The sequence below is a fragment of the Papio anubis genome, chromosome 17 (assembly GCF_008728515.1).
Source record: "Papio anubis isolate 15944 chromosome 17, Panubis1.0, whole genome shotgun sequence".
In the NCBI taxonomy this organism is placed as follows: domain Eukaryota; kingdom Metazoa; phylum Chordata; class Mammalia; order Primates; family Cercopithecidae; genus Papio; species Papio anubis.
The window spans coordinates 65,567,901-65,638,935 of NC_044992.1; the positions used below are offsets into that span (position 1 = coordinate 65,567,901).

At 51.3% G+C, this 71,035-nt stretch overlaps 2 long non-coding RNA genes across 2 annotated transcripts; both read left to right on the forward strand.

The window, feature by feature from the left end:
- Window positions 1–3,855: 3,855 nt before the first annotated feature.
- On the forward strand, window positions 3,856–13,573 carry LOC110741521. Its single transcript, XR_002517778.2, has 3 exons — window positions 3,856–8,753; window positions 10,898–11,051; window positions 11,826–13,573. It is a non-coding gene; the product is annotated as an uncharacterized LOC110741521 (long non-coding RNA).
- Window positions 13,574–20,456: 6,883 nt separating this feature from the next.
- LOC101011519 lies at window positions 20,457–37,087 on the forward strand. The gene is made up of 6 exons (XR_004179255.1): window positions 20,457–20,512; window positions 23,203–23,402; window positions 30,709–30,848; window positions 31,164–31,511; window positions 35,819–36,065; window positions 36,467–37,087. It is a non-coding gene; the product is annotated as an uncharacterized LOC101011519 (long non-coding RNA).
- Window positions 37,088–71,035: the final 33,948 nt, after the last annotated feature.

The following is a 71,035-nucleotide window of genomic DNA, read 5'->3' on the forward strand; positions in this document are numbered from 1 at the left end:
TGAGCACAGGGACAAGACAAACCGATAGCAGAGGGACACCTGCGGGGTCTGGAGTCTTCAGCTGGAATGAATTCAACAAATATTTACTCGCCTTGTGCCAGGCACTCTTCAAAGCACTGGGCAAGCAGAAAAGCCAAAGAGGCAAAGTCCACGTTCCGCTGGGGAGAAAGAGAGAGAGACCATCGCCGAAGGCGCACATGCGTAGGTAAGGGGTCAGGTCCACATTCCACTGGGGAGAAAGAGAGAGAGATCATCGTCGAAGGCGCACGTGCGTAGGTAACGGGTCAAGTGCAGAGAAGCGCAAGGAAGAGACTTCCGTCAGAGAACAGCTGAGAGAGGACGGAGGGCAAGGCTATGTTTATATACAGGCAGAAACGACGGCGGCTTGGATTGTGGTGGCAACGGAGGAAGTGGCTGGAGGGGACCGGACTGTAGATGCATTTTGAAAGTAGAGCTTTTAGAGCGAGAGGTGTGGGAGACAGAGAGGAGTGGAGGGTGATTGCAGGGGTTTCGGCTTGAGAACTGGGGAGCGAGCTGCTGTTTATTGAGGTGGAGAAAACTGGGAGAGGAACAGGTTTGGGGGAAGCCAAACCTGTTATCCCATAACTGTGGCACTTGATGGCTGTCCTAGGAGACTCTCACATGCCGCCCCCCACACCCCCACCTCATAGTTCCTGACCGGTGCTGTGATGTGCCCTGTCTTTTCGTGACCCCTGCATCGGCCTTTCTTCCTTGGCTGATGCACCATTTGCACTGCCCTCTGTGCTGCAAATGTAGCGGCCAGGCTTTTTGCACACCTTTTTGCTCAGGCCCAGTTGCTGCTGGGAGAAAATGCCTGTTCTTCCAGGGTTCCCCGCCTAATGTAAGCCACAGCATGCTGCCGCTCAGAGCCCCGGGTGACCTTCCCGTCCTGGGCACAGGAGTCAGGCGATTCAGCACCAGCCCTGGGCCCTGAGGCCTGTGGATGCCGCTGCCTCTTGTGCCGTGCTGCGTGCAGTGCCGGCTCCTTGTCCATAGAAACGTCTGGGACCACCCGTGGCTTGCGAGGCCTCCCGCCCCCGGTCTGGTTTGCACCAGCCTCTTTTGTGTACCAGCTGCTCTGGCCGCCGCTCTTTCATCCCTGCTTCTGGGAGGGCCTGGCTCCGCACCCTGCGCAAACACATCTGGACTGCTTCAGACCGCATGACAGGAACAGCTGCTGCCAGAAAGCAAAGGACACAGCGGCCCTTTTGTAATCACTGTTGATTGTCTCCAGCCGTAGGGCACTTGTGTTTTGGTCTTGGATTTAAGGACTTCCAAGATGTTTCTAGGAGCATATTATTGCCCCAGGCCTGGCCGTGCCTTCTGTGGTCCAGGTGGCAGCAGGAAAGGGTAGAGGCATTGGGACCGAGCAAAGAGGCTCCTGTAAGTGTCTGTCCTGAGGCTTCCACCTTCTAGGATAGGACAGGGCACACAAGGAGGAAGAAGGCAGCAATGTGGCTGTCACCCACCGTAGCCACTTGCTGGCATGGCTGACATCAGCCCTGGGCCCTGAGACAGCAGCCACTTCAGGCCTTCGGGCCCAGGGCTGGTGCTGAATCTCCTGTCTCCTGTGCCCAGGACAGGAATGTCACCTTGGGCTCTGAGCTACAGTGTGCTGTGACTTGCGATAAATGGGGTCTGGTGGCTTCCATGGTCTCCTGTAGACTCCACCTGCCAGGGTCTGCATCTCTTTGCCTGAGGGCTTTTTCTAAAGCTGTAAAAGTTTGCTTTGTCAGAAGAGGGGAAATGAATATCCCCCACCAGAGCAGCCCTCAGCTAGTGGCTGAGGGGACTGGGTGTATAAATACCCCAGCTACCTTGCCCTCAGCAGGGAGGACTTGGAAGCATCTGTTCTACAGGTCACCAGAGGACCCCAGAGGATTAAGCTCCAACTGCCAGCATGGGTGCTGGCTTGATCCCCTGCTCCTCCTCCTCCCCTGCTGCCTGTCCTCCCTGTGTCCCCTCCCGCCTCCCTGGCAGTGGACCTGTATCTCCTAAAGGTACACTGGATCCTCCTCTCAGGACCTGCTTTTGGGCGAACCCAAACTAAGACCAGTGACAGCAAAGGCCTATGGATTTAGCGATTGTTTTTAGGGCAGTTCAAACAGGTACCAAGAACCTGTGGGACGAACACATTAAAAGTGGAACTGCTCAATAGTTTTAGTTGGAATCAGCTTTGAACGTGCCTCAAGTTCAGAAAAAGTGCACAAAATCGGCCCTTTATAAGAAGCAACCCCACTGTCACTGAAGGAAGGGGTTCCTCTGTCTCTTTCATCTGCCTTCATACAGGAACATTTTAGACCATTTAAACCTCCATATTGCCGAGTCAGAGATTTGGGCTGAACCTAGGAAGCTATTTTGACATCACATAGGACTATACTGAGACAAAGTCTAAGGGAAAAGTGGAGAGGTCCGTCCAGAGGCTTAGCCTCAGTGTGGTATGTGGACATGGTTCCTTCACTGGCTGCTGTCACTGGTGAAGTGGAGCTTCTGGGGTCCAGAATTCTTTAGCTTCACAATTCAGCCAGTGGGATTGTTTTCTGGGTAATCATGACATCAGCCGCAGTTCATAGAATCAGGAAGGTCAATCTTTTTTGTTTGTTTGTTTTTAGATGGAGTCTCGCTCTGTTGCCCAGGCTGGAGTGCAGTGGCGCAATCTCGGCTCACTGCAACCATTGCCTCCTGGGTTCAAGTGATTCTCCTGCCTCAGCCTCCCGAGTAGCTGGGATTACCGGCGTGCACCACCATGCCTGGCTAATTTTTGTATTTTTAGTAAAGATGGGGTTTCACCATTTTGGTCAGGCTGGTCTCGAACTCCTGACATTGTGATCTGCCCAGCTCCTGATCTGCCCACCTCAGCTTCCCAAAAGTGCTGGGATTACCGGCGTGAGCGTCCGTGCCCGGCCTTTTTGTTTTTTCTGAGATGGAGTCTCACTCTGTTGCCCAGGCTGGAGTGCAGTGACACAATCTCGGCTCACTGCAACCTCTGCCTCTCAGGTTCAAGTGATTCTTCTGCCTCACCCGAGTAGCTGGGACTATAGGTGCCTGCCAGTACACCCAGCTAATTTTTTGTATTTTTAGTAGAGACGGGGTTTCACCATGTTGGCCAGGCTAGTCTTGATCTCCTGATCTCATGATTCACCACCCCATTGGCCTCCCAAAGTGCTGGGATTACAGGCGTGAACCACCGCACCCAGCCAGGAAGGTCAATCTTTTCGCTGACAGCATGGCAGTCACACCGCAGTGACTTAATTGCCACCTGTACCTCACCCACTCCCCCAAACTCACCCTGTAGTCATGTTCTTGGATGAACTAGCTTTGCAAATATCAGCCGTGTGTTTCCAACCTGAAAGCCCATCCTCTGCATCCTTTATGGAGCTGACCTGAAATGGCCAACGTGGAGGACCGGCCCCTTCTGGATCAGCTGAATTTCAAATCAACATGATTTGAAAGAGCCGAGAGTCAGCACACACATGATCTCTCATCAGCCGCTGGCTGGAAAGATACATAATAAAGGATTCGGCAGAGCTTCTGATACCGCCGGCTTTGCGACCTTGTGAGGCTTGGGAGAGGAGCCTGGTTCTCATTTGAACAGATGGGCCTGTTTGCAAATACTTCCTCTGATACCCAAGAACACACAACATCCTGTCTGAGGTGGGTGGTTGTGACTGAAGAGACCAAACAGACCTCAAAGAAACACCTGCCACAGAAGTGGCAGCTCTGACTGTGGAGCCAAGAAAGCGTCTGCATTGCTGCCTCCCTGTCTAAGGGTGAAATTCTATTTTTATATATATATATATATATATATCTACTTTAAGTTCTAGGGTTCATGTGCACAATGTGCAGGTTTGTTACATAGGTACACATGTGCCATGTTGGTGTGCTGCACCCATTAACTCGTCATTTACATTAGATATTTCTTAAGGGTGGAATTCTTTTAATAAGCAGGCCAGAGTAAGGTTCTGAGAGTAAGAGGGAGAGCCAGCCTCCCTGCTGTCCTGCCTGAGAAGCTGGGGGCTGAGGTCTGATGGAGGAAGACAGGACGGAGAGGGGCAGGATGTCCAAGTATCCTTTTGGATGTATCACAGCGGTGCCTGGTACCAGGCAGGGGCAGACCATGTCTCCAAGGGCTGATGCTATTCTGAGAAGGTATCTTGCCCACCCAAGCTATCTCTTGGTCCCAGACTTGTCCAATTCTCTTCCCAATAACAGGGAGCCAACACCGTGCCCTCTTTGCAGTGAGACTGTACTGCAGTTGGAGAGAGAGCCCTGTAGGCAATGCAGAGTATTCCCAGGGTCACTCCCAAACATTCATTCAAGCATGGCACTAGGCCAGGGCTTTGCAGAGGGAGACACCCTGAGAGTTCTGATACCCTCTGGGATGAGAGTGACAGATACCGGTCAAGGATCTCACCAATTCATCTCCCGTGCCCCAAGCAGATGTAATTCATGATATTCCTATGTTCAACTGGGACACAGCCTCAGAATCCTTCATACTCCAATCCAGCAGGCAGCACGAATGCCGAGATCCAGAGCTGAGATGCAACATGCTTTCCACATCTTCCCTGGGGACTTACAGTTTAAAATGGATTCCCTGACACCAATAACCATGCAGCAGATATGCAGATACCTCAATAAGAAAGGTCTTTGTGATTTATAATAGCAGATATAATCATTTACCCTGCCAAAAAGCTAAGGGTTTTTACCACACTGTGAGGTTTTGAAGCAGAGTATCACATGATTCGTGTTCTTGAATTTAACATGGGGGAATCCTCATCTGAGTTGAGGAGGATATAGCAATCTTGACTAGCCACTCTCAGGGGGTCTCTGCCCAGGATACAGGATCTGGACAGAGAACAAAGCAAAGAGGACCGATGTCTCCATCCTCGGTAGCATCTCTCCAATCTGCTCCTACCCCTCTGGCTCTCCTAAGCTCCCCTCAAGTAGGTGATCAGGTAAATTATCCTCTAAACTAGGAAAGGTACTATTAATAATTACATCACAATAACAGGTAAAACGGGAGGTGTCTCAGGCAAACAGGAAAGTAGGATCCCCATGCCCACAGGCCCTCTACTTTTGTATGGGAAGGTGCATCTGTGTATGCCGGATGTGTGTGTAGGGGTGGGTGTGATTTGGTGGGTGTGCTATGGGGTGCTGAGCAAACGCAGATCCTTCTCCTGCCTAGGGATCAGTCCCTTCCTCAGCCCTGTGTCCCCTCTGGCTTCGCCTGCCAAGGCTCTATCAGGTGTGAGAGTACGGATCGATGGAGCTCCTGGCTGAGCTGATGAGGCTCCCAGGGACTAGAGCAATTAATTAAACCTCTTCCCAGCTCTCAGCACAAGCCCCATGCCTCTGCCAAAGCCTTTTAACTGCCACTGGAATGGGTAGCTCTTAAAATCAACGTCCTTCTCTTAAAATCAACATCTTGCTCAGCAGTGCTAGGAGAGGGAGGCTGGAGAAGGCATGGAGCTGGCCTGTCCAGCAGTCCCCACCTCCCATTTGGGGCAGGTCCCAGGAAATGCTTCCTTCCAATAGCTTCTTCCCTGCTGTGCCCACTTTGGGAGTTTTTGCAGCTATGAGATTGTTGACAAAATGCAGATAGTCACACATGGAAGATACTTCTGAGATCTTAGAGCCCAGCTGAAGATCCCTGAGGGCAAGGGGCTTTCTGGACACCCAGGTTTCCTGGGAGGGGAAGGATGTTCCAGCTCTGGTCTTGGCTGATATCACCATGGATGAACGAGACCCAGATCTAGCTGCTACAGGCGCTGTGGGGCATGGGACAGAGGACGCACACAGCACTGGCTGTGGAGTCCTGTTGTGAGCATCCCTGTTGAAAGAAGTAGGCAGGAGACTCTCAGGACCAAACAGATAGAGCCCAAATAACCTGGAAATAAATTGCATGAAGAGCCCTGGGCCAGGCCTTCAGGAGCCAGGGCCCAGGGGAATCGGGCTGTCCAGAGCAGCCTCTGTGAGAGCTGCTGGGGATGCAATGGTCTTAAAGCTGCCTCTTGACTCTGAGATTCCGGACTTTGATTCTGCAATGGACTCAAACCCAGCATCTAATGCGGAACAATAGCTGTGCTCTTGCCCTCCCCGACCCCACAGAGGGAGGCAGTGGCACAGTTCTGTCCACACAGCCAATGACGCGAAAATCACCTCTATTTGGAATGCATTAGGATTCCAATTTACAACAAATTTTCTTTCCTAAACTCGCTTGGCTTTGCAGACATGTGTCTCTGACAGCAGAACGAGGGCAGGGCCCCTGTGTGCCAGGCCAGAAAGAGGGACCTGGCAAGGAGTCCTGAATTTTCAGGTGAAAAGTCTGCTTGAGGCAAACTGGGAATGAATGCTGATGTAACACACGCGTGTATGTGTGTGCGTGTGCACGTGTGTGATGAAGGGTCTGTGTGTATTGCGGGAGGCAGAGATCCTGGAGACCCTGCCTAGTGACAGTAACTGCAGGTGATGATGTCTGATAATCGGATAATCATATTGATAACAACCATCATCTCCCTCACACTTGTGGTGGCCCAATGATTTCACCCATCACTTTGGTTTGTCTTGTGCTTGGGCAGGTGCACTAGGGCCCCGTCTTACAGATGAGGATGCTGAGGACCAGGGAAGCCCATTAATAAGGTCCCACTGCTGGTAAGTGACAGACTAGGATTGGAAGGCTGCTGTCTGTTTTTGGAGGCCCTGTGCTTGATTGCCCCTGAATCTGACACACTTGGGTGCAGTTGGGTTAAGCTAGGCCAGCTCCAAGAAGATGTGGGGCTTAGCCCTGATGAGGCTAAGGAAGCTGCAGTGAGGGTGGTGTCCCATGTTCCCTTCACCACCCAGGGCTGTGAATCATCGTCCAGGCCTTGGGGATGCAGGATGGGTGTTGGAACGTATGACAGCTTTGCACATTTATTTGTGCTCCTGACAACATGAGCAGAGAAAGCTGCAGGCTATAGACTTGCAGTCTGAGGGTCTGGGGTAGATGTCCCAGTACTGCATCAATATGGCAGCTCTGTCTTCATTAAGGTCCTGGACAGGGGCAAGACCCAGCCTGCTAAGTGCCCTGGGCTCTGGGGTCATGGCTGTCTGCCAGGGCACCTCAGGCCAAGTCAAGGCATGTGGAGGGTAGACTGGGCTGTGAGCAGCCATGCCAGGGGTGCCATCCTTGCTCCCTCTCTTTGAGAACTGCAGAATTAGCTCCTGGTGGTGGGTGGTTGAGCCCAACTGCCGCCAGCTGGATAGCAAAAGGGCAGCGGGCAGCTCCGTGGGCACACCCCTCTTGGTGCGTGCTGAACTGTGGCAAACCCAGGTCTCTCAGGCTGGAGGAGAGCAGGCCTGCCTCCCTGTAAGAGTCCAGGGCAGCAGCTGTGGGACAGGGTGGTGTGAGGGGTTGGGAGGGGAGCTCGTAGAGAGTCAAGGAGGCAAAGGGCTGTGTCAGATCTTCTGGCCAGAAGTGACAGAAGATGCACCTCAAAATGGCTTCATGAAGACCAAAAGGGCGGGCATGTCTCTCACTGGTTCCCTTGACTGAAATACCTATGCCTGGCCAAACCTGGGGCTCGATGGTGGAATCGAGATTTGGTCTCTGGATTTCTCAGTTCTGCTTCCTTCTGCACTGGTCTCTGCTCAGGCAGTTGGGGCAAGATGGTGGCCCACAGCTCCAGCCCTGGGAAAAAGAGTGAGCTTCTCTTCCTCAACCAGTAAAAGCCAAGTTTGTGCCTGACTGAAGCACATGGGCATCCATGAACCGGTCCTGTGCTCTGGGAGTCAGGAGTGGGGTCAGGTTCACATGGGATGTGATGACGATGATGTGTCGTAAAGCTCAAGAACAGGAATGAAGGCTGGGTGGCCCAAGGAACAGTCACCGACCATGAACAGGAACAGTATCAACCTGGATCGGCCTGAAAATTCTTGGATGGAGGTGTGTCCAGGAGAAGAGAGGGAGGGAAGGAGGGAGGAAGGTATGCGTGTGTGGATCAGTGAGTACTGCAGGCTCCCTTCAGAGACAGGGAGAATTTAGCACCGAGCACCAGGGGGCAGCCACAATGAGCCTGACAGGCCCTGTTCCCAGGAGGGCGTCAGGTGTGCGTCATGGAGGTGTTGTGCACACCTGAGTGTGTGTGCAGGCGAAAGGGCGAACTTGCTCCCTGGAAACACCACCCCCAGACCTTCCCGAACCCCATCCACAATAACCAATATTTCTCTAGTGCAGTGGACACCAGGCTTTCCACATCTCAGTCTCCCTGGGCAGCAAGTGAGGCTGATTACCATTGGGATCTCCGTTTTAACAGGTGAGGCAGGGCCGGTCAGCACTCGCTGCAGGTGAGTGGGCTGCCTTGGCTGCCTGGGTTGGATTCTGGGTTCTGCTATTTACTAGCTGTGTGACCTTCAGATCACTTGCTCAACCTCCTTGTGCCTCAGTTTCCCCATTTGTAAGAGGAGCTGATAGCACTTTCCACACCATGTGGTGAGGGTGAGATAAGTTGGTGTGTGTGACCTGCTGAGAAGGCTGTTTTATGTGTTGCAGGAAAAGAGACCTGGGCCGTGTATCAGCCTTTTGGGCTCAATCTCGTGGCTGAACCACTGCTTTCCACAGTCAGGTGCTGTGCAGCTCTGAATAGACCTTTCCAGTGGAAGGCTCTAGGGCTCTCCTGTGGATGTTCCTTCCTGCAACCTGGAGGGCAAGCAAGTCAGAGGTCCTTTGGGGCCAGTGGGCCGGTGCTGAGCAGGTGAGGCTGCTCTAATGGTTATTAAATGTCCCAGCTGGTGCTGCGCATCTAAGTGTGGCTGAGTGTGGGACCCGCGAGGCCCTTCTCCCATGATTTCAGCCTGGTCTAAGGGCTCTGGGGGAGTGAGAGCTGAGGTTCAGGCATCTCTTCCTTCAAACGGATATATGGAATAATGCGGAAGATGGTGGCGTGAGCCAATGGCATGAAGGAGCCAGGTGGAAGGAAGTTGGACTGTTTGCCTGCTGGGGAAAGGAAGGGACACTGCCGTACCCTGCTGCTGAAAGTGGGGTCCACGGGCCAGCAGCACTGTCACCACCTGGAAACCCTGTAGGAAATGCAGAACCTCAGACCAACCCCAGATTTAGGGTATCAGAACCTGCTTTTTCAAAAAATTGTTAATGAGACAGGGTCTGGCTCTGTCGCCCAGGCTAGACTGCAGCAGCGTGATCTCAGCTCACTGCAACCTCTGCCTCCTGGGCTCAAGCGATTCTCCTGCCTCAGCCTCCTGAGTAGCTGAGACTACAGGTGCATGCCACCATGCCCAGCCAATTTTTTGGATTTTTAGTAGAGACAGGGTCTCACCATGTTGCCCAGGCTGGTGTCAAACTCATGGCCTCAAGTGATCCTCCATCCTCAGCTTCCCAAAGTTCTGGGATTACAGGCATAAGCCATCAGGACTGGCCAGAGTCTGCTTTTTTTTTTTTTTAATTAAATTTAATTTTTTTTTGAGATGTATCACTCTGTCGCCCAGGCTGGAGTGCAGTGGCGCAATCTCAGCTCACTGCAACCTCCACTTCCTGGGTTAAGGGATTCTCCTGCCTCAGCAGCCTGAGTAGCTGGGATTACAGGTGTGTACCATGACACCTGGCTAATTCTTTTTGTAGTTTTTTAATAAGATGACTTACATGCGCTAAAATGCTTGAGAAGCACAGTGTTAGTTATCAACCCCAGGGAAGGTTTCAGTTCCCCCAGTCATACTGAGCTTCTAGGGGGAGTTTCAATAACTAAGAGAAAGAGCCTCTGACACAAGTCAGTGGGCAAAGCTCTAGACTTCATTTCTAGCACTGTGCTGCCCAATATGGCAGCCATGGGCCATGTGTGGCTATTAAGGTTAAATGTATATTAATGGAGATGAAGTACAGTGAAACATTTCAGTGCTTCGGTCACACAAGTCACATTTCAAGCGCTCAGTAGTCACACGTGGCTTGTGGCTGGTATATTTGTGGCACCAATTACTGAACAATTCCCCTATCACAGAAAATTATACTAAGCAGTGTTGGTCTAGTGTCTGACAGTGTAGCCATGTGCAGAGAATGACCCAACCCCAGCTTTCCCTGAATGGAGGCTTCCCTCTTTGGTGGCAGGGGGATGGGGGTGGAGGTGGTGGATGGGCAAGTGACAGTTGTGTGAAACTCAGAAGTGTGCGATTTGGGTGGGGAGGGGCACTGCAGCTCCAGGAAACAGCTGCATGAGCGAGAACATCTGGTGAAAATCAAGGCTTGAGTTAGTTCACGTGAGACACACTGGAAGGATGTTAGAGATCATTTAGCTCAAATCTCCCCCTCCGCTTCCTATCACCCATTTAATAAACCAAGACCTAGCAGTCTAAAAAAAAGTGCAGTGGCTAGAGTTGAAGTTGGGTTTTGCACTTCAAGACCAATGTTTGATGTATTCTGCTTGTGGGACAGTGAGACGAACTCTGTGCCTGCAAAGAAGGTTTCAATAAGGTAAGACGTGCTGGAAAAGACATCACATGAGACAGCGCCATTCAGGAACCCAAGAACTTGCCTACAGCCTTGCAGGGAGGTGGCCAGAGAAATCTGGGGGAGGCACTGGGAAAGAACATTTCATGGTGGGGGCAGAAGGGGTGGGCAGCAGGGGGAAGGAGGACCTAGGCTGGGAAGGGCCCAGCTCCATCCCTGACCATTCGTCTATTAGACGACACCTGCATGGGGCAGAGGCTGGGGAATGTTTCACCAATATGCCTGGTCTCTTCCTCCTTGGTCTCCATTTCTGTACTTCCCTACCCTTCCCCAGTTAGGTGGGTCCAGGAGACTGAACTCTGACCCACGGAATCTGGGCAGAAGAGTTGCTGCCATTTCCAGGGCTGGGCCCTAAAAGGCTCTCTCTGCCTTCTCTGGTAGCCCACCCAGATGCAGTTGATGCAGTGGAGCATCCTAGAAGACTAGAAGACTACCGCAGCCTAGAAGACTACAGAGATACTGGAAAGGAGATGCCTTGTCCCCAAAAGACTGGGAGGAGTGGAACATCCAAGCTAGCTCACTTTAGGCTATTACTGTAAGAAATTAAACCTGTATAGTGTTAAACCATAGAAAATTTGGGGGATGTTTGTTATAGCAGCTGGTCTACCCTGGCTAATACACTGCATGTGGGGTGTGCTCTAAAATTTCCATCTCTTCACCATACCCCATAGTCTTTGAAATATATTTGTAGGTCACTGAAGAGGCCATTCTTTTCCCTTCCCTCCCTCTGTTTCTCTGTTCTCAATTCTTCCTGTCTAGGAGTTCTGTAGTCACCTCCAATTGGCCCTTCAGGTTCCCCAATCCAGAAGCAGTTCCTATGAAGGCAGCCCTAGGTTATTGCCATATTCATGGGGTTATCAGGGTTATGGCAGGTCCTAGGACAGAGGAAGTCCCTGCCATCACTTCCTCCAGGAAGCCTTCCCTGCACTTTTGGGTTACAAATCATCCTGTGCATTCCCATAGAATATTGTTGGTGATGCCCACATTCTTTGTGGCCTGCTGTATGGTAACATATACACTCAGTACTTAGTTGTGGTTTACTTGTCTTACTTGTCACTCTTCTGTGGGATCCTAGAGAACTCCATCACTTCTACTGTGAAGCAGCAAGAGCCAGACATGCAGATACCCACTGTGGGAGGCAGCTTCTGATATGGCCTCCAAAGAAGCACCCTCCTGAGATTCATGCCCTTGTGTCATCCTCTCTCCTCCAGTGCGATCCAGACCCACTGAGTTGCTTCTAGTGAACTGAATACAGCAACAGTTCTAGGAGATTAGGCTTTAAAAGACTGGGTTATATTCTCTCTTTCAGGTACTCTGTCTCTCATTCTCCCTCTTGCTTGATCAAGATATGCTCTTTGATGAAGTAAGTTGCCATGTTGGAGAGGCCCATGTGGCAAGGAACTGAGGGTGGCTTCTGACCACCAACCAGTAAGGAAATAAAAGTCCTGAGTCCAACAACCCATAAGGAATGGAATCCAGCCAACGATCACATAATGAGGTTTGAAGTGGATTGGCTCCAGTTGAGCCTTCAGATGAGACCTCAGCCTCAGTTCACACCTTGATTCCAGCCTTGTGAGAAACCCTGGCCAGAAGACCCAGTTAAGCCATGTCTGGGTTCCTGACCCCAAAGAACTGTGAGATAATAACTGTGGGTTATTATAAGGTAATACGTTATGGGGTAATTTTTTTTGCAGCAATAGAAAACTAATAAACCAATGAAGAATATTTTAATGAAGGAAGGAAAATTGGTCCTCATTCAAGCAGTAAGGTAATTGGGGTTGGGTTCACGGCAATGTGGGACATGGTAGAGAACAACAACATGAAGGTGAAACTTGGGTGGGAACAGGGAGTGAACAGATGACCACCAGGGCCCTCTCAGGTGAGGCTGCCCAGTGATGGCCCTGGTGGCAGTTCCTGAAGATCCCTGGGGCCTTAGGTGGGTGACAGCTCTCCTAAGTCTCTGCTCCTGAGGCTGACAAGCCCTCACACTCCACATTCTGTCCATGCAGCTATAAATATTAAAACGTGCCAGAGGAGAGATTGCAAAATAGGGCTGTGGGCAAGATAGAGCTCTGAATTGAGGAGAAGAAATGAGAATGAATTTCTCTCTTCTGATTCCCGCTTCTGTCTGTTTATTGCAAAAGGCGCTGTGGGAGATAAGGAGCAGGCAGCTCGTGCCCTGCAGGCTGTGCAGGAGGCAGTTCCATTGAGGGTCGCATGGAGGGGCAGAGTTGGGTGCCACCTAGTTCACGAGGCCGCCTGAGGAGTCAGAGCTCCCCACACCGTCCCAGATGCTGCTGCTGAGTAGAACTCTGGGGTTCAAGCCTGCTGGTCCCACACCAGGGCAAAAACAAAATATAAAGTAAAACAAAATAAAGTAAAATAAAAGCAAACAGAAAAAGTATTCCTGTGTGGGTAGGGTGGGGTGGCTTTGAGGCTCCCCAGCCCAGAGTCTGAGCACTACAGCTGCCAGGGAAAGTCCCCCTAGTCCCTCTCTGCTCCTCTGTCTCATACCTCGAGTCTTCCTGTCCATCGATTCTTCTCCAGAAACTACTTTCCCATCCACCGGCTTCTTTTCCATTCCTGCCACCAGCACTCTCATCTGCTCACTGTTCATGACCTCCCCAACCAATGACTTATCTTCTTTCCCTCTACGCCTCTCTAATTCATCCTACCAGCAGATTCACTTTGAGATACTGCTTTGGACATATCACTTCCCTGTTTAAAATCTTCTATTTGTCCAAACCAGGGCAGGACTTAGTCTGGAACTGTTGGTCTCACCTACAAACCCTCAGGTACCCCTTTCTACCACAACCTCCAAGCCTCACCCCTATGCACCCACTCCTTGCACCAGTTTCCCTGTCTGCCCTCTGCCCAAATGCACCCTGATTTCTTGTCTTTTTTTTTTTTTTTTTTTTAACTCCTCTCCCAGCCTAGCAGTTCCCAACCAGCTCTTCCTCACATGTCTTCCTGTACAAGTTATATCCTCCTCCTTCAAAACTCCGGTCCAATCTTACCTCTCAGCAAATCCATCCCTGACAATTGAAGTCCTAAGTGCTTTCTCTGTCCTCTGAACTCTTATATAATTTTAGCCTGTGCAATTCATTTGTTAATTAATCATGCACTGTGCTGCCTTGAGACATCATTTTTTTTTCTCCTGTAGCCTTGTGCTGATAGTTAACTCTTTGAGGGTGATTTAAAGTTTGCTTGCTTATGTTTTGGCTTCATGCCCCTTTGTGACATCCTTGGGCACAGATGCCACAGCTTTTTACTCCTTGCAGCAGCTTCCCAAGGATCCCAGCGCTGAGTGAGGCTGCTTCTGGGACTGCAGAGTGTTCTTGCTGGTTTTTATTCTCTCCTTCCCTAGGTCCTGGGACACTATTCTCTCTGTTTCCCCATTTATTCATTCATTGATGTCTCCTTTTAAGGGGGCTTCTTTCATGCTTGTCCTTGAATGGTATTTCCTTGGAGTTGGTCCTGATCCCCCTGCCTTTCTCACACTCCACTCTCACCCTGAATCATCTCAGCTAAGTTCCTTCTTCCCACTGCTGCTTGCATGCTTATAGCAATCAGTGTCTCCACCCATCACTGCTTCCCTAAACTGCAGGTCTCTATTGGATCCGTCAAGCTGCACATTCCACAGGAACCTCCAGACCAAGGGACCCAAACGGAACCAGCTGTTTGCAGTTGCCATTGCAAAGTACCACAAACTGGGAGACTTAAAACAAGGGATTTATTCTTTCACAGTTCTAGAAGCTGGAAATCCAAAATCGAGGTGTTGCAAGGCAGTGCTCCCTCTGAAGTCTCCGAGGGAGGATCGCTCCTTGCTCCTGGGGCTCCGGGCAATCCTTGGCGTTCCTCGGCTTGTAGCTGCATCACCTCTGCCTCCGCCTCCGTTTTCACAAGGACTTCTTCCCTGTGTGTCATTCTGTGTTTTCACACGGCCTTTTAAAGGCATCAGCTTTTGAGACCCCAGATTTAGGGTCCACCGTAATCCAATATAACCTCATCTTAATTAATTAGAACTGGAAGACCTATTTCCAAATAAAGAGGTTCCGGGTGGACATGCCATTTTAGAGGGTCACCACTCATCCTGGTACACCCTTAGCTCTCCCCGTAACAAGCTTTCTTTTGGTAAATTACATTCCCCTTCCTCCCCCAGCCCAGTCACCCAGACCCAAGAAGCATGGGGCTTATGCAGATTCTCCTCTCTCCATTTCTCATCCTCTACCCACAGTCGTTCCTGACACTCCTTGGCCACACCTTCCTCTGCCCTCTGACTTGCGGCAGTGGCCCCGACCTGCACAGCATAGGTCAGTGTCGGCCAATCTTCTTTTCATTATTCCCTGTCAAGAAGTCTTTTCCTAATTGCCTGCCCCTATGAACCTGCAATGCTGCAGATAGACTGCGTGTCTGTTTCTATGCTGTGTGTATTTTTATGCCTTTAAACATAAAGGGTAAGATTTCTGGCAGCCCCCCTAAGAACCAATTTTGCCACTTTGGGGGTGATGTCACCCCCTTCTGGAATGCATGGTGTGTGATCTCCCTCCCTCCCTCTGCTCCGGGCCTACCCCTCCTCTCACCCATGCATCTTTCCTACTTTTATAAAACACAAAAAGGAGCTTGCTCCACCTGAAACTGAGAGAATGTCAGCATTGCCCCTGAGAGAATGTCCAGACCTCTTGGGACAGCGTCCTTCTGCATCCAGCGCAGCCCACGGCCCTTCCATCTGTTGCTCCAGCCACACAGGGAGCAGCTGCATTCAGGCCAATGTGCCTGGTCCTGGGACACTATCTGCCTGCACCATCCGCACCTCTTGCTTGCATGTTCAGTTTGAATTACATTTCAAGATGCAGGCTGAGAGTCACCATGATGAGAAAGTGCTCTCCTACCACCCCCAGGAGACTGGATGCCCATCCATCCCCACTCGCCGCACACTCAAAGGTTAAGGGGCACTTCTTCAAAACCATGTCTCCTCAGGTAGAGCAGGTGCCTGGAGGGCGGTACAACAGGGAGAGGAAGGGGAGGACAGAGCTATTCACCTGAGTTGGTACCCACTGAACCTGGCCAGCCTCCCACAGTGGAACTGGTAGCACTGCCATCTCTCTGCCTGGCTCAAATATCTGGAAATCACAGACTGCTTCTCACCCATCTCTGTATCTCCAGAGCCTAGCCCAATGCAGTCAGAGCCCAGTGAGTGTTTTGCTGGATGAATGAATGAATGAATGATTAATGAATGGGCTTCTCTGGACTGTGTTTCAGCTGCCCAGCCACCTCACATGAACTCCACTGTTGCTCCCTGTTGCCAGGCACCTCCAAAGGCTGCCTGGTTTCTACCTGCCCATCTCCTCTGCAGACCACCTTTTCCTCCTTCGGGAGGGGTCACTACGCAGGCACCTGATCCTGCACTCCTGGTTGGCTTCTCTCTATGTTAAACTCTGCTCCTGTGGCCCTGGCCCTCCTTCTCCTCCTATTCCCTCACTCTTCATCTTCAAGCTGAGTCCCATGATGCCCTCCTGCCCCGCCCCCCTTACTCACCACTTTTGCCCCCGGGCTATGTGCGTGCCATCTTCAGGTGAACAGCTCTGCCCACCACCTCTTCTCTCTGTGGTACCCCCCTCCAGGCACCCTCTCCACCTGTAAGGATGTGGTCTTTAACAAGTGCCTGTTGGCCGGGCACAGTGTCTCATGCCTGTAATCCCAGCACTTTGGGAGGCTGAGGCGGGTGGATTACCTGAGGTCAGGAGTTCAAGACCAGCCTGGCCAATATGGTAAAACCCTGTCTCTACTAAAAACACAAAAATTAGCCGGGTGTGGTGGAGCGTACCTATAATCCCAGCTACTCAGGAGGCTGAGGCAGGAGAATCACTTGAACCCAGGAGGCAGAGTTTGCAGTGAGCTGAGATCAGCCTGCAGCCGAAATCTCTTTCGAGATAGAACAATACTCCATCTAAAAGAAAAAAAAAAGAAAAAAAAAAGAAAGAAAGAAAAAGAAAGAAAGAAAGAAAGAAAGAGCCTCTTAACTTTTGACTATGTGTGTGTGTGTGTGTGTGTGTGTGTGGCAGGTGGGGACAGGCAGGAAAGAATGGAGAGTTCACAAGACCCTGGGGCTGGTCCTGGGTCTCAGTGGGGCCTTGAGGAAGAAGCAGGTGAGCTGGCTCCACTCACCTCCCATGCAGGGAGGTGGCAGGGAGTGAGGTGGACACTTACCATTCATGTCAGACTTACAATGTACAGTCAGGCCCCCTGCTCCAGGCTTGGGTTCCTGGACAGACCATAGACTTAGCCTATATTGACACCCAGGGGAGAGGGCAGAAGTGCTGAGACCCATGGGTAAATATCGGGTGATGTGGTTTGAATCAGTGTCCCCACCCAAATCCCATGGGTAAATATCGGGTGATATGGTTTGAATCAGTGTCCCTACCCAAATCCCATGGTAAATATCGGGTGATGTGGCTTGAATCGGTGTCCCCATGCAAATCCCAGATTGAAATGTAATCCCCAGTGCTGGAGGTGGAGCCTGGTGGGAGGTGACTGAATCATGGGGGTGGATTCTGATGAATGGGTTAACACCATCCCCCTGGGTGCTGTTCTTGAGACAGTGAGTGAGTTCTAGTGAGATATGGTTTTTAAAAGTGTGTGACACATCCCTGTTCTCTCTCTGGGTCCTGCACCTACCATGTAAGATGCCTGCTCGCACTTTGGCTTCCACCATGAGTAAAAGCTCCCTGAGGACTCCCCGGAAGCAGATGCCGCCATGCTTCCTGTACAGCCTGCAGGACCATGAGCCAATTCAACCTCTTGTCTTTATAAGTTACCCAGGCTCAGGTATTTATTTATAGCAGTGCAAAAACAAATACACCAGAGCAGTGGCAAGGTGAATGCAAGTGCCCTCTAGGGAGGTAGATGGGGTTGGTGGGGAGGAGGCTGGATGAGGGTGAATAGGAGAGAGGGGACTGCCTTGTTCAATTGGTACAGGAATGGAAGAATTGTTCATTACCTAATCACCACCTCCCTTCCAGGTGTGCAGTCCTCTCCTCTGCATGAGGGCCTCACTTCTGGAACCAGGGCCTGGTCCACTTCGACAGATCTGCCAGCACCAGCGGTCACCACAGTGCTGCTCTAGTCCCTGGTGTGAGTTTCCTGCAACTGCGGTAACACAGTCTTACACACAAAGTATGTAAAAAACAGAAACGTATTCTGTCACAGTTCTAGAGGCCGAAAGTCCAAAATAAGTCTTAATGCCCAAATCAAGGTATCAGCAGGGCTGTGCTCCCCTGGAGGCTCCAGGGAAGCGTCTGTGCCTCACGTACTCTGGCTTCTGATGGTGGCCAGCATGCTTTGCCTTGGGGCTGCTCCATTCCAGCCTCTGCCTCTGCGGGCACTGCTGCATTCTCCTCTTCTGTCTGGGGTCAGATCTGCCTCTGCCTCGGTCTCGTGATTGCAGATGGGTCCCACTCAGATAATCCGGGATAACCTCTCCATTTTTAGAACTTAAACTTAATCACATCTATAAAATCCTTTTCTTGCCATATAAGGTTAACATTCACAGGTTCTAGGGATTAGAACATGAGTGTCTTTAGGGGGCTGTTATTCTGCCTGCCTCGTCCCCTTTGGCCTGTATGAATTATACGAGTACCTGTCAATCACAGATCCAGGGATGGAGGTGGAGATGTGTCTGGCACCCCCTCTCTCCTGCACCTGTGCTCACTGACAATGGGTGCAGCTTAGCTCCTCCTTCTCCTCCTCTCTTCTCCCTCATTTTGGGAGCCAGAGGACTACTTGGGTTTGGAAATAGTGCTCTGCATCACTGGAGGAAGCAAGTATAAAACCTCAGTCCACCCCATCGCTCCATCAGAAGAATTCCCATTGGACAACTGGCTTGCATGCGGGTGAGTTGTAGTTTGCTGACATGTTGACTCTCTGATCCCTGTCTCTTGGTTGGAGATGATGGGTGCATCACGTTAGGCAGCAGGATGTGGGGAATCAGGACCCAGGCCAATTGTCACATTCACAGGGGAGAGAACTGTGCTGGCCTCAGCTGGCTCCTGGATCTAACAGATCAAAGAAAAGAACTGGATCACTCTAAGCAGCCCCCTCATAGCTCCAGCCTCGCTGATCCTGGTTGGTTATGATTCAGAGGAGGGGAGGGCAGACTCATTGATGATCAGTGCCTCTTCGGAGACGACCAAGGGCAGCTACAGAGATGGCCAGTCCCCCAGTCCATGCAGCCACTGAGAGGGCCAGACCCAGATTCCATGCAGCTATAGAGATGGCTAGCCCCTCCCTCCATGCAGCCACTGAGATGGGCAGCCCCTCCCTCCATGCAGCTTCTGAGATGGCCAGACCCTCACTGCATGCTCGGGACTAGGTATGGAAAGACAGACAGCAACCGAGAGACACAGCTTGAGGAGAGGAGGAGTATGGGGAAGGAAAAATAGCTGCAACATAAGGAGTACCAGGAGTGCATGATTTAGAGTCGAAAGAACTGGGTGCAGATCCCGACTTCGCCTGACTCTATGCGACCTTGGAGAACTCACTTAACTTCTCTCAGTCTCGTTCAGCTCAACTGGCAACTGGGGAATACAATCCCTGCCTTATAGGGTGGCCATAAAGATCAATGGGATAAGATACATGGATGAATTTTATAAGTGCTCTCTACTTGCAAAGAATTTTTGCTATTCCAATCTCCATATCCTGCCTGCCAATGGTTGCATAAACTTATTGTGACATTTAGAGGCTTCTTAAACGGGATGAGGGTTGGTAACTTTTGCTGCTCCAGACCCTGAGGAAATGGAGGGGGACTGGCTGGACAACAGGAGGAAACCTGAAATCCATTCATCTGTAATGAAGGCATGGGGGAGAAGTAGGGGCTCCCTAACCTGACTTAGCTGCTGTTTGTTATTCTTGGGAAGAAAATCCCCAACCTGGTTCTGCTTGAAGCCGGGCTGTCTGGAGTGATGTCTTGACAGGATGATGGATGGTGGCCAGGCACAGTTTGTGACACTGAAGCACATACTCTGCATTCTTTATCTGGAGCTGCCGCTGGCGGAAGGCTGCAAATAAGCAATCCAGTTATAGGAATCCCTGATAAAATTCCATTATGGGCCCCAGAGACAATCACGCTGGATTCAATAGCGGGGAGGCTGGGAGGCGAGGCGCATGTTGGGAGCAAAGCGCTGCCACTGGGGAAATTTTGCCTGAGCCCGGAGGCTCTCGCACTGGGAATTCCATAAAAGTCGGAGACTTAAACCATCTCTGACATCCAACTGTCTTTGCTGTTTGAAATGCAACAACACTTACATGGGGTGGTAGCTGAGGGCTGTGTTGCAGCCAGTGGGCAGAGACCTCGGGTTGGAGCTGACTTAGTTTTATTGAGATGCTGGTTTCCCCCTCGGACGCGTCCACGGGAAGCCGGCTCTGTTGCGTGGCTCACTTTTTTTGGCCTCTAGCTGATCCAGCTGAAGCCCAGTGGTGAATATAGAATCCCCCACCCCTTGGAGATTTAGGAAAGCTTGCTTCAAACCTCAGTATCTGCCTGAGGCCACTGGGGACCTTACATGGGCAGACGCAGATACAAGACACAGCCCTTCACCCTTTCCCCAGAACCATCCATTGGCCTGGAGAATTTTGTGAGTTTAGTGAGACTCGAGGGGTGCAGGGTGGGGACAACCTCCCAAACTTCTGCAATCCCTGGGCAACTTCCCAGCCTTCTGCAATCCCTGGTTTCCCCACCCTCCTGACCCTGGCTCTGTGCTTCCTCCCCTTCCAGTGCAACCAATACACTCCTGCCTTGTCTTTTACGGAGCAGTTCATCTCCCATTGGGTTATGAAGCCCTAGCTTCTTCCACCAGGGACCTTACCAACGAGTTTTCAAAAGCAAGGCAGTTCTTTCGCTCTAAGAGGAATCTTCTACCAGCTGCTGGGAGGGCGGGACAACATGCGTCCCCTGCACGCACTGACAGCTAACGCTCAGAGGTGCTTGCTGTGGGCCAGGTAGGCTGGGAGGTGTTTGCCTGGGTTGACTCATCAGTGAGGAGGGTGCTGTGTTTATCACATTTTACAGATGAGAAAAGCTATAGGTAAGTTAAGTCCCTTGGCCAAGGTCATGCAGTAAACCCAGGAAGCCTGGCACTGGTCTTATTGTCATCATCATTATCCTGGACATAGATGGGCTAGAGAGAGAAAGCTCACTCATTGGCCTCGGGTCCCCATCCAGTTATCAGTGCCGAGAAGCCGTTCCGGAGGAGATGTGTGATCCCCTCCTACTACAGCTCCATCCCAGCTCTTGTTAAGAACTTCCTTCCCGGTCACCCAACAGTGTGTTGCTTCCAAGAGCAATGGCTGGGCCAGGTCAGTGCTGGGTGACCTAAGTTTGCATCTTCAACTGCTTCTTGCTCTCTGCTGTGACCTGGCTGATCCCCCAAGCACAGCATCTCCCTTAATTGAGAGAACTTGGGACATTCAGGACTCACTTTTGTGTTCCCCTCATTTGGACTCAGATCATGCTGCAAGCATGGTTTTGACCTTCACTGCCTGGCCCAGGGAGCCTGCAACTGCGTGGGGTTAGGGCAAGACCTGCTCAGATGCGTTTCGAGAGCACACCTCAGGGCTCCCATGACTGGGGCTTTGACCAAATTAGCCTTTCCTCTTAGATTTGGGAGACCACCTGTTCTTCCCAGCATTCCGTCATCCTGGGTTTCCTGGCTTTGGGCTCACTTCTGACTTCTGGTTTGTGCCGTCCTCTAAACCTTCCCTGAGGTCCTGGATTGACGATCTGCCTGATATTGACATGTGGTAACCTCGGGGGCTCACCCTCCAGCTTGGGGACCTACCACACAGACACAGCCTGGCAGTGCAGGGTAGGAAAGGCAGCAGAAAGGGAGCTGGCCAGTCGGACAAACCTGGGTTCAAACTACAAGTCCTCTACCTGCTAGTCATGGTGTTAGAAAGTCACCAGACCCCTCTGGGCCTCTGTTTGCTCTTCTGAAAATGGAGCCACTGATGATGCCGTCCTCATTCATGGTGGTGATGAGGGTTTGAAACACTGGAAGGCATGTGCAGCGCTCCACAGCCGGGATGTGGCAGAGATGGACTCGGCTTCCTTTCTTCTGAGCTTTACCAAGTATCCCTGGCCTTTTCTCCCTTCCTCTTCCCTTCACTTTCGGTGGCTTGGCCTCGAGTCTCCCCAGCAATCATTGCCACTTAGGCTGAAGGTCCTGCCCTCTCCCCGCTCCCTGCCGAGCCCTGAGGACGGGAGAAGGTGAAAGGGGGTTGTTGACAACAACAGCCGGATCCCCTGCTTCTCAGACCTCTGTCCCACTTGCTGCCTGAGACTCAGGGTGGCAGAACACAGCAGGTCCTGCCCAAGCAGGAGGAGAAGGAGAAACAGAAGCCACAGGAGGTATAAATTGGGGTCTACCCGAATGAGGGGCTGCCCACTTTCTGCCCTGGTGACCATTAGCACTATCACTTGAGGGCTTAAAAGAGGGTCTGTTTGTGCAGTTGGCCCCTGCCTCCTTTGTCTTTTCTTTCTTCTTTTTTTTTTGAGATGAAGTAACTGGGATTATAGGTGCCCACCACCCTGCCCGCCTAATTTTTTTTTTTTTTTCATTTTTAGTAAAGATGGGTTTTCACCATGTTGGACAGGCTGGCCTCAAATTCCTGACCTCAAGTCATCCTCCTGCCTCAGCCTCCCAAACCCCTGCCTCTTACCTTCCCCACCCTACCCTTGTTATGCATCTCCTCTGCTGGTTGTTGCCATGGGCTGCCCTGCAACCCCATCAAATCCAGATGTGGACACCCAACCCCAGCACCTAAGAATGTAACTGCATTTGGAGATGGGGGTCTTTAAAAAACGATCAAGGCAGGGCGCAGTGGCTCATGCCTGTAATCCCAGCACTTTGGAGACCGAGGCAGGCAGATCACAAGGTCAAGAGATCAAGACCATCCTGGCTAACATGGGGAAACCCATCTTTACTAAAAATACAAAAATTAGCTGGGCATGGTGGTGCGTGCCTGTAATCCCAGCTACTTGGGAGGCTGAGGCAGGAGAATCGTTTGAACCTGGGAGGCAGAGGTTGCAGTGAGCCGAGATCGTGCCACTGCACTCCAGCCTGGGCAACAGAGTGAGATGCCATCTCAAAAAAAAAAAAAAAAAAAAAGGCAATCAAGCTAAAATGATGGTGGATCCCCATCCAGTATGACTGGTGTCCTTCTAAGAAGAGGAGATCTGGACACAGACAAACACAAAGGGAAGACCATGTGAAGACACACAGAGAAGACAGCCACTTCCCAGCCAAGGAGAAGAGAGGCCTCAGAATAAACCAACCCTGCCAACACCTTGACTCAGACTTCCAGCCTCCAGAACTGCGAGAGAACGAATTTCTGTTGTTTAAGCCTCCCAGCCTGCGAACCTTTGTCATGACGGCCCTAGCAAACAGATTCATGTGCCAAGCCCCATATCCCACTGAGGTGACCACAGGCTTCTGAAGCTTGGGTGGAAGCGCAAGGAACACGGGAGGAAGCCAAGGAACACAGGAGGAAGCGCAAGGAACATGGGAGAAAGAGCAAGGAACACGGGAGGAAGAGCAAGGAACACGAGAGAAAGCAGAGAGGGGCCCCCAGGCAGAGCCAGAGACCTGTTTCTACGGAGCAGGACTCCAGTCTGGCGCCTCCTCTCTTAGAATGAAAACACAAAAGAGGGTTGTGGAGGAATTTGGAATGTTATGGGATGTACCTGGGTTGTGGCAGCAGAGCCCAGACCTGGCCCAGGCGAGGTCTGCTCTGCCATCCACGGGCACTGCTCCTCCTCGCTCTCAGACCCTCTGGAACAAAAAGGAAGAAAGAGCCCCTCACTCATGTTTCCCGCTGTGCCCACCTGCAGGTGAGCGGCCCCCTCCCTGCTGGTCTCTTTCCCACATCCCACCCCTCCGGCTACAGCCTCCACGCACTGCTCCTGCTCCTGCTCCTGCTCCGCGGCCCCACCTCCGCCTCCTCCCGCCCTCTCTCGCCCTTGGCTGCCCCTCCCAGGCTCGGCCTCCCGGCGCACACCGGTTCACACTCACACTGGGGCTCCCCGGCTCGCTGCTGGTGCCGTTTCATTTCCCATCTGCTCACCTCCGGCTCATGAGTAATGAGAGTTTACAAGTTGAGTTTCCATATGTGGAGCATTTATATGTTCTTCTTCAACAAGGAGGGGCGAGTTCCTCCGGCTTCATGGTCTCTGGCACCCAGAGGCTTCCTAGCCTGTTGTCAAAGGAGCCTCCTTCCCTGCCTCCTCCCTCACACAGCCCTGTCCCTTGGGAGCAGCAGACCCAGTTGTGAGCGTTCAGATACTGCTTGTTGGGAGGCCTGGATACGATTTTACATTCTCTGTTTTTCATTTTTAAAAAACACATGTTCAGCAACATTCACACTATTTTGTTCTCAGATGGACTAGGGAAAAAAATCAAACGTTTCCTTGTGTTCTCTCTCAAATATAAAATTTAGTGTAAATTGTTTCTGCTTCCTCTCCCTCCTCCCACACTCTCCCTCCTCCTCTTCTTTCTCTTCCTCGTTCCTTTCTCCTTTCCCTCCTCTCCTTCCTCCTGCTCCTCTTCCTCCTCCTTCTCCTCTTGGCTTTCTCCTTCCCCTTCCCTTCTTCCTTCCCTCCCCCCTTTCTCTCTTCTTCCTCTTCCTCCTCCCACACTCCTTGATTCAAATATTTTTCTGAAGGTCAAAGGCCCTATATGAAAAAAGGCTCCCCGGCTCAGCAGGACATACATGATACATTTCCACTGGGGAAGGCCTTGCCCCTCCCACTGCAGCGACAGCTGTCACTCTGACCTTTCCTACCTTGGAACAGATGGGGCACGGGGAGCAGGTGTCTGGGGGCGAGTGGAGATTGAGGCTGACAGTCACCCAGCTGTGGCTCCTGGGGTGCCCTCACTGGCCCCCCACCCCCGCCCCATGGAAGGCAGCGTCTCTGGGAGTTGGAACCTCTCCTTCTCTGCATTTCTCATGCCCCCTACTCAGGTTCTAGCCTCTGGGGCTCACAGTCCTCAAGGGCCCTTGTCTAATGCTTTGGCCACTGTTTCCTCTTCCTGCCTTTCGCTCTGAGGCAGGCCTCACTGCCTGATGCTCCCCTCCACCTGGGTTTGGTTCTGAGGCAAAACCACCTCCTTCGCCCACATTATCCCCCGAGGACAAGCAAATCAGCTGTCCTTCTGGTTCTCTGTGGCCTCATTCAGCCTCTCCATTTTCTCTTGATGGAAAGTGGAGAGGAGTCAGCCAAGGAGGACAGCAGAGGATGGCCAGCCTTGCTCTGGGCCCAGCCAGTGCTGGGGGATGGTGGCCTGGGCTTCGGACATGGCTCAGTAAGGACAGATGGGGCACTGCAGTAGGATTAGCCCAGATCTGCTCAGACGACCTGCACGCGCCTCCATCCCGTCTCATTCTCCTTGTTCTCACCTGTCCTGCTGTCCTGCTGTCACCAGCTCTGCACAGCACAGGCACTTGGACAGGGGATTTAATCAGTCTCTTGGCTATTAGTCCCCAAGTAGTAATTGAAGCGGGCTGATTGGACCTATCTGTTAAGCCCAGGGAGCTGTGGGGAGATGGCTTTTGGAGCGTTTCCTCCGCCTGCTAATCTATCTGTCTGGCATTTTATCTGGAGCCCGGAGCTCATGCTTGAGCACTGAGGCATTTTACAGTATTATTATTACTTAGCACTTATAACATACTTCATCAATGAGAGGGTCGGCGGCCGCGCCGTCACTCTAAAGCACAGCGCTACAGATAGAGAGATACGGATCTCACTCCGGGTGTGTAATATTTGATGTCTGTGTCTTTCGGTTGCTTGTGATCTTGTTATTAGTTTTGTCTCCTTGAGAAGAAAACCTACCTTCGTTCTCCTGATGCATGGGGGTCAGGTGGACCGAAGGGACAGGGATGGGGGCAGGAAGGGTGCACAGGGGAGGGCTTAGCTTGGGTTCCCCCAGAAGCAGACCCAAGACAAGGGGTTGTATGCATTGATTTCTTTGGGAGGTGATCTGGGGAAGTACTAGGTTAGGGGAGTGGGGAAGGAGACGGGGGCAGGAAGAAGTGAATACAGGATGCTGTGCTACTGAGAAGGTTACCGCCATGGGCAGTGGGGCCCAATTCCACTGGGGAACTTGGCAGCTGGAGATTTCATCCTCTGAGTCCATCTGACATTGGCCGAGGCTGCTTCCAGGGCCATTCACTCCCCAGTCCCTTGAGCTCGGCCCCTACCTGGGCTGATAGAAGCCCTCAGGTGAGTCCCAGATGCCTGTGCCATGTGCTGCCCGCTGGGTGCCCGGGAGGTGTGGACGGGGCCCTGGCAATGACAGCCGTGGCTTTGAAGCTGGACACAGGTGTTCTGATAAGGGAACGAGCCCGGGAGAACAGCCCTTCTCTGTCATCTCAAACCCTGCCAGCTCTGTGTATCCCCTGCACCTCAGGGCTTGAGGCTGTGCCACAAAGTCCAGGACAGTTTGCAAAGGTCTGGGGACTGTCTCCAGCTGCTCCACCATCCCGAACCAGAGTGGAACGTTCAAAGAGAGGCACAGCGTATGCTTGGGTTCGAATGCCGGCTCTGGCCCCTTCTGGCTTTGTGACCTTGGGCAAGTGACTTCATCTCTCTGGCCCTTAGTTTTCTCATCTGTGAAATGGGAGTAGCAGTGGTAACTAGCAGGAAGGTCTTCGAAGGTTACATGAGAGAGTGTCTATAAAGTGCCTGGTCCCGTGTCCAGCCGTAGAACAGGAGTCCAGGACACATTCCTTCCTCTTCCCTTTCATCCAGGGCTCTGACTCCCACCCAGGACCCTGACCAGAACACCTGAGTCTGGTTTCCAAGTCTTTTTTTTTTTTTTTTTTTGAGACAGAGTCTCACTCTGTTGCCCAGGCTGGAGTGCAGTGGCACAATTTCAGCTCACTGCGACCTCCACCTCCCAGGTTCAAGTGATTCTTCTGCCTCAGCCTCCCGAGTAGCTGAAACTACAGGTACATGCCACCATGCCCGGCTAATTTGTGTATTTTTAGTAGCGATAGGGTTTCACCATTTTGGTCAGGCTGGTCTCGAACTCCTGACCTCATGATTTGCCCACTTCAGCCTCCCAAAGTGTTGAGATTACAGGCGTGAGCCACTGCGCCTGGCCCTCCAAGTCTTTGAGTGACAGAGATTTCCTCAGAGGCTCACATTCCCAGGGAGTGGGACTCCTGCTTCCAGGACGCTGCATCTTTCCGATGCCAAGGGCAGCGGGCACCCTGCTGACCACTCCAGCAGCCCTGCCTGATGCCTGGGCTTGCAGATATCCCCATGCTCATCAGGCCAAGGCAGAGCTGCATGGCATCCCCTTAGGGGCCAATTTATACAGCAGCTTAAGTATTGTTTAAAACTCCTTCCCCTTCCGGGAGATGGGAGGGGCGGCTGCTGCTGCTGCTCCGGCCGCAGGCTCTTCTTCAAAGGGTCTCCCCGTAGGCAGATGGAAAACTTGCTAGGAAAAGCTTTTCTTTTCTTTTTTTTTTCCGTATCTATTTTTTCTTGGTTGCAATTCTCGTTCCTGCCTGATTCTCTACCTTCCACAGAGCCAGCAGGTACCTCAAGGGGATCAGAGCTCTCAAGGCCCCTGGGGGCACCTCCTGCAGGAAGACTTCCCCAGTTACCCCACAGGCTCCAGCAACGCTTGTTTCTGCTCCCCCTGGTTTCCTGGCTTCCTTGTGGCCGTGTGCTTCATGTGTGGAGCTCCTCTTTGTGGACTGATGAGTGTGTGTACTGGGAACTTGCTGTCTGTCTATCTAGGGGGATGACAGTGTCTCGAACGATAGGACTTGGGTCTCATCCTTCCTCTGGGCTGGGGGAGCTGCTGCCGACTGGTTGGGGTGAGACAGTCTCTGAGCCCACCCGAGGGCGCCTGCCTGCCCAGGTAGGCTCTGGTAAGAGCCAGTGACTCTGCTATATAGGGGATCCATCAGAGCTGAAAGGTCTAGAAGCCCTTCATCATATTAAAGACCAATTCCGTGCAGATTAAGAGGACACAGCATCTGTTCTCTTGGGCTTGGGGAAGCCATCCATCCACCTAGAGCAGCTCTGGGCGGGCAGAGGAGCTCTGGGCAGGAAAGGGAAAAACTCAGGTGGTGAGATGGTGAAGAGCAGCCTTCTCCTGTGCCCCTGAAGAGAGGCCCCAGGTGCCCCGAGTGTCCAGGCTCTCGTGTGGCTCTGGTTCCCCCCAAGGTGTCGAGCACTCTGCCTCCTGCACAGGGTCATGCTTTCAGTCAGATCCCCCAAAATGCTCAGGGGCCCTTGCTCTTTCTTAAGACAGACTCATCTGACTCCTTCCAAGGCTGAGAGCTCAGCTCTGTTGGGGCATTGCCTGCCGTCCTGCCTTCCCCCTTTTCCTGCCTGGCTGCATGGTGGTCCAGGGCCATCTGGGGATCAGCTGCACGGTGGGGAAGGGCCACTTCTTCCTGGTAGGGCTGGCCAGGAACAAAGGCAAGGGGACTGGGGAGGGGACTGGGCTCTGCTCTATTTATACTGTATCTTGGGGGAGGGCACGTTGGCAGCCCGGAGCTCTGGATGCCTCCCAGAAGCCTGAGTGGTGGTGGCAGGGGCATCTGTCCACTGAAGGAAGGGCAGAGAGAAAAGAATGGGCATTTATTGATTTTCTTCTATATGCCAGGCACCAGGCCAGGCCTCTGTAATGCATGATCTCATCATGTAAATATAGGATGGTGGTCAGGAGATCAACTTCCAAAATCGACAGAACTGGGTTAGAATTCCAGCTCCCCCAGTTTCTGGCTGGGGTAGCACCGGGCAAGTGGGTTCACCAGCCTAAGCCTGACTTTGTTCCTCTGTGAAGTGTTTATAATCAAAGCGCCTTCCTCCAAGAGGCCCTATCTCTAAAGCACAGGGCAGCGTGCTGACCCAACAGGACGTACCCCGTGAACATTAACGCCTTCTGTTGCGAATGACCACGTGATACAGAAAAAAATCATGTCCTGATTTTTGGAAGACGCAGCAGCCAAAGCCTAAGACGTGAAGAAACTCACCTGAGGCCACTAAATTGGAGAGTGGCAGCGCGGAGATACAGGCGAGGCCCATGCCTTCCAGGTCCAAAGCCCAGGCCCTTCTCAGACGTCCTCCAGCCTCCACGGGGAAAGAGATAAATGATCCCAGTGCTAGCGAGGGGCCCGGCTGCTCAGCCACGCTGGAAGGGCAGGGAGACCCGGCTGCCAAGCTCCCAGCAGTTGCATAGCTGGGCAGGGACTTTTCCTTGGAGCCGGAGGAGAGGCTGCTCCAAGGTGGGCCCCCGGACATGGAAGGTGGCTCTGCCGGGACAGCTGTAAACTCTTTAACCTTGTGTGGGGCTTCGTCCTTCAGCAGCCCGGTGAGGGATCAGTGGCAGGGGCGATGGCGGGGGAGCTGGAGGTGGCGGTGGAGGCGGTCCCGCACTCACTCACTCACGGCAGAATGGACTCTGGATAAACAATTATAGACTATTTACCTCAGACCATATGGTGCTGGGGAACAGGTGTGCGGGTAATGAAGAGCCCAGCTCCAATTAAGCGTCTGGGAACCCGGCCGGATTCCCGCTGAATCTTGCGCTTGGGTTGAGGCCCACTTACAAATGAGAGCTAAAAGGACTGAGGCTCGGGGAGGCATGAGGCTCGGGGAGGCAGGAGCGGGAGCCTGAGGAGTGCGTGGCAGGGCCAGCCAGCGGCCCCCACCCGCCGCTCTGTACCTGCTGGCAAGCGGGTACAGCCCAGGGACCTCATCTGGGCCTTCTCCGTGGCAATCTTGGTGCATCTGGGAGTTATGAGGGGGAATGGTTCATGGCCATGCAGCTCTTGGTGAGGCTGTCCTGGGACCTGTCAGGGTGGGAAGTTGGGGGGTGATTCCTGTTAAGACTGGGGGGATGGGGCAAGCACCTGTCACTCTCTAAGGTCCTTCCCACCCTGACTCTCCCTTGGCCTTCATTCCCAACCATTCAACACGTAGTTTTGAGTACTTACTGTGTACTGAGCTAGGCACTGGGGACATGCTGATTAAAAAGAAGTAGACAGAGGTCTTGCTCTCATTGAGTTTATATTTTAGGGGGATGGGAAGACGAACAGTGAGTCACATTCATAAAGTTGTCACATGCATGAAGAAGGTGAGTCACATACGTGGATAAGGTAATCACATGGATGAAGAAGGCGAATCAGCTACATGAATAAGGTCATCACATGCATGAAGGTGAGTCACATACATAGATAAGGTCATCACATGCATGAAGAAGGCGAATCAGCTACATGAATAAGGTCATCACATGCATGAAGGTGAGTCACATACATGGATAAGGTCATCACATGCATGAAAGTGAGTCGAAAACAGTAAGATCATCACGTGCATGAAGAAGGTGAGTCATACACATGAATAAAGTCATTCACCTGCACGAAGGAGGTCATTTCTAAGCTTGGTAAGTGTGAGGAAAGCAAATCATTTCATCTGCCTGATGGACTCTTAGCCATCCCTGCAGGCCCTGCTCAAGGGGTTTCCTCTTCCGACACCTCACAAATGCCTCCAGGGGTGGGTCACCAGCTGCCCCGGGCTCCTGTCGCTCTCCTGCTCACCCCATTGCCCCATTGCAGCCCTCAGAGGTTATGTAAACAGCTGCTTCTGTGCCCTCTCCTTCCAGGGCACTGCCCTTCTCCAGGTCAGGGAGGATGTTCGCCTCGAGTGCTATTTCCAGCATAGCACAGGGTCAGGCCGGCAGATGAGGGGGTTTGGTGAGTGATAGAGCAGCTTCAGCCTCCTGGGAAGACATTGTCCACTCCGGCCCGTCCTGGCCTGAGCAGGTAGGTGAGCAACAACTGCGGAGAGTGCCAGCCTCTGGAAGAGCTCCAGGGGCCTCCTCCGACCACGGCGCCCGCAAGGTGCCCCTCACAAGTGTTCTGGAGGCTGTGAGCAGAGCCAAAAAGATGAACAGCTCCCGTCCCCGTGGTGGGCTGATGAGAGTGGAACAAGGGCACATGTTCCAATGAATCTCTCGTGACAGTTTTCACTGCAGCACAAACAGAGGAGGTAGGGAATGCATCGTTTCTTCTAGGAAGCCCCGGTTTCCGTCGCTGATGAGGAGAGAGAGACAGAAATGGGGATTTTTCACACTCCTTTGCCTGGTGATTATTTTTGTTTTTGTTTAATTTTGGATTAGTGCATTGCTTTACGACTTGACAGATGAAATCAGCACCTTCCCAAACTTCTCCGCTGGGAGACTGTCTGGAATGTCTCCTCCTGACCCTCTGGGGATGCTGCCCACTCCACAGGGCCCCCTGCAGCTCTGTCTGATTATAAAGGGAATACCTTCCAACAGAAATACACAGCTGGGTTATAGGAAATGGATAACAGATGATTCCTAGGAAAATCAAGGTTTCAGATGAAAAACCTGCACAATTTCTGGGGGGTGCAAGGTTTCCGGAGCCAGGATTCTAGAAGGCTCCAGCCTCCAGCCCTCCCTCCCCAACCCAGAGGGCAGGAAGCAAACAAAATGGGTTCTGAAGTGGGAAACAAATTGGATTTTTTAAAAACTGCTCTGGTTCTAATGATCGAAGGGGTTATTCATAATCCTGGAGTAGAAAGTGTATCTTGAAATCTATGTTTTGTGTTGACAGCTTCTCCCTAATGGGCAAGATCTCACACATGATAGAGCCATAAAACGTGGCACTCCTGGCTGGCCCTGCTGCTTGTCTGATAAGGGAGATGGAGGGACTCGCCAGCACAGGCAGAGGGCCCGGGGTCTCACCCCGCCCCCATGCCTCCTCCCCACCCCAACTGGTCTCAGCTTCCAGCATGTTGCCAAGGCCCGTTCTGCGGAACACAAAGCCTGTGCTTTGCAATGGCGAGGACTCCATGTTCAAGAAAGGGTGGGAAATGCCCCCAATCTCTCCCCTCCTAGGGATTCAGAACACCCATGAGCACAGTCATGGCTGTGAGGAGGCTTCCAGTAAAGAAAACCTGGTGAGCTATGCTCGACCCAGTGGTTCTCAGATTCGTCTGACTGCAGAATCCTGTTTTTACACAAGCCCTATTGATGTCCTACAGAACAAATGCTTTCCCGAACCTACGATGGGTCACATAACGGTATCCTTTTCCTAGGGCTACCCTATCAAAACACCACGGACTGGGGGGCTTCAATAACAGAAAGTCCTTCTCTCATGGTTTTGGAGGTTGGGAGTCTGAGATCAAGGCGTAGGCAGGGTTGGTGACTTGGCTGTGTTCTCCCTGTGTCCTCCCGTGGTCCTCCCTCTGCACATGTCTCTGTCCACATATCCTCTTCCTATAAGGACATCAGTCGTGCTGGATTAGGGCCCACCTCAGTGGCCTTGGTTTGCCTTGATTACCTTTTTAAAGACCCTGTTGCCAAAATGGTAACATTCAGAGGTGCTAGGAGTTAGTGTGTCAACATATGAATTTGGAGGGGACCCATTTCTTCTCATAACCGTAGCAGTGAGCCTTGGCATTATGAAACGTGGTATTAGGGGGACCGTGAGGAGAGTAGAAAGGTGGGTAAGTGGGCAGGGTATGGCTGCTGGCTGCCCCTTGGCATGCTTCCCATCACAACAGTAATGACACTAACTACATTTTCACACCCGTAATCCCAGCACTTTGAGAGGCTGAGGCGGGGGGGATCACTTGAGGCCAGGAGTTCGAGACCAGCCTGGCCAACGTGGTGAAACCCCATCTCTACTAAAAATACAAAAATTAGCCGGGCATGGTGGTAGGCACCTGTAATCCCAGCTACTTGGGAGGCTGAGGCAGAAGAATCACTTGAACCCAGGAGGCAGAGGTTACAGTGAGCTGAGTTTACATCACTGCACTCCAGCCTGGGCTACAGAGAGAGACTGTCTCAAAAAAACAAAAACAAAAACAAAAAACAAACAAACAAAAAAACCAAAAACAACCAGTAACTGCATTTGCCAGGCATTTACACATTACCAGTACTTTTCCATCCATCAATTAATGTGATCCTTTTAACAACCTGTAAGGTTGGAGTTTCTATGGTTATTTCTACTTAACAGAGAAGGATGCCTGCACTCAGAGAGGTTGAGTCACTGGTTTCAGGTCACCCAGTAAATAGTGAAATCAAGGACTAAACCCAGGTGGGCTCAAAGAACCAGTCCTGAGAATTAATGGAGGATTGATTCCCTGCCCTCCCTGAGATGGAACCCGCCGTTGCTGGCAGCAGAAGCAAAAGTCATCTCAGAACGGCTCTGAGGGCCCCTGCCAGGCAAAGCCTGAGTTCCCACAGGTGGCATTTACCCTGACAAATCTGGGCCCAGGCTGAGGCCCACCTCACTTCCTGCCAGCTTGGATGGAGAGCCATTCCCTGGAGCTTCCCAAGTGGTTTCAGATGAGCGGATCCTGCTGGCTGCTCTAGGCACCTGCCCATTTGTGCTGAAAGTCAACCAGCTGTGAAAGGTTGCAGATTTTCTCAGCTGTCCTGGGGGTCGGGTGTGGTGGAACCAGGACACAGAGTGAGACCACCCCAGCTTTCCTGGCCTCATCTCAGAGACAGAGGCGGGCCCAGCAGCGAGCATTCTTCAAGAATGGGCAACCCAGGTACAAGCTGACTGCGAGCAGGACCAGAGAATTTGCTACTTGGAAGGCAGGAGAGGGTGGCGGCTGGGTTAGCAGCTCCATGAAACCAGCTGACTCACTTTGACCATGTCCATCCTGGCCCGGCCACCTGCTATTTGCTTCCTTGGTGCCTCTTAAAAAAGTCTGATGACCAGGTGAAACCCTTGCCTGCCAGGCCGGGAGGCTGGCTCTTCATGAATTCTTCCTCTCGGTCAGAAGAGGCAACTCTAGGTAACCAGGCCTGTGCCCGCAGGCTGATGCCTAACCTGGACTCACTCGACGCTCCTGCTGCACGTCTAGTCCAAGATGCTTGGCAAAGGAAGAGCAGATCACTGGGAGGGATGGACCCGGAGACCAGTCCTGACCCCAGATTCTGAGCTGTGGAGCCCGGGGCAGCAGATTTGTTGCCTTCACCTCAGGTTCATCTTAATACAATGGGCTCATGAATAAATGTCGAGGTCATTGTGAAGGTCCCATTAAAGGAGAGGTAAAAAGTTCTCTGCAAAACTTTAAAACAGCTCTGCAAATGAGGGTTGTTAAAAGAGCCCAGGAGGCTGAGTGGGGAGGAAGGCTGGGGGACCAGCCATAAGCTCCTAAGCTGCAGTGCCAGCGGCTACCCGGATGAGGCTGGGTAGGCACCACGCCAGGCAGGAGTCACCCTCAGCTTCCAGAGGGGCTTACAAGTGGAGGTCCATGAAAGAGTCTGAGTCTTCGGCGGTGGTTTGCCGAGAAATGCCTGGAACGACCGCAGAACCTGTATACCGGCCAACCCCAGGGGGCACGATCCCTGGATACTCCCATGCGTGGTGAATAAGGTACAGTGGCTGAGACCCTCAGGGAAGGAAACCCTTTGCCATGTGCCATTTCCTCTTCCCAGGACTCTCCCTGACTCTGCCCCAGGCAGGGATGGGACTGACCCCTGGGAACCTGGTGTGGCAGCGGTGGGGAGCACCCAGCAGAGGTTCAGGGAGTCCCCCCTCACTCTCGCAGGAAGCTCACTCATGTTGGTGGGTGGCTCAGTTCTGGAATGTTTCTCCAGAGAGAGAAGTCCTGGAAGTCCCCCAGCTGGCTTCTTTAGGGCAGGCCGGGGCTAGGGAGAGGAGAGCGAGGCCCAGGGTATGGATGTAAGCACTCACACTCACGGGCCTGCCTGCATGAGACTGAAAGAGAGCAGTGCCTTAGATTCCAGTCACCTCTCTTGCCTCACCCACGTCCCAGCCCTGCTTTTGGGAACCTCCTTTTTCAAGTTCTCTACCTAAGTGACACCACCCACTGCCCACCATAGCTCATCCTACCCTACCAGGTTAAAATCGTTCAAGTCCTTGGCCGAGCGCAGTGGCTCACGCCTGTAATCCCAGCACTTTGGGAGGCTGAGGCAGGCAGATCACGAGGTCAGGAGATCGAGACCATTCTGGCTAACATGGTGAAAACCCGTCTCTATTAAAAACACAAAAAAATTAGCTGGGTGCGGTGGTGCACGCCTGTAGTCCCAGCTACTTGGGAGGCTGAGGCAGGAGAATTGCTTGAACCCAGGAGGTAGAGGTTGCAGTGAGTCAAGATTGCGCCACTGCACTCCAGCCTGGGCAACAGAGCAAGCCTCTGTCTCAAAAAAAAAAAGAAAAAAAAAATTGTTCACGTCCTTTGTCTGGGAGGAGACAGACATTCTGCCCAGGGCCAGGGGTGTCAGTCAGGCTGACAGTAGATCACATGGAAGATCTACCGAAGGATTCTGGGATTTGTCTTTGCATGGAGAAGAGGCAATTGGTTGAGAGCGTGCCTTTAAATAATTGAATGGACCTCCTGTGGGTCGATTAGTGGCCCCCGAAAGATTTGTCCACGTCCTGCTTGCCAGAGCCTGTGAATGCGATCTTATTTGGAAAAGGAATCTTAGCAGATGTAACTGAGTTAAGGATTTCAAAATGAGATTCTGGATTCGGGGGGACCCCAAATCCAGTGGCAGGTGTCATGACAGAGGGAGGCAGAGAGAGATTTGGGAGGGAGGAGGAGAAAACCACAGATGACAGAGGCGGTGATTAGAGCTTGGCAGTCCCAAACCAAGGGACGCCTGGGAGCAGGCAAGGAAGGATCCTCCCCGAGAACCTTTGGAGAGAGCACATCCCGCCGACACCTTGCTGTTGGACGTCCGGCCTCCACAGCTGTGACAGAATCAGTTTCTGTTGTTGCAAGCCCCTCGGTTTGTAGCAATTAGTTACGGCAGCAACGGGAAGGAACAGCTGTGTCCTGTGAAAGACGAGGTGGGCTAATTCCATGTGCAGCCAGAGACTTAGCAAGGAAGGGTAAGAGTTCCAGGGGGGGCGTCTTGCAGACCAACGTAAGGAAGAATTTCCGAGAAGGAGGCCTGCACCGCATCGATGTGGCTGCCTGGGGCCATTCTGCCTCCTACACCATCTGACTGACCATCTCTTGGGAGCACAGTGGGTAGGACTGCTGTTCGGGAGGACGGGTGGGTTAGGTCCTCCCTCCTTAGTGGACACCTGCTGACGAGGTCCCCCGTGCGTGTGCATCACGACGGTAATTCTCCTTCAAGAAAGCATGTTAGAATGCAGACATAAGGGTGATGTCTTGATAGGAATAACTTCGAGTCAGCTCTAATTTCCTTTTTCAAAAATGACATTATTTGCAAATGTTGGTACTGTAACTATTAACAATAATTTACTTGCAGGTAGCTCGCATTTCCCAGGGACACATCGCTGAGGCTTGTCACGGTGGTGAGAGAGAACTGTGGTCTCCTAGGAGGCATGGAGCAGCCTTCCCACACTCTCTGCATGCACACATCCTCAGGGGATCTGGTCCAGGGGCAGGTTCTGACTCTCCAGGCCTGGGCGGGGACTCCAGACGCTGTGTCTCTCAGAAGCCCCCGGGGGACAGTGACGCTGAGGGTCCACAGGCCACAGGGATCCAGAGTGGCTGCTGGTGAGTTTCCAGAAGACCTAGAACTACTATTTAGAGGGGGCAGGGGAAGGCGTTTCACCTCGCTACAACTTAGGCTGGGCCAGAGGAGAACACAGCTTTCCTTTCTGGGAATGCTGTTGAACAATGAAGTGGGACCTGGGGTGGCTGAGATGGACGTCCTGGAGAAGTGTGGGCCAGGAGACCTAGATAGAATACCTTTCGATAGAATAATCTAGGATCTCAAAACTTCCCGGGTTCCTGTCCCATCTGGGGTCAAAGGACTTGATGAGATGATGCCAAAGGAACCCCACAGCTGACATTGTGGAGCTTGTCTCCCGTGCCAAACTCTTGCCTTAGCTATCCGCTTTAGTGCTCACAGCAATTCTAGGATTCAATAATTCCTTTACTACTCCATTTTGCAGACGAGAAGACAGAGTATAAAGAGGTTAAACCATGTCTATGGTCACCCCTGTCTGGTGAAGCTGAGATTTGAAGTGGCGTTTGGACCCCAGAGCTGAGCTGATTATCACCATGTCGTTCAGCCTTCCAGAATCCTGCAGACGGTCAATAGGGTACCCTGCCCTCCTGTCCATGCCTGGGCCTCCCAGGCCTAGCAGAGTGTCGTAGGACACTCAGGGATGGGCCAGGGCATCCCTGTACGTGGCCGCTCCCTAGGTCACCCCCTCTCCCTGCTCTGATTGGCTCCACACTTTTACATGAAGCCCCGCTGCTCCCAGCTGGGGGATGACTCGACCAAGGGCTGCTGTTCAGTTTTTCACACAGGAAGACTGCTGAGCAGGCGCTGGCTGTGGAAGAGGGGAAAGTTGCCACCCTCTTCTAAAATTGCCACTGCGGGATGGAGGGGAAGATTCCTGCACACCCAAGGAGAGGCTGAGGCTCCAGGGAGAAGGAGGAAGCAGCGCTGCCTGAAGACACCCCCACAGCGTGTCAGCTGCTGGGCAGACACCAGCATCCCCATCATGTAGGGCCTGAATAAACAGTCCTGTGTTACTCTGCTCTTTGCTGAGCAAAACAGGGCTCCAAACCCCTCCTGGCCACCCTCAAATCTCTTCCACTTCCCAAATCCTCAAACCCTTGTGACTGTATCCCTTTGGCCTGTCCACCGTAGAAAACAAGAGGCTGGTCTCTTTCCAGGCAAGGAGAGCCTCCCTCCTGGTGCTCCTGGGGTCGCCACACACATCTCCATGGCTGACTCTTTATAGCAAGGTGCAGAGACCTGGGATGGGGGTTCAGATGCGTGCACAGCAGGGTCTTTGGGGTCAGGGAGCTCTTCGGAGCAGGCAGGGCACATTCTCAGGCCATCAGCTGGTCAGGCTGGAGTTCACCTGCCACCACCCTGCCCCCAAACCAGCATCATGGCAGGGTCCCTGGTCCCTCAGAGATCCCTTGGGAGAGCAACCCCCACCACCGTCCAGGAGGTAGCTGCATCCCTGGAAAAACAGGACAGACTCCAAGAGAAGCACATAAGCCAATTAAGAACCCGGCCCAGCCCGGCGGCTCCAGCAGCACCTGCTCTCATCTTGCGAGCTGCCTGCGGCTTGGGCTGCTGGGAAGGTACAGTGCGGCCTAATTACATACTCCTCCGTGACAGGCCGTGTCAAAAGATTAAAGGAATCAAACCAAGTGGCTCTCTGGTGGCCCCTCCCCCAGGAACCAGAGCTGCTGCGTGCAGGTGATTATGGTACCAACGTAGTGGTTAGAAAGATAATTTTCTCTGGGCCCCGTGCCTGCCGCCTCCTCCACTGAGCTGCGCTTCGGCACTGCAACTCTGCCACCTTGTATGGGCTCCACGGATTCATTTTCTTTTTTGTTGGCTCAGCTGAGCAGGAAACAAACTAAGCACCTCTCCCTCCACCAGTCTCCCACCCCACCACCCACAGTCCTCTCCTCCCCCCTCCCCTCCCCTCCCCTCCCCTCCCCTCCCCTCCCCCTCCTCTTTCCTCTCCTCCCCTTTCCATCCCTTCCCTCCCTTCTCCCCTCCCCTTCCTTCCCCTCCCCATCCCTCTCCTCCCCCCCCCTCTCCTCCTCTCTCCTCTCCTTCCCTCCCTTCCCCTTCTCTCCCTTCCCCTTCTCTTCTCTTTCTCTTTCTTCACTCTTTCTTCTCTCTCTCCTCTCTTTCTCTCTTCTCTCTCCTGTCTCTTCTTTGTCTTCTCTACTCTCTCTCCTTTCTCTCTCTCTTCTCTCCTCTCTCTCTCTTCTTTCTCTCTCTTCTCTTTTTCTCTCATCTCTCTCTCTCTGTCTGTTTGCTTCCCATTCTGTTTTTCTTCCTAGTCGTCTCCATTCTGTTCTGCCCCTTTCACCTCCTGTTTGGCCTCTGCATCTCTTTTCCTTCCCCTCCTTAAGGACCTATCAGAGTTCGAGGATAAGGAAGCCACTGTGGGCTGCTTCTTGTTTTTTTTTTTTTTCTTTTTCTTGTTTCCCCTCTGATGGTCTTTAAAATAATAACAGCAATAATCATGACCAATAACAGTTCTCACCTCTTGCCAGCCCATGTGGATGTCTTCACTTGCATCACTTATGATGTGTTGTCAGATAAGGAAAGGGAGGATCAGGGGCTCTGCACTTGCCTCAGGGCATGTGGCTGGTGAAGGCTGGAACCAAGACTGTGAGCTCTGCCTGTTGACTGCAGAGAAGCTGCTGACCTACTCAGGCCTGGGGAAGGAGGAGGGAGGGATGGTGGGAAAGGAATATTTGAAAGCAAGATGGGGGCCAGGCATGATGGCTCATTCCTATAATCCTAGTGCTAAGGGAGGCTGAGACAGGAGGATTGCCTGCGGCCAGGAGTTCAAGTCCATCGTGGCCAACATAGGAGACTGCATCTCTACCAGAAAAAGAAAAAGAAGAAAAAAAAAGAAAAAAAGAAATTAGCCAGGTATGGTGGCACACACCTGTAGTCTCAGCTAACTGGGAGGCTGAGGTGGGAGGATCACTTCAGCCCAGGAGTTTAAGACCAGCCTGAGCAACATAGTGAGACCCCCATCTCTACAAAAAAAATAATAATAATAAAAAAGAAACAGGAGGACCCCCTGAGCCTGGGAGGTCAAGACTGCAGTGAGCTGCGAGCTGTGCCATTGCACTCCAGCCTGGGTGACAGAGCAAGACCATGTCTAAAAAAAAAAGGCAAGATAGATAAGAAGGCACCTCTGCAAGCATCTCCTCCAGGCAGAGAAGACTGAGCATCAGTGAGGGAGGGGAGCAGGGTACCAGGACCCCCACTCCAGACTGCCATGCCTCTGCCCGACTTTGCTGCAGTGACTTTGGGCAAGCGTCCCCCATTTACCCAGCTATGGGCCGTCACCCCTGAGGAGGGAATGCCATATCCTTCAGGTGAGCAGAGGAAGGGTTGAGAGCTGGTGTGAACCTTCAGTACGCAGGGAGGGGCTGGAGCTTCCGGAAGACATGTGACTTGCTCAAGGTCATTAGCAAGATAGACCCAGAGCTCCACTCTCCTGCCCTTCAGCCTGAGAGTCCTCATTCACTTCTCTGCACCTTCAGTATCTGCAGGGTCTTTGCAAAACCCAAACCTCCACAGGGGTCCTCTCACATCCTTTCTGTGATGACACAGTGACCATCTGTGAGTGGGAGGAAAGATGCCCAGAGGGGTTGGTGGAAGTGGGCGCTGGCCTTGACAATGACTTCTTCTGCTTCTGAGAGTGTGAAGACACGGCTTGGGATTTCCGGTGGAGGGTTTGCTAATGTCACTACAGCACACACCTGCTGGGAATGGTATCTTGGCTGGGGAAGGGGTGCGGAGGGGAAGAGGGGGATGCAAAACCCACCCCTTTCTGGTCTCTTCCCTCCATTTCCATCCTACTGCACTTGCAAACAGAGCATCAGGGAGAAATTAGGGATTTAAAAAGTGGCCATTAGAGGAAGGCAAGAGTGGCCCGCACCAGCTACTGTGGAGTGTCTCCATTACCATAATAACTAACCACTTAATAACTGGCTTCCCCACTAATTCTAATTGAAACACGTAATGATATTTCCGGGCCAAGAGTGGCAAGCTCAAGTCTCGGCAGACATCTCCAGGCCCCCGCCACCCAGCTTCACGTGGCGAAAACCATGGGCTCTCCGTGGGTATTCTGTTGGAATAGATTTGGGCAACCGACAGCAGCTCTTGTACGGCTGCCAGGAACCACAGCTGATGATAAAAGCCATTAAAGGTCAGCTGGGAATAGAAAACTATTTATGTTAAATGTCACAGATTAAGCTGCAGAGTGGGCCTCGGGCAGGGAGCAAAGGGTGAGGTGCGAAATGCTGGTCACTGTGCTACCTCTGTATGGTCTGGGGAAGTAGGGGGGGGGTATTGAAGGGTGGGGGTGAAGCCAGGGGCAGGGGGAGCACTTGAGTTCTTGCCCCCTCCAGCCCAGGGAGGCAGGTGGATGCTGGCAGCCACAGGTGATTGGCCAGGCTGGCTGCCCTGAGGTTGCCAGGTGACCTGAGGGCAAGGTGTGGGGAGAGGATGGAGCGGGTGTGTGTAGCATCATTGCGGAAGGGGACCCGGGCCGTCTCCAGGGGGGCCAATGAGATGGAGGCTGCTTCTACTTACAGAGGGACCCTTGCAGACTCTCTCTGGAGCCACGCTCAGGGGAACAGTGGGGGTGTATCTAATCAAGACTGAGGATGAGTGTGACACAAGCCAACTGCTCTCTGCAGCCAGAGCCAGGAAGTCACAGAGAAACAAACACCATGCCCCCTTCACCACCTTCCAACGGTCTCGGAAGCCGGAGTTTGAAGGACACAGGAGAGGCTTGAGTGGGAGGGGCTTCAGGGCTCAGCGGAGCCTGGACCAGGCCCTAAAGGGTGGCTCCAAGAGAACTGGGGACTCTGGTTCTATCCCCGCCCCAAAAGCGCCCATGCTCCTTAAACCTGAACTTGAGTGTCCGGCGAGAGTTCCTCTGTGCATCTCGGCTCCGTTCTTTGGCGAAACACATCTGAGAAGCCGGTTTGTTGACAGGTCTGAGAAATCCCCTAGAAGTTCATTAGCTCACTCAGATCCCATTGAAACAATGACTACCATCCTTGGTGACCCACCTGGGGAGTGGTTCACTTTGTGGGTTGAGGCAGAAAGACTTCGTTTCAGTGTTTCTCCGCCTCCCACCTTGCCTCCGGATTGCCAAGCCGTTGCTGTGTGCACAGGGAATGCAGGCTCATTTTAACACTGGTGCAAGCAGACATCATTGGGAAGGTAAATCTAGTGGGAGAGGGGAGCAGGCAAAATGAATTTCACCCCAAGCCCTGTCCTGCAGCCTGAAGTCCAGTCACAGGAGGGTAGTTTGAAGCCGGAGCATCTTTCCTCCGGGAGTTGGGCATCGTTCGTACCATTGGATGGGGCCTGAAGGAGACACTGAGGTTGTCTCCCCCGACACCCCTGCGATGGAGAACAGATCTCCATGAGCACAAGGGGGCCCGGGAAGGCCCTCGCCTTCACTCTTCCTATGAGCTGTTTGGCTGCAGAATGACTGGGCTGGAAGTGACCTGGCCTAGAAGCCCTCACAGGAATACGACGGGATGGAGAGAGATCCCAGGAGGCCCTGAGGGTCCACCAGTGGGCGCTGTGTCAAGATGGTAGGGTGGGTGGGCTTGGAAGGATGGCTGGGGGTGAAGGTGGGATGTTGATGGACACTAGTAAGATTTATACTGATTTCTGCCATCAATAGATACATATTGGCAACTACTCTGCACCGACCCAGTGGTTGACCATTATCCTTTCTTCTAGAACCTCACTGCGAATAGGGAAGATCATTATGTTCCCGAGTAATTATAGTACATCAAAACTATCTCCGAGAGAGAGGAAGTGCCGGGACTCAGAGCGCCTAGAAGAGCAACCAGGAGGATGGGGAAAGCTTCAGAAAGGCAACATTGGAACCACCGGGCCTTCCACAGTCTAAAGGAGAAGGCTGGAGAGGAAAGTGTGGGCAAGATGGTAAAGATCCTCCAATACTGTGTTTTTTGTTTTTTTTTTCTTGGGACGGAGTCTTGCTTAGTCGCCCAGGTTGGAGTGCAGTGGCGTGATCTCGGCTCACTGCAAGCTCCGCCTCCTGGGTTCACACCATTCTCCTGCCTCAGCCTCCTAAGTAGCTGGGACTACAGGCACCTGCCACCGCACCTGGCTAACTTTTTTTGTATTTAGTAGAGGCGGGATTTCACCGTGTGAGCCAGGATGGTCTTGATCTCCTGACCTCGTGATCTGCCCGCCTCGGCCTCCCAAAGTGCTGGGATTACAGGCGTGAGCCACTGTGCCTGGCCTGATACTGTTCTTAAGAAGGGAGTTGAAAGTTAATTTTGAAGGCAAGAGAGAGGTATGTGCTGTTTTGGGGCAGGAGAATGAGAGGGCTTGTCCTGGATTTTAGAAAGAACACTCCGGAAGCTGCAGGGAGAATATGCTAGACACAGAGGTTCTCAACCTTGACTGCATCAAAATCATCTGGAGGGCTGGTGAAAATACGGATCGTTGGTCCCTCCCCCAAGAGTTTTTAATTCAGCAAGGCTGGGCTGCGGCTGGAGAATTTGTATTCCTAACAAGCTCCCATGTGCTGCTGCCTTGGGTCCAGGGACCACAGTTTGAAAACCACTGTGTTGGAGAGAGGATCTGTGGAGGAGCTGGAAGCAAGGAGAGCAGGTAGAAAGAAATGGGAATAAAATGAGAGACGATGAGGAGACTGGCTTGAGAGACCACTGACGTCTCAGGGCAGGCAGATGGCGTGGTGCAGATGGGGAGAGGCAGGGCTCAGATGCAGGGAGCAGGTAGCAGAATCATGATATGGCCTTGGAGGAGCTGAAGCAGAAGATGGTCAGGACAAGGAAGTGCAAAGCCAGGAAACGGGAACAGGATCCCAGGCAGGGCAGAGGTCCCAAAGCAGCAAGGACAGAGCCAGAGACTGGGGCTGGGGTCAGAGTTCCAACTCGTTTGGCTGAGGAGGTGAGCAGTGGGCCAAGACTCCTACACTCTCTGCTTTTAGGCAATTAGGCCTCATGTCTGGGAGAACAACACAGCTACATATGGGCCTGGTTTTGCAGGTCAGGAGCACACAAGGGTATGAATCCCACAGAGCAGGCCCAGAAATAGTGCGGGAGAGACTGATTCACTGTGTGCAGTGAGGTGCCAGGCTAGTTAAAGCACCCTGTCGGCCGGGTGTGGTGGCACACGCCTGTAATCCCAGCACCTGGGGAGGCTGAGGCAGGTGGATCACCTGAAGTCAGGAGTTCAAGACCAGCCTGGTCAACATGGTGAAACCCTGTCTCTACTAAAAATACAAAAATTAGCCGGGCATGGTGGTGGGTGCCTGTAATCGGGAGGCTAAGGCAGGAGAATTGCTTGAACCCGGGAGGTGGAGGTTGCAGTGATCCGAGATCATACCACTGCACTCCAGCCTGGGCAACAGAGCAAGACTCTGTCTCAAAAAAAAAGAAAAAAAAAAAAAAAAAAAGAGAGAAAAGAAAAAGGCACTCTGTTGCTGGCCCCTGAGTGGCAGCCCAGCCTGGGAGAACCCAGTCAGATAGCCTTTGTTCAAGACTTAAGCCCCAGTGACACAGACGCGGCTCAGACCTCTCTTTCAGTCCCAAGGCCTGGCTGCTGGTCCAATTGCCTGTGGGAGGGAGACGTCTCCCAGGAAGAGTGAAGAATCCAGCCTACAGGCAGAGCAGCTGGAAGTTGATTCCATTGCTTCTCAGCAGCCTAGGTGTAGGCAAGGGGGCTGGAAGGGGAGTGGGTGAGCAGACAGACCCCAGGAAGGGGTGCTCCTGAGATTATCAGCTAACAGAGCCCAAATGACGTCTCCACCAATTTCCTGGTGCTGGGACAACCTTCAGCTCTGCCTCTGACCCCAAGGCTGTGTCCCTGTGTCTTAGCCCTGAAGTCTCTTCTCCTATGGTGTCCTTGCCAGTCTCATCCACTCAGCAGTTTATTTAAAGTACACAAAACATCAGACCATGATTTAAAGGAAGCTGGTATCTAGACTTTAGACCACTTAGTTATGTTTTAAGCAGGAGGCCCTGAGGGTCCAGTCAGTGGGCACTGTGTCAAGATGGTAGGGTGGGTGGGCTTGGTAGGATGGCTGGCGGTGAGGGTGGGATGTTGATAGACACCAGGAAGAGTTATACTGGTTTCTGCCATCAATAGATACGTATTGGCAACTACTCTGCACTGGCCCATTGGTTGGCACTGGAAATATAATGCTAAGTAAGACTATTGTCCTTGCTTCTAGAACCTCACTGTGGATAAGGAAGATCAATATGTTCCCGAGTAATTAAAATACATTAAAAGTCTCTCTAGGAGAGAGGCTGTGCAAGGGACTCAGAGTACCTAGAAGAGCAACCAGGGAGATGGCGAAGGCTTCAGTGGGATCTGAGTGATCTAATTAACTTCCGGGGGATTTTTCGGACCTGTCAACAGACTGGCTTCTCAGGCTAGATATGGCCCTGACTCCACATATAGAGTTGTGGAGTGGCCTGACTCCGGGGCCACATATAAAGTTTTATTACCCACTTCATAGTGGAATAAGTTCGCTGCTGGGCCTGATGTCGGTCTGTCCATCTGCCAGTCAAGAATGTGTGCAGGCACTGCTCTGCCAGATCTCCTGCCCATCTCCATCCCGAAGTTCTCACCCAAGCACGGTTATTCCTGGTTAACCTTCCTGAGCATCTGGCTCCCCCGGGATCCATGTCTTGAATTGTTTCTGCTTCCAAACTCTCTGAACCCATGGCCCCAAGCTCCCTTGCACCTGTTCAGCTCTGCTCTCCTGCTCATGGCCACTACCGGGGTTTCTCTCCCCTCCCTGCCCCTGGGTTGCCAACTCTGCCCCACCTTTGGCAGCTGGCCTGATGGGTGCCTGCACCGTCTCTCCTGGTACCAATATCAGCATGGGCATCTTGTCTCCAATGCCTGATCAGAGTTTATGGACCACTCCTTCTAGACTGAGGTTTCTCCCCAGCCCGTGGCAACGTTACAGGAAGCTGTTTGGGCTCTCAGGGGAGAGGGGAGTGTCTCTGGATGGGTGGCCTTGTCTACAGGAGAGCTGACAGGCCGGAGGCAGCCTGGAAGGAGGAGAGAGAAGACACTGGACAAGGATACTGGGGAGGGGGACTCTCCAGCGCCCACTGTGGGTAGCCTGGAGGATGGTCGGTCCCCGCCAGGATAATGTTCATTGCAGGCCAGGGCTGCCAGGATAGCTAGGCAGGACAAAGGGTTGCCACGGGTGGGCGGGGTGGGGTCGGCTCACCCTGGCCAGCATCTGCCTCTGCCGGGGCAGCAGGGAAGTCAGGAACCCTGTGGCTTTCCACTCTCTTCTCTTTGACTCTTCAGAAGAGGCACAATCCCAAGGAAAGATAGGATTGTGACAAGTTTGGAGGGGAAGAGGGAAGAGAAACCCTAAAACCTTCCTGCCAGGACTCTCCTCTGAGATCCAAAACACACTCCCAGAAGCTGACACCCGTATGCACTGACTATAGACCAGACTCAGCTTCACCCCACGATCCCTGGGTCCTGCCACCATGACCCTGAGAGGAAGGAACCATGATGATGTTCAATTTGGAAATGAGAAAATGGAAACTCAGAGAGTTGAATACCTGGTCTGAGATCATATAGCAAGAATTTGGGCCAGAACTGCCTGCCCCCACAGCCCATATTTGCAACTGTGACAGCCTCACAGCTGAGCACAATCATTTCTTGGAGCTCCCTGGGCCTTGGTGGAGCTGGGCTGCCCACAGAGATCCTCTCCCACGGCGCCGAGAACCCCCTAAGCCCAATCATTCCAGCTGCATTCCAACAGTTAGCCTTTGACAGGATCAGCAGACTCTGGCTCCAGGGCCACATATAAAGTGTTATTGGGACGCACCTTTGCTAGTGCATTTCAGTATCGTCTGTGGCTGCTCTCATGCTACAATGGCCTCGTTGAGTAGCTGAAACAAATGCCTAACATGTTTGCTCTCAGGCTCTTTCCAGAAAGTGTGTTATCGTAGCTCCGGCTGCTATAACAAAATATCATAGACTGGGGGGCTTAAACAACAGACGTTTTTTGCTCACAGTTTGGAGGCTGTAAGTCCGAGCTCCAGCATGGTTGGGTTCTGGTAAGGGATCTTTTCCTGGCGTGCCGGCTGCCAACTTTTTCCTGTGTCCTCACGTGGCAGAAAGAAGCAACCTCATTCTCTTCCTCTTCTCCAGAAAACATGAATCTCATCTTGGGGGTCGACCTTCATGACTTAATCTAAGCCTAATCTACTCCCAAAGTCCCCACCTCCAAATACCATAGCATTCGAGGTTAGGGCTTTAACCTATGACTTTCGGGGCGGCACAAACATTCAGTCCATAAGGTGTGTCCGCCTCTGGACTTTGATAAAATCACAAGCTCGCCAACGTCTAGCAGAGCCCAGCTGAGGTGGTGGGGGCCTGCGTGTGTGTGTGTGTACGCATGGATGTAGGTGTGTGTGCGTGTGCAAGTGTGTGTGCGAGAGGCCCCTGACATCCCACTCAGGTTCTCTCCTGCCTTCTCCCTGGTGAGGGAGGAGTAGGTGTTGAGTGGGCAGTGATCTCCTTTCTGAGGGAACTGGGTTTTAGAGGTTTTTGTAGTCAGAACAGCACAGTGGCTGCCGCTGCTGCTGCTGAAATTTAAGTAATTTTCCCTTAATTAAGCAATTATCTCAGAGATAGCTGCTCCCATCCCCGGAAACTTTTTTATGGAGGGCAGGGAGCGGTGAGATGGGGGTGTAGAGCTTGGGAAGGCCCCAGATATAGAAACATGCTTGCTGTGAGCTTCCTGCTGAGCTGAGGGCAGCAGCAGTGGAGGAGCACGTGGACTCCAAAGGTGTATTTGAACATCACTCAACTGGTCTCAAGAGCCACTGTTGCTGGAGCCAAACACACCCATGGCAACAGACGCGTTACAGGAGATTGGGGCCCACAGGGGACCCTGAGATCCATTACAGGGACTTAGGGTGAGGAAAGAGAGTGAGCAAAGGCTGGGGCATTTTCAAGGCTAGAAAGAGAGGGAGGCTTCATTCTCCCATGGCAAAGGGAGAGCTGGACCACCCGGAACAGCAGCTCATCCCAGAGCACAAAACTTACCCCACCTTACCATAAAGACTTTGTGCAGTCACTAGTGGGACTAGTTATAGACATAATTCTCTGTAGGCTGACAACCCACAGACCCCCACGCTCGCTTCTGGGAGCCTGAGGCTGCAGCCCAGGGATAGGATGCCCAGCTAAAGTGGAACTTCAGAGAAACAAAGAGGAAAGATTCTAGTATATCTCAAATATTGCATGGGACATACTTATGCCAAAACCCTATCCACGGTTTAGTTTCGTTGTTAGGCATTCTGTGGTTTTACTTGCTAAATCTGGCAGTTCTACCTAGAGCCTAAATACCTTCTTCTCACAATTCCTAAGCAGAGAAATGATCGTTTGTCCCCAAGCAATTGCTGGATCCAGTCGAGGCAGCACAAGGACTGTAGGCTAGAGGCAAAGGATTCCCAGCTCTGAGGATCGGTACGAACATCCAAAGGGTTCCTTGTAGATCCAGGTCGAGGTGGGTATACGGACCAGGCTACCTATCAAGGTGTTTTTGCCCTGGGATTCACACATAGGAAAACTAGAAAGGGAAGGGAAAGAGGCCTTTATTTTTTTTGGTGTTAATCATCATTTACTACATGGAGACTTTAAAAAAAAAAGACTGGGATGTTTGTTGGTGAAATGGTGAAAAGGAAATGAAATGGACAGGGCCCTTTGCTGGCTTGTCCCTGCAGAGACTGGAGCTTCTCTCTTCCGACAGAGTATTGACTCAACCCACACACAGATCTTTCTGTGGGAACTAGGAGAACAGAGATGTCCCCCTGCCTTCCTGATGAGAAACATCATCAGAGTTCCCGGCCTTTGATCTCAGACTAGCAAGCAGAGCGTCGAGTCCAGGTCCCACTGGGACATGAGCAAGGTGGAGATTGTTCAGTCCTGATTGAAATTGGGGAGGGGAGCTTCACGGCTCCAGGGTGGTCAAAGACCCCACCACCTACATGAAGGACCCCCTGGAATCACAGGGCATGGTCCAGAAGCCAGACAAAAATATTCTCTGGGGCCTTTCCCTGGGGTGGGAGGGGATTTCAGCAGCTGGAGTCCCCAAACCCTGTGCCCAGCGGCCCAGCCTTTATCAGCACTGGGGTTGACCCGTTACTGAAATTCAGTGGGCATTCCTTCTGCTGCTGCTAATGGCATCACTCTCAAGTGTGGCTACAGGTGCAAGAAGGGGGTGCAGTAGGGGGCAACAACTCCTCAAGGCAGCTTTGGCAGGAGGGGTGCAGCTGTGGACCACGACGGGGACCGTGCCTGGCTGGTGAAGACCCAGGGAGTCCCCACAACACAGAGCTCTAGGGTGAGACACACAGAATCCTTCCAATGCCCCACCTCGCAACCCCCAGCTGTGGCTGGGGTTCTGGGTGGCTCCAGGCCCTAGGAGCCCTGAAGGCTACAGTGGATAAAGGCTGCTAAAAGTTACACTGTACTTATTTATTCCCTAGAAGTACAGAGAGACCTGCATAAAAGGAAAGGGCAAGGCATGTAGAGACCATAAAAGGAGTTGAGTTTTTATGCAGTGGTAACCTGGGGAATTAATGTCCGGCTATCAGAGGTCCTCGACAATAACTGAGTTTTGAACAAGCACAGTTCAAAACTCCCTGCGGAGGCAGGGAGAGGCCACTGGGCCTTGAAGGCAGGATGGAGATGGGTGAGGTGAGGGGTAGGAGATGGCCAGGGCTGGCCTTGGGGACATGGATGCTAGGACCCAATTTCAAAGCACAGTAGGGCTAATAATTAAATGCTGGTCTCATTCAGGCCACATTTATTGGGCACCTACTGTGTGCCTAAACCTGATTGAATAACATGGGGATTACAGTGATGGATAAACTGGGGCCCCACTCTCTTTGTCTTTCAGGGGGTACCAGGAATGATGCTACCTGTGACTGGGCCATCAGGCATGACAGATAGAGCATGACCTGGGAATCAGACCCCATGGACAGGAATTCTGCTTCTTTACTATAAACTCTGCCACCTTGGCAAGATGCTTAATCTCTCTGCCTCAGTTTCCTCATATAGAAAATAGGAATAATCCTACTTTCTGCCTCCTGAGATTGTTATGAAGATTTATGTGGACAGAAATGGCCTGGCATGTAACACCTTCTATCAGGACACACACTCTGAGAAACAGCTTCATTGAGTTTCAGGCAAAGTATTATGATGTGGTCCAGAGTGATCCATCCAGTGGAGGGGTTCGGGAAGGCTTCATGGAGGAGGTGACTTCTGATTTAGGTTTTAAAGCATGAATAAGATCTACATGAATGGAGAAGAGAGGCACAATGTCTAGGCAGGGGTTCCAAGGTGTGGCGGGAAGAATAGGAGGGGCCACGTGCCATTGAGTGCTTGATGTCCTGGGGGTGTCCTGGTCAACTTTAGGGAGTCCCCCCTTAAATATGTAAGGCGGACCTCAGGGTGCTGGATGGTGGGCAGGCAGTGACCACATGTGGGGAGGAAACCAGAGCACCTGGTACAGCGCCCAGTCCCGGTCCTCTGGAGATACTGATGAGGGGTACGGGGATATTTTGGCTGAAGGCAGCAGCCCTAAGCTCTAGAAGACGCCACATTTACCATGTCAGAACCCTCGGGATGGGAGCCAATGAATGTTTTCTAGGACTCAGCGAGAGAACAGGCCCGAGCTACCTGCTTGAAAGACACCGCAACCCACACAGAATTACAGAATGTATGTGTAGCCTCACATTTTCCAGCAGCCATATTTAAAAAAGTGAAAAGAAACAGGTGAGATTGCTCACAATAGCATATGTCATTTAACCCAATATATGAAAAATGCCATGATTTCCATGCATAATAAATATAAAAGAATTAGTTATGAGATATCTTGCCATCTCTTTTTCATACTAGGTCCTAAAAGTCCTATGTGTATCCCACCCGTCTGGCACCTCACTAGCCCAGTGTCCAGTGATCAGTAACCACAAGTGGCTCAGGGCTGCCATATCCAACAGCACAGTGATGAAATCAAAGTGAAACTTCTCCAGTCTCCAGTCCAGAGACGGCCACCTCCCCATGGGCACCGCAGGGCATTCTCCAAACTCACACATCTGTAGCCAATGCCCACGCGCTCCTGGCTGGTCATTCTGTGTTGTCTGATACTGTTCATGTTGGTGACTTTAGTGCTGACCAGGGAGGGAGTCTGGCTGTCTTCTACTGGAGGTAATTGTGGAGTGGCGTGGCTGTGGGGCCTCAGAACACCTTGGAGCTCTCAAAGACCCTCTCACATCTTGGCCATTCCCACTTCCAGGACCAAAGCAATGATTCTGGGAAAGAGGTGGGGCCACCATTGGAATAGAATGAGACGACGGGGAGAGACCAAGTTGGGAAAATGGCAGCTTTGGTGATTGTGAGGGACATGAGAATCACAGAGAGGAGACCATGGGTGCCTCTGCCTGCCACATGTTTGAAAATGCACAAAGCGAGAGCCTCCGCTCTCCCCAGCACACGCAGGCACAGGGAAGTGTCACCATGGAATCAATTTATTTGTCTATTAATGCTCCAAGCGCTGTGTTTTATAGGCATGAGCCCATGTCAGCCTCATGACAACCCTTGAGATACGTCCTCTCAGTGCCTCCGTTTTAAAGGTGAGAAAACAGAGGCACAGAGAGGTGAAGCACCTTGTCTGCAGTCACACAGCTAGTGGGTGGGGTAGCCAGGATTTGGACCTGGGGGGAGCTCCATCCAGGCACCAAGTCCACTGTCCCCTGGAAATCACATCATGACGAAGGGAGAAGGCAGTGGGGAGATGGAAAAGTTGGGAGGCTGTTCAGGAACTGGTGACAAGGAGGGGGAAGGCTGCCGTCTGGCACCACCACGCAGGCAGTCCCAGATGGTGAAGAACCCACATCAACTGCCTGGCCGGGCTGGAACAGGATGGGGCGCAGACAGGCAGGCTCCTGGCAGACAGATTCTGTGAAGAGGGTCTCATGCTTCCCCCATCCCACCCCAAGGGAGTGGCGAGGGAAGGGAAGCCTGTGACCTCATCATTTGGGCCAAGGCCAATGACATCACCAGGAGGGCAAGGAGCCAGGCCCAGCAAGTTATTTATGGAAACGGCTGGCGGCCAGGCACAGCTCCTGAGCTGTTTCAGATGTGGCTGGGATAAAGCCTCCAGCTGGCCCACTGGGGCCACTGGGGCCAGGCAGGCGGGTGAGCATGAAGGAGGGCTGGAGGGGGGCCGGGGGAGTCAGCTGGCTGATGGGGCAGGGCTCCTCGAAGGCTCACTGGGGCCCCGGCGGGGATCACTGGGGCGCCATGCTTCTCCTTCTTGGTGTCTGCACATCCATGTCCACCCTTGCTCAGGGTGGACCTGTGGTCTCTGCGGCCTGCCGTCAGGGTCTGAGTCTGGATGAGCTCAGAAAAAGCAGCATGGATATTTCAATCACAAGCCACAGCTCATGTGTGCATCTACACTTGTGTGCATGAGGGGATGTACTGTGTGCACGGCTGTTGTATGTGTGTCCCTGTCAATGGGTAGATATACTCTCTGGTCCCTTCTATATTGATCCCATGAGTGGTCACATGGGCAGTTAAGTTTGCAAGTTCATGGATATGGGCATCTCTGCATGATGTGTGTGTGCGCGCACGCGTGTGTGTGTGTGTGTAGGAGATGGGAAGAAGAGAGAGAGATTGCACAAGAGCTAGCAAATAGGAAGAGAGAAGTCACCAGGGGAGAGAAATCACTGTAGGAAGTTGGGAAATACAATTTCTGTAGAAGATACAGAGGCACTTATGGAAGCTTCAGCAAAAGCAGACAAACCTTTCAATCCATTTATCAAAAATGCCTGCAGCTCTGCTGTCTGAGCAGGTGCAACAAGAATAAAATATTGAGCAGAAACCCGTGATTGTGGGACTGGAGGAGGCCAATAAATAAGAAGTTACTGAGATGCTCACCCTGAGTCCAATGGGTTTGCTCTGGCACTCCCTCTACTCATCATGCCCTGTGGTCTTCTGGGTGCTGGCTGGAGCAAGCTAGCAGGAACCCAAGTGGCCAGGTCTCTGGCATTTTGACTTTAGGACTTCTGGAAGGATGCCTGGGAGAATCAGGGGGAAAAGAGCTGCCAAACCCCACTCAGGTAAGCTTTGGTGTGGTGGTAACACAGGGGCCCTGCTTCTCATGCCTCTTGGCCTTGCTAGCTGCCTTCCCTTTAAAATCCTCCATGAGGGAACGAAATCTACAAGACCCTGAATGGAGCTTTGGTGGTTGATCTATGGGCTCTCGATGGAGCAACAGGGGTACGGGAATGGGAGCCAGGTCATGACCAAGGGGATCCCAAACCTAGACCCCAACCTGTGCTATCCAGGAAGACCTCAGCCTGCCTCCCAGATCTTAGGCCTTTTGAGTGATGGGTGGAGGGATAACACCATGAAACCTCCACTGAATGGGAACCCCATCCCGGGTCATGGCTGTGGGAGTCACATTCTCTGACCTCCTCCCAGCTGCGATCAGCAGAATGGGAGAGGTCCAGCTGAGTGGCTCTCTGGGTTGCCAAGCTAAACACCCAGAAGGCAGGAAATAGGATTAACTCTCAGCAGGAAATAGAGGGATAAAGGTTGACTGGGGCAGTGGAGGCGCCAACTGGCTGTTCCAAGGGACAGAAAGGAGGACTCTGGCTCTGTGGGAGCAGCCTGAGTCACAGGATCCACCCCTCTGCTTTCAGAAACGCAGCAGATGGGAGCTCCACTTTTTTCGAGTGTTCTGGGGAGGCAAATCCGCTATCCACAAGTTGCTCCTGGTTCCCCTGCCTCATTGCAGAAGGCCTATCTTGGGACCCAAGCAAGATGCAGTGTTGTTAGGCTCATGGACCTGGAAAAGGTCCTGAGCCCTCCACTGCCCCACAGCCTCCATTGCACTCTCTAGGTATTTATAACAGAGTATGACTGCACGTATATGGGTCTGCCCAAGCATGGGCACCTGTCCCTTCCAAAGGCACCCTCCTCCTTGGGAGGGATGGAGGTGGAACAGCAGGACGACCTTCCCAGCAGTCAATCAATCTAGAATTCTAAAGACAATTTCACCCCTAGATGGCAACAGAATGAGCAGGATCAGGGGAGCAGCACTCTCATTCGCAGGGCTGGTACTCTCTATCGCATTTCTAGAGCCTGTGAAATGCCATTGCAGTCTGCTGGTCCAGGACCGTTCTCCTCTCCTTGTTTCTCAAGCCCTGCTTCCATGCTGGACAGGCCTAAGTGTGTGGGGGGCGGTGGTTGAGGAAAGTTGCCAGGGCAACCATCCCAGCTTGCTCTTTCCTCTGCCTTTGTAAAATCTGTCAGAAGAGGAAGCAGTCGTTTTCCTGGGGTGCTGGGGTATAGCCCCACAGGACTGAAACTATGAAAGGCACAGCGCCAAGCAGAAAGACCTGGTTTCCATCCCATCATCTGCATCCCAGCTGCTCTACTGGCTCCTTTAGAGACTGACATCTGGGCTTTGGCCAGTGCTCAGATTGCAAGAGTAAGGAGCTGTATCTCTAGTGAGATGGTCGGGGGTGATGTCATTGCACCAGCTTTCAAAGGGCTTTTCACCACTGTCATACTTTTTTTTTTTCAGCCTTACTTAAGGAGATGTGTTCAAACGATGATGATGATATTGCTGTGTGCTTACTCTGTGCTAAGTGCTTCACTTTCGTTGTCTCTTTAATTAGCACAATGATCCGATGAAGTAGGTATTATTATCTCCACTTTTCATATGAGGAAACTGAAGCCGAGAAAGGCTATGTGACTTTCCAATGGCCACGGGTATCCTGAACCCAAACCCAGGGCTGGATGACTGCCAAGCCCATGATCTCGCTCAGGCACTTTTCTGCTTCTGCAAGGGAAGCGGTTTCAGGCAGAGACGGCTAAAAGCTGGCCTGAGTGATTAGCTCTTCTCAGGGTACAGAAGGACCAGAACTTCAGGCAGAGGATGCACAGCCAGTGAGTGACTCATCTCGGTTTGCTTGGAACTTTTTAGCACTGAAAGTCTTGCCTTCTGGGAACCCCATCAGTCCTGGGCACACTGAGATGACTGGTACCCTAGATGGAGTGCACACCGAGGACAGTGTGGACCAGGTACAGTGGATGGACCCTGGAGAACCACTTGCTCTGGGTGGTTGAAAGTAGTGGGCTCAAGTCAGAGGGCAGAATGAGATCTGCTGGCAAAGGCTCTTCTTTTTTTTCCTTGTTTTTTTTTGTTTTTTGTTTTTTGTTTTTGAGACAGAGTCTCACTCTGTTGCCCAGGCCGGAGTGCAGTGGCACGATCTCTGCTCACTGCAAGCTCTGCCTCCCGGGTTCACACCATTCTCCTGCCTCAGTCTCCCGAGTACCTGGGACTATAGGCGACCGCCACCACGCCCAGCTAATTTTTTGTATTTTTTTTGTAGTAGAGACGGGGTTTCACCGTGTTAGCCAGGATGGTCTTGATCTTCTGACCTCGTGATCTGCCCGCCTCAGCCTCCCAAAGTACTGGGATTACAGGCATGAGCCGTTGCTCCCGGCCAAGGCAAAGGCTCTTCTGAGCAGCTTGTCTGTGGGTCTGAAGGTCACCAGCTTGATCTACTCCTGTCTCCACTGGAAACAATGTACAAATCCTTCACCACGTTCATACCTGGCTACAAGCATGCCCTGTGCCCCTGACATTGCTATGCCTGGCCCTGGGGCTCTGGCCCCATCTGAATCTCATTTCCCCATAGACGGTAAATAAAGAGAATGATGGTTTTCTCAGCCTCTCGTACCACCAACAATCTCCACCCTCTGTCAGTCAAATCATAGAAGGGTCATGGCAGGGTTGAACATTCCAGGAACGTTGCCAGTGCTGGGGGCCCACACTATCAGATGCAGGGTTCCGGGTCACTGGGGACCTAGAGAGATGGGACAAGGTGAGAAGACGAGGAAAAGGAGAAAGGCAAAATTCCCAGCCAAAGAAAAAAAAAAAAGTTCAATCAGATTTGTAAAGGGCACAATTTACAAATCCGTCACATATTTTACTAGGCTGGGATTTACGGATTAGCCTGTAATACTTAGGCGGCTTTTTGTAATAAAACCCTGAGCTGAGGCAGCCTTGGGGAAGTGAGGAGGAGGAAGGAGCCTTCTCTCTCTATCTTGCTTTCATTTTCCCAGCATTTTTTGATCTAGGCAGTCCCATTAATCTGTGCTTTATCTGCCTATGGAGAAGGATTGAGCTCTTTATTGGATTTTTGTCAAGAATAAATGATTTAGTTTGGGATATTGTGGAAACGATTTTTGTGGTATTACACCATCTAATAAATGAAACAGCAGGGATCAATTCCTTTCTTGCAATGTGTTCAACAGGCAGGGTGAAATATGCCCCACAATTATTTGGTATTGCACTCTATAGATATTTATAACCGAGTATGACTGCATGTATATAGGTCTGCCCAGGCATGGGCACCTGTCCCGGACGATGTGATCCATTAGCCCCAGAGCATGAGACTAGAGACCCAAGTGACAGGTCGGTCAGAAATGCAGACCAGGTTCACTCGAACAGTCAAGGCTGAGGGCTGGAGAGAAGGAATCAGGTTTGAGGGTGAGGGCTGTGGTTGGGAGATTGTATTTACCAAGGCCATTGGCTTGAGTGCTTTTCCTGGAGCTTTGGAAGCGAGAGAAACTAACAGGGTGGGACGTCATTGCCACAGCAGACCTGGCAAATGCCTGGTGCGGAGGGACACTATGCAGAGAACTGAGGTCCCATCCCCCACCCGTCTTGGGTACCCCGGTCCATGTCCCACTGGCCTCTCTCCCTGGACATGGCTTCGAGGGAAAATGTCTGGAAGTTCTTGGAGATGGGACCTGGCTTTCTGCCCAGGTAAGCTCATAAGGTTTGTATCCCTGAAGACTCACAAATACTTATTGAGAGCCTATTACATGACAGTGCTTAGCACAGGCCTGGCCTGAAGTAAACTGGATATAGATATTTGTTCACAGATCGACAAACAGAAAGCCTTACAAGATGCTCTTCCCAGGCACAAACCCACACAGCCCTCACAAGCAGAAACAGGGAACAGTAAGGGTGAGGGACAGATGATCGCTGGAAAACGGCAGCCTTCCTCCGATCCCTAACTCCAGGGGTAAAAACAGAATGACCATGAAGGCAGGAGCGGGGACAGGTGGTCCTGGGCAGCATGGCTCTTGCCCTGCCCATGTAGATGCCTGTGTTGGAGATGGTTGCTTACCCAGGTATCACACGCTGGACATCAGCACCTCGGCTCAAATTGTCGAAAACAGTCCCTTCAGTCTATCAGCACCATCGGAGACAATAGCATGTCTGACATGACACCATTGTGAGCTTTGTACACCTCAATATTCATCAAATGATGGCCCGAAGAAATGGATGTCAGTATTAGCAAGATTCTTTCGCCCAGAGCTGCGTGGTGTGATCTCCTTGGCTGGTCTTGCCTCCAAGCTGCGTGCTCTGTAAATGTTTGTTGTGAGCGTGAGACACTACAGCTCTCTGTCTCTCTGCCTTAAGCCCACTCTATTTTTATACTATTTGGTATTATCTCTGCTGGCTGTTTTTTTCTCTGCCACAGTCAGAATTCTTGGTGCTCGGTGCTGATGGGAGGGGTTTTAAGTGTCTTTGGCAGGAAGAATTTCTTCTGTGTGTAGTTTAATCTGAAGTTCATTCACATGCTGCTTGCAAAGAATGGCAGATGCTGTGAGAGTCCCTGTACAAGTGATGAAACAGGCATTGGCAATCCTTACCACATCCCTACATCGGCAGCTCAGAGGCTTGGCTGCTGGAGCAAGATGTGGCCCAAGGTGCACCAGTGGAAGCTAGGGTCCTCATGGTGCCATTTGCCCCAACTCCCAGGAGGGGGCAGTTAGGAGACGGTTTCCTCCCAACTTCCCAGGTGGCTTTAGGATGTCAACTTGGGTCTTGGCCTGGAGCCTTTAGGGTTCTTTCATGTTTCTCTTGACTTGCTAAGTGTGCTTTCCATCCGCTGGATATGGAATGCATCAAAACAATCATTGTTATTTCAACCACGGCCTCCTCTGAAAACGCTTTTTCTTGGATATAACACCTCTGTCTCAAGACAGTTATTGCCATTCCAATGTGTTATGCTGCGATTTCATCCTCAGAGGGAGTTGCCACGCTCGGAAAGCAAACAGACTCTTCCCACATCTCGGCATAGAGCAACCCTGTCCTTCCAGTTTGTTCTTCGGGCCACACATCTATGAGCCAGGACAGATGCATCTCTTTCTCCCACACTCCACATTCCATCTATTGGGAAACCCTGTCGGTTCTACTTCAAACTGTCCAGAATCCCATATAATTCTTCCCCATTTCAACTGCTTTTCCCTGGCTCCAGCTGGGACTCCTTGCCATCCTGACTCTGGCAGCCCACGCTCAGCACGGCAGCCAGGGTGAGCCACTCACGGCTCAAACTCTTTAGACCTCCTCCTTTTCCAAGAATAAGAATCGAGTCTGCATCATGGCCTCAGGGCCCCTCGCAATGTGGCCTGAGTGACCGCTCTGACCACGCCTCCCTCGGCTACCCACCCTGCCCACCCCACAGCAGTCACACTAGTTGCCTGGCCCTATGACCAAATAACCAAGGCACTCTCCTGCCTCAGGACCTTTGCACTGGCTGTTCCTTCTGCCTGGAAGTCTTGTCCCACAGAAACCTGCATGGCTGACTCCGTTACTGCCTTGAAATTCTTATTTCAAGGTATAAGGCAGCATTGTGCAGAGGATAAGAGCACAGATGGGAGCCCCAGAGCCTGGCCTTGAGGGCCTTTGCTGACACTTACTGACCACCTGACACTGCAAATGGTATTTCACCTCTCCCTGCCTCAGTTTTCTTCTCTGTAAAATGGGAAAATAATCACAGTAATTTGTACCGTTATAATGAGGAGTAAACAATTTAATATTTGTAAAGGACTTATAGCCAGAATGTATGTGAAATAAGCGACTACTAAAGGAATAAATCAAATGAGCTGACATCAGTCACCCTATTTAAACATGCTGGACAGAGCCAGGCGCATTGGTTCATGCCTGTAATCCCAGCACTTTGGGAGGCCAAGGTGGGTGGATCACTCGAGGTCAGGAGTTCGAGACCAGCCTGGCCAACATGGTGAAACCCTGTCTCTACTAAAAATATAAAAATGAGCTGGACTTGGTGGTGCATGCCTGTAGTCCCAGCTACTTGAGAGGTTGAGGCAGGAGACTCGCTTGAGCGCAGGAGGCAGAGGTTGCAGTGAGCTGGGATGGCACCACTGCACTCCAGCCTGGCTGATAGAGTGAGACTCTGTCTCAAAAGAAAAGAAAAGAAAACCAAACATGCCGCTGGCTTCTCACCTCCATCCTACACTCCCAATCTTTCTCCTCTCCCGTGCTTTTGCTTGTATTCCATTGTATATATCCCCTCTTACTACATAATTTACTTATTTCTTTTGCTTGCTATTTACTGTCTCCCCCAACCAGAATTGCTAGAATACAAGCTCTATGAGGGCAGAAATCTGTGTTTGCTCACTGCGGTACCCACATGCTTACACAGTGCTTGGCCTATAAGAGTTGTTTAGCAACTTTATATCCCCTCACCTCCACATTAGAACTTTTTGCTTAAAAACTGTGTGTTTTTAAGGAAAATACGTAGGAAGACTCCCATTATAGAAGCCAGGCATGGTGGAGGCACCATACTGAACACGAGAGAATTAAGTGAAATCTGGGTCTTGGGGTAGATTCTTCCAGAAGGTAACCTGAGATATGGTGTATTCATTTTCTTTTTTTTTTCTTTTATTAATTTACTAAAAACTATATGAAAAAGAATGAGATGGGCTCTTGCTATTTTGCCCAGGCTGATCTTGAATTCCTGAGCTCAAATGATCCTCCCACAGTGCTGGGATTACAGGCGTGAGCCATTGTGCCTGGCCAGATAAGGTGTCTTAGTTTTCTATTGCCACTGCAACACAATATGACTTAGTGGCTTAAAACATCACAAATGTATTGTCTTACAGTTCTGGAGGTCAGAAGTCTAAAGTGGGTGTCTCAGGGGGCTGAGCTCCATCAGATGTCAGCAGAGCTTTGTGTCTTTCTGGATTCCTCCAGCAAGAAGCCACTCCTTGCCTTTTCGAGTTTCCACTGGCTGCCTGCATTCCTTGGCTTATGGCCCCTTCCACCAGCAACCGCCTCACTCAGGTCTCTGCTTCCTTCATTGAGTCTCCTCTCTGACTATGACCCTCCTGCCTTCCTCTTGTAAAAACCTTGGTGATTACATTAGACCCACCTGGATAATGATAGGACACTCTCCCTGGGTAATACAGGATACTCTCCCTGTTTTAAAGTCACATCTGCAAACAAAAACTTGTGTATTTAGAAAAAAAAAGTTAGGCCAGGCACAGTGGCTCATGGCTATAATCCTGAGACTTTGGGAGGTCAAAACAGGTGGATCACCTGAGGTCAGGAGTTCCAGACCAGGTTGGACAACATGGCAAAACCCTGTCTCTGCTAAAAATACAAAACTTATCCTGGCATGGTGGTGGGCACCTGTAATCCCAGCTACTTTGGGAGGCTGAGGCAGGAGAATTGATTGAACCCAGGAGGTGGAGTTTGCAGTGAGCCGAGATCACACCACTGAACTCTAGCCTGGGGAACAGAGTGAGACTCCATCTCAAAAAAAGAAAAAAAAAAAGGAAAAAAAGTTAAACAATTCTTAGTATAAAAAGTAGCCTGATATCCCCAACATAAAAAATCTGAATAATGTGTATCTAGATAAATTGATCTTGTTTATGTTAAAATTCATATACACATACATATACACATACATATTTGTGTACATTTGTATACAAAATACATATACATTATACATACATTTCTGGAGACTATATACCAAATGATTAATAGGAGTTAATGGCGGGGTACAGCTTTCATGTCTACATAATTTGAATTTATTTTTCAGTATAATTAGCATTTATTTCTACATGGGGAATGTCTCGTTTTTGTACTTCAAAAAGCTTTTAAAATGAAAAATTTAAACTAGATAGGGGCTGGGCATAGTGGCTCATGCCTATAATCCCAGCACTTTGGGAGGCTGAGGCAAGGCAGATCACTTGAGCTCAGGAGCTCAAGGCCAGCTTGGGCAACATGGCAAGACACTGTCTCTACAAAAAATACAAAAATTAACTAGGTGTGGTGGCATGCACCTGTGGTCCCAGCTACTGGGGAGGCTGAGGTGGGAGGACTGCTTGATCCTGGGAGGTCAAGGCTGCAGTGGGCTGAGATCATGCCACTGCACACCAGCCTGGGGGACAGAGTCTTGCTGACTCTGTCTCAAAAATACAATAAAAATAAACACAGAGGGTAAAGGCACATCATGGGAAACAGGGAGAATACAGACATATATAAAGAAAGCAATCTTTGGTATGTTTCTTTCCAGTCTTCCATCAACATATGACATGGGCTTGTGCTAAATATGTAGTTTTAAACCCTAAATTTTTTTACTTAATTTTATATCACGAGCATTTTCCATGTCATTAACGATTCTTTGCCCATATATTTTTAATGGCTGTGTAATGTTCCTTCACAGATATGTCATTATTTATTTATCCATCCATTCCATCCACCATCAACTTTCCTCCCACCCTCCCTCCTCATCCCCCATTAATACCCTAACTACTTAGATGAGAAATGGTGGCTCTCACAGTCCCTGGTGAATGAATGTATGTCTGGAGCATTCTGGAGAATATCAAAGTCAGGAGTTCATTCATATAAAGAGGGCACAGACGAAAGCAAATCAATATCTCCATGACGCATCTTCCTTCAAGGAGCAGAAGCCCTTAGCATTGTGTTTCAGGGAGTAAGGTGACCTGCCCTGAGCTCTCTGCATCATCTCACTTGGTTCTCCATGTCCCCTGGCTTTTTCCTGGCAGGTGCCCTGAACAAAACTACCTAAACTATAAGCTCATGAATAAATAAGTTTGGGATAAAAATAAGGCTGGGATACAAGCTTAGTAATCTTCCAAAAATAGACCTCCCTAGGACTTGCTGCCTGTCCTTTGTTTTTATTTTTTTATTTTTTGTTTTTGAGACAGCCTTGCTCTGTTCCCCAGGCTGGAGTGCAGTGGCACAATCTCAGCTCAGTGCAACCTCCACCTCCCAGGTTCAAGCAATTCTCCTGTCTCAGCCTCCTGAGTAGCTGGGATTACAGGTACGTGCCACCACGCCTGGCTAATTTTTGTATATATATGTATTTTTTTAAAGCAGAGATGGGGGGTTTTGCCATGTTGGTCAGACTGGTCTTGAACTCCTGACCTCAGGTGATGCTCCCACCTCGGCCTCCCAGAGTGCTGGGATTACAGGTGTGAGCCACCGCGCCTGGCTGCTGCCTGTCCTTTTGTGTGAAAAGGCACCATTTTGGCTATCAAAGACGGTTTGTGGGTTGGACAAGAAATGTAGGGGAGTCAATGGATAGGAAGAGAAAGTGGGAGCCTCATCATTTTAATGGGATTTCTAACCAAAATAACAACACCTCTCTTCAGCTGCCCTTGTGGACAAGGGAGGGAGGGGTCAGGAGGCTGAGGAGGAAGAGCCAGGACAGCCTCTCCTGCTGCATGGCGTCTTCCATCCACTTGGTGACTGTGACGACGTAGTTCTGGTTGCACAGGAAGCTCACTGACCTGTTCTGGTTTGGTATCAATACAATAACAGAGGTAACCTTAAAATAGCTTTTCTGCCTTTGGAATAAAATATTTTGCATTGAACAGAATCTAGGAGAAGAGGTTAATTGAAAGTTGACTCACAATCTTAGATTTACAGACAAGAGGGTCAGATGGAGTCCTTTTGCAGGAGTTATTTACCTCAAAGCTTCAACCTCTCTACCCTGTGGATTAAGCTACTCAAGGCTGAGCCCTGCCCTGGTTCAGTACTGGTACCCAGGAAACGTGACCCTTGGTCTTACCCACACAGAGTTATAATCTATGAGTATATCATGAAAAAGGAATTCAGTCCAATATTTTGGAGACTCCTACTTTGACATCCCCTCCTTCCCTGGGCAGGGAAGATGATCTTTTCAGCAACGGGATCCACTGGAGTTTTAGAATTTGATTGGGTTCAACTAAAAACAAAACAACGCCAGCCATTGTTCTGGGAACTATGTATACAAAGATAAGTAAGACTCTATGTGATCATAGGGGTCTCAGTCTAGAAGGAAAACAGATGTGAAAATAATCACAGTGGGGGTGTGAGCATTGGTGAAAGAACACCAATGTTCTTTCATTTGCTCATTCATTCGTTTGGCAAATGTTCATTGTCTACTGTGTGCCAGGCACCTTGCTAGTGTCGGGGAGATGCCATGTCCCATGACAGATACAGCCCTTGCCATCATGAAGCTTATGGTGAGCAAGATAGACACTGAGCAAATAACATAATACATCTTTGATTTGCATTTGTGACAGAGGTGTTGAAAGAAGTACAGGAAGCTATGAGAGTTTAATGTCAGATAACTTGTGAGCTTAGATAATTCCCCGAAGTCGGCTTCCCCACAACTGAGGGGGCTGGCCTCGCCTCAGCCTGATGTGTGCAACAGCCTCCTCCCCCACCAGATTCTGACCTTGGACCTCGCTGATTCCCCAGGTCCAGGCTGTCTGCCTCTGGAGTGCAGCTTGCTACACCTGCAGAGCAAGCCCAGGGCACCTCTATCTGATGCACGGCTGAAACGTTTGGACTTGGCAGGATAGGAAGACACAGGGAACAGGGCTCCAGACTGGACACCGGTCCTCCATCCAGCTCTGTCACAAAGTGGCCATGTGTCTGGATTCCCCCTACACACCCTGTTCCCTCCAGTCCGCGGGCTCTCCCTACCCACCTCTGCTTGCCCCCACATCCTCTGCATATTATGAGGAAGCACCACCCACAGCCTCTGGAACCAGGAGGCTTGGCTTCAGATCCTACCAACTTGGGCACATCACTTTACCTGTGTGTGCCTCAGTTTCCTGCTCTATAAAATGGGCACAACACCAGCACCTAACACTCAGGGTGGTCATGACGATTAAGTGTGTTAATGCAAGAGCACCTCACACGTGGGCCCATGGTACATGCCATGTAAGTACCAACTGCTCTGATCACTACGTGTATCATTTTCCCACCAAATTGATGTGACTTTAAAGGAAGGGCACAGAGACTCATGCCGTATTACCTGTAACATTTAGCTTCCACACCCTTGGTTCTCAAACTTGAGCACGCACAGCGTCACCTGGAGGGCTTGTTGGAGCACAGCTGGCTGGGCCCTTCCAGAGCTTCTGATTATGCAGGTCTGGGGCAGGGCCTGAGAATGTGCATTTCTAACAAGTTCCCAGATGCTGCTGCTGGTCCAGGGACCACACTTTGAGAACCACTGCACTAACTACTCAGATTTTATTGGTGTCCATCTAGAAATGAACACGTATTTGAGCACCTGCAATGTGCCCACCACTGTATTAGGAGCGTTCGCATATTTCATTTTATTTTCACCACAAAGCAGCAAAATGGGCCTCATTCCGCCCATTTTCCACCGAAGTTACCTACGCTCAGAGAAGCTATGTGACTCTCCTGAAGTCCTGTGACTTGAACTTTGACCTCTGGGTGTCAGTTTCAGTTGTCTACTTTTCCACTGCTTTTTGAACCCAGTTTTGGGATAGAAACAGTACCAGGGGAACCTGCAGAGGAGGAAGGAGCCCTTGGGAAAAGGTGTCTCCCAGGTGATCAGAAGTCTGCACGTGTCTGATGTTTACTGCGGAGATGCCAGAAATCCACTGAATTAGGAGGCCCAAAGAGGCTGCACCTTCAGCCACGGCTCCTGCCCAGTACGTGGCTCTCTAGGGCCACAAAGAGGACACCCAGAGCTCAGTCTGGGCAGCTCCCTATGGCTCATGAGTGGCACCCCCATGGTTTGAGACCTTCATCCCAGCAGAATGAGCTGGGCTGTCTCTCCACCTCTTCTCGTTCCCCGCTCTTTCTCCCACAGCCTGGAAAACAGGTGCTGCCCATTAACAGGGGAACAGTGCCAATCAGGAGGAAACACTCGGCATTAAGCCCTTGATACACGCTACAATTTTGACAAATAAGACACAAAAGCAGGAGGTGCCAGGAGCCCCAGAGTTCAGGCCTAGCTGCTGGCATGAATGAAGGAGGGCAGGAGTGGAGGCTTTGGTTGAGAGGAGCTGGGCACGGGGAAGGGGAGCTGGGAGGGGGCCCACCAGGTGCCATTCCTCATAGCCTTTCATCTGCCTGGGAGCCTGGAGATAGACGCTGCATGAGCCAAGCCTGAGCCGGCAGAACTGTTGGCCTGGAGAGAGGATGCAGAGCTCTGGTGAACCCCAACCTTACCGCCACTTCTTAACCTCACTGCAGGGTTCCGAGACTCTCCCCAGCCCACATGCTAAGAGCCTCCAGGATGCTGATTTGCATGTGATTTGCATGCTGGGTCTGAGGTTCCCGCTTCTCCTCCCTTCCCCTTTGTCTACAGTTCCTTTCTCAGCAGGTTGACAACTAACCTGGGAGAAAGGGGTGACTTCCTCTCCTATGCTGGGGACTTGTGACCCCCCCATGTACGGTACAGCGAGGCTGAGGGAGCAGAGGGAAGAGGTGACAGGACCACAACTCTATAGGGTGACTCCTTCGGGGATTTCAGTGTCTGTGAGGAAGGATACTCAGCTGCGCCCTGGGGATCTGGTTAAAATGCAGATTCCAACTCCTCAGGTCTGGAGTAAGACCCAGATCCAGCATTCTTAACAAGATCCCAAGTGATGCTGCCTCCCAGGCTACACTTGAGTAGCAAGGGTGTAGGGCCATGGGTGTGTCAGAATCCCCTGGGGGGCTTCCATACCGACACTGGGTTCCACCCCAGATATTTCGATGCACTGGTCCAGCCTTGTACATCAGGAGATTCTAACATGCAGCTTGGGCTGCACTGTGGGACACCTGTATCCGTGTGTAGAACAAAGTGATTGTAATGACGCTGACCCCCTGTGAGAAGAAGCGATGGAAAACTCATTAGAGGATAAACACTGGCTGTTCATTCAGCCGTTAGAAAACTAGACCACCAAAGGAGATGCCCCTCACTCCTCACACTCCACGCAAGCTGCAGGTCGTTTACCAGACAGCAGGAACAGGCCACTGGACTGTCAGTTCCAGGAGGAAGGGTCACAATGGCTTTGTTCACAGATACACCTAGTGCCCAGCATCTGCAGCATGGTAGGGGTGGGAGGGGGGGATGATGGACAGGGGGACCCCAGGAATGGATGTTGGCCAGTGAGGGCGAGAGTACCCCATCCTCATCTCCAGCCTGCCGTATTTCCCATCAGGAGGGGATCTTTTCTGTGACGCCAGAAGGGATTTGGAAGGACTTTTTCCTTGTGAAAAACATTGTCACACCCTCGTTAATCAAGCTTTCTTCCTTGGCAGAGAGGATGGAGAGGAAGAGGAAACTTTCATTCCACAGAAGGGCATCTGCCAATTTCCCACTTGGGGAGGAGATTGAAATAGCTTTTTCAGATCCTCCAGTTAAGCTGACACATGTGGACCCTTCAATCCTCCACTGGGTTCCCTCCCAGGAGCAGTTATCTCGGCTCCAGCAGAACGGCTCTATCTCACCACAGCCTGCCAGCTGTCTCACTTCACAATAGAGAGAGGCTCGGGCCCCAAATACAGTTCTGGTGCAAATAGCATCGGAGAAGCAGACCCTGGAGCACTGGGGAGGGGAGGGAAGGGGAGGGGAGGGTGACCAGGTCAGCTGGGCCACCCTTCACATGGTCAGCCAGTGCCTGGGAGCTGCGAGGTCTGCGGGGGGACACGTGGAGCTGCAGGCCAGGGCTGAGAGCGATCTGAAGATGACATAGCTAAAAAAGCATCACTTTAAGGTGAGAAAGGTAAATGCCACTTCTGGGCCGGCACCGTTCCCCAGGCTGGGAATGAGATAATGAATTATTACCCAAGGAAATGAAACCGCTAATAAATTCAAAAGCAAAGCTAGGGGAGGTTAAACTCCATTTTAAAAAAAGAGCTGGTGATTTATAGAGTGCCCTCTCTCCTTGCCTCCTAGGGCACCAGCAGCTCCCCCTGTCCCTCCCCCTCTTCCCCACCTGCTGGCCCCTGACACTCTAGACATACAGATCCCTCGCCTCCCCGCCAGCTCTCCCCCAGCCTCTGGCTGTTCTTTATTCTCCATCCCCCTTGTAAGCCACTCCCACCCTCAATGGGAAATTAAAGGCTTGATTTGTGCTGAAATTTGGGCCAATTAATTTTGGGAGCTCAGTCCCCAAGGAATGGCTACAAGGAAATCTGTTTTTCTTAGGAGTCCACTTCGACCTTTGAGCCAACAAATTACAAGTAGAACCAGCCCCGAATGGCAATCAGGTTTTGGAGCCTGGCGCTGGGCAGGTGTGGCTCATGCAGTGAGTGACTAATTGACGGGGCCTTTGAGCGGGAACCTGGCCCTCTCCCCATTCGGGGAAGCTCGCTGGCTACAACATTTTCCTTCTCGAGGTGTCTGCTCTAATCTCTAGCAAGCTCCGTTCCTGAAACCCTGGCCCCCTTGGTCTTGGCTCCCCTCCTTCCCTGCCCGAAGCCATCAAGCCCCTGCTGTCCGACCTCATTGCCCGTTTCCGCGGCGACGGCCCTGTGATGTCACTGGTGGCGGCCTGTGAGCCTTCAGGTGGGTAGGATGAGAGCAGCAGGTGCCCAGGAGGAGGGGAGGAACAAAGATCTTGTTTTTGTGTCATCATCCCTGATACATAATGAAAACCTGGGGTGGGGGTGGGGTGGGAATGGAGTGGGAAGATCTGACTCTGCAGCCATCCCTCACCACACCTGCTTGGACATCGCCGGGCTCAGCTAGAGAAGGCAGAAACAGTTCCTCCAACCCCTTCCCCAGGCACCTATGCAGAGCCCACACTCCTGCCTGAACAGCTATGATTTTAAAAGCCGTCGAGTCACGAAGGGAAGTGTGCCAGTGTGTGCCGGACTCAGTTTCCCCCATGTACCATTTTCCCCAGTCAGCCCTGCACCTTCCAAGAGGTGTGACCCAAGGGCACACCCTGGTCAGCTCAGGCCCCCACATTCCTGCAACAATCAGGCTCCAGGGCTCCCTCATCGCAGCATGGGTTCTGCAGGAAGCCCCAGTGCCAAGTGGCTTTCAGAACTGGCCTCAGCTAGCAATGTGGCTGCTATTTCAGTGACCGACAAAAGCAGCTCCCCCAGCCTCCCTTGGTGTTTGTGGTCCCTTTTGTTCCAGCCAGGCACCAAGAGGAAAATGCAGCATCCGTTTGGAAACAAAGGCTCAGGCAGGCTCTCTCCAGTCTGAAAAGCCCACTTTCACTCGAGTTTCAGGTAATTTGCTGTGCAGCCTGAATTCGTTAGACAAATTAGGCTCCCTTGGACTTCAGGTGCCTCAATTACCTGGGTGATTTGCATGTTTATGAGTGAAGGGGACTGCACAGTCGCAGAAAGCAAATTTGAAATCCTGACTTTGGGGGCCCTGGAACCCCTCCACTGCACCTTTACTTTCCCTACCAGAAAGGAGGAAGGACAGAGCAGCCCCCAGCAAGCGGATCAGGGGATGTCACATAACCACAGGGCAGTCGTCAGGGAGCACGACCCCCTCCCCAGGGCCACGCAGGCCTTACTTTCTCCTTCTGGATCTACCAGTAAAACAAAGGTAACTGCCTAAGAAGAGCTTCCAAAGGTGGAAGAAGGAAGTGAGAAAATCTATATTATTGATCGTTCATGCCTAAGGAAAGGAGGAAAGAGGATTCCCATAGCCCAGCTGGGAGGTGAAGAGTTAATCCTATAATCTAGTCTGCCAGGGAGCAAGGCAAGGACTGGAGCTATTTTCAACCCGAAGTGTGCATGCAGAATGCCTGATGCTTGGGGGGAGGAGCTGGAAAGCCTGAGACCATTTGAAAGCATTAATCGAGTGCCCAGGGTATATAGAGCCTAATCTCAGGCCATGCTGGAATTCCGAAGGACAAGGGGGCTCTCTCCTATCTTCTATTAGAGCATGGACCACCTTCCCCCACTTTCAATTTCTTCTCTGTGCCCACTCCCCCTCCCCAGGCCACAGCTCCTTCCTGGGCTCCGTGAAGTACCTACAGATGCCTGATGACCTTTTTAAGAGTTGGCCCAATTACTCAGCTGAAACAGCTTAAGCATTGCAAAGTCACACATTCAGACTCTGCTAGTTGTCTGAGTAAGAGCTCGAGAGCTGGGCCCTGGCTGTATATTGGACTCACCTGGAGAATGTTTTAAACATTTGGAGTCTGAGTCCCACCTCCAGAGAGTATGATTTAATTGGTATTGGATGCAGTAGCCTTTTTTAAAAGCTCCTCTGGTGATTTAAACGTGCCACAAAGCCTGAGAGCCCCTGAGCTGGAGGATTTGGGATTTTTGAATTAGTGATGAGTCGTTGGGCTGAAACTGATCAAGTTTGATGGGATCAAGACAGGCTTAGATTCTATGCACCAGGTGGGCTGCTGTCTTGAAACAAAATAGTGATGCAAGGTTTTCATATGAGTGTGATTGTAACGGAGCTACATGAGAATTGGTTTGAGTATAGATTTGCCTGGAGTAAAGTCTTCACTAAGCCGGCATTAGTTGAGGGGAGAGGTGGCAGGAAGAAGTAATCAATATTTCTTATCTGTTGTGTGCCAGGAACTGTACTTGGAAGACTATACTGATATTTCATTTATTCTTTCCAACCACATGGCAAATGAGCATTACTCCTATTTTACAGATGAGGAAACTGAGACTCAAATTTTGCCTGAGATTATATAGCTATTGAGTATTGGGAGACAATTTTCTGAGGGCCCCTCACATTTCTGTGTGTCTTGCAAACAGAGACACTGACTGCCTTTGTCTGAACTATCCTTATAAGGATGCTTGCATGGTGAACAGCTTTGGAGAATACAGTATCTTCCTCTGGAGCAAAGGGTAGGCATGCTGACTGTCCATTATAAAAGATTCCGATTCCTTAAACTCAGGATTCCTCTTCTGGAACACAGTCCGCTGTGTGAGCAGGTATTGCCTAGAGCCTCTTTGTGCTGCCTTATGGAAACCATGGCTTGGAGAATTGGCACAAAACAATAACACTCTAGCTGCTACTATTGTGTAGTAAACTGTCCTTTGTCTCTGATCCGTGAGTCTCATGTCTTCCACCAGCATCCGTGAAACTGTGGCAGGCCGGGCTAACTTGTTAACTTGCAAATGGGGCAAGGTTTCAGACCCCACACAGTTCTTGACAATGTAATCTAAATCTGTTTTCCTCTAAAACCTGTGCATTTCAGAGATGAGTAAGCAAGAGGAGATATTAAAACACTCTCCATCAATGACCACTTTCCCTCTAGATATAAAATAACATAAATTAGTTCCCTTTATCCTTTTTTGAGATAAACAGATTCAATCTGCATCAAGAGTTAAAAGAAGTATAACATTTGGACACCATGAGGTGCCCTCTGGGTTCCTGGTTCCACGTGATTTTTAGTTCTGAGCTAGCTCCTGTTTCCCCTCAAGGACGTTTCACTGGACCCCATCAACTGGCTCTCGGCCTTGATAAGCAAATCCGGGTCTAGCCTCGCCTCAACACCCATACCCCACTCACTCTGTGGCTGTCAGAAGGCTATTACCCCTTTTACCTACTTATCTTTCAAATGGAAGAGAAATGATCTTTCTTCAGGTGCTAATGCTACCGACCTGCGTGACCCTTCATCTGTGACCATTCCTCTTTGAGATCAGAATTTTCAAAAGACTGATTATAATCACAGAGTCTCATTCTCAATATTTGCAAAAGGCCTTTCCTAACACAACTCTTTAAAACCAGCTAAGTTACTAGGTAAGTTAATTTCGAAAGGATGGCTTCCTTTCAGTGCTAATTAGCTTCTCTTCCGATGGATGAGAAGTTTACACGCAATGGTGATTTCTAGTAGCAGGTTCGCATAATTATCAGCTGTTAATTATTAAAAATTATTAAACATAGTGACTCTTTCTGTGCCAGGAACTTTTAAAGGTGCTTTATAAAGTATCCTAAATCTACTCAACAACCCTAAAAGTGAAGTATTTTCACTCGAAGAAGCTGAGATTTCAAGGTGAAATGTCTTGTATGCACAGCTAGTAAGGGGCAGAGCTGGAAGCCAAGGTCATGTCTGTTCCAGCCCCAAAACCAGACCTTTCTGATAACCAACTGCCCCCCGCTTTTTAAAACAGCTTTGTTGAGATATAATACACATACTCTACAATTCACCCATTTAAAATGTACGATTCAATGGGTTTAGTGCGTCCTCAGATATGTGCAACCATTGCCACAGTCAATTTTAGAACATTTTCCTCACGCTCAAAAGAAACCCTGTAGACTTTAGTTATCACCCTCCATCACTCCTCCTCCCCAGCCCCAACCAGCTGCCTTTTATAAAGTCTAAAAAGCCAACGCTTTTTCTTCTCTCTGTATTAAATATTGCAGTATATTCATATTCATTTATAAATGGGTTGCCTTTCCAGGTTACCGAGAGGTTAACAGTTGCCAAAAAAGACACCTGTGCCTTCCCTCTGATATTCCCTGGGGTTAGTTCTTCTCTCCTCCTTCTTCCCAGAAACCACTAAGAAGGGCCTCAGAAGAGCTAAGGGCTGCCCCAGGTGGTTTTGTGGGAGGTAAGTTTGGGTGTGAGTTGGTGATGAAAGGGTTGGGGATCCTAGAAAACTTCTTCCAGCCTGGACTCAAGCCTTGTATCTCATGAACAGGGAAGAGACCATCTCCTTTCAGACACAGCCGATCCTCCTAGAGAAGCCCCTCATTCTTCCTTCTACAGAGGCACCTTGGGGAAAGTTGACTTTGCCCAAGGAAGGCTTTGCCAGAGTGGCCTCGGGTCAGCCAGACTTGGCGAGGAGTTTGGTGTGCAGATGTTTTCACTTGGTTTCCCCCAGAAGCTGACCCTGAAGGACACAAGT